This window comes from Aegilops tauschii, chromosome 3, assembly GCF_002575655.3.
Source record: "Aegilops tauschii subsp. strangulata cultivar AL8/78 chromosome 3, Aet v6.0, whole genome shotgun sequence".
NCBI classification, from domain to species: Eukaryota; Viridiplantae; Streptophyta; class Magnoliopsida; order Poales; family Poaceae; genus Aegilops; species Aegilops tauschii.
The window spans coordinates 621,136,939-621,201,985 of record NC_053037.3 but is presented as its reverse complement, the minus strand read 5'-3'; the positions used below and the strand labels follow the sequence as shown (position 1 = coordinate 621,201,985).

General features: G+C 44.9%; 1 protein-coding gene across 4 annotated transcripts; it reads right to left on the bottom strand.

Annotated features, from left to right (window-relative positions):
• Positions 1-5,200: 5,200 nt before the first annotated feature.
• On the bottom strand, positions 5,201-14,056 carry LOC109766860 (probable histone acetyltransferase HAC-like 3). 4 transcript variants are annotated; one of them, XM_020325619.4, is made up of 17 exons: positions 13,770-14,056; positions 12,851-13,020; positions 12,272-12,380; positions 11,713-11,950; positions 11,437-11,637; positions 10,360-11,348; positions 9,862-10,131; positions 9,495-9,770; positions 8,868-8,996; positions 8,437-8,637; positions 8,202-8,344; positions 7,818-8,115; positions 7,599-7,738; positions 7,156-7,234; positions 6,688-7,029; positions 5,913-6,133; positions 5,201-5,802 (listed from the first exon to the last, which is right to left on the bottom strand). In XM_020325619.4, exons 2-17 carry the CDS (start codon positions 13,006-13,008, stop codon positions 5,733-5,735), a joined length of 3,864 nt encoding a protein of 1,287 aa, XP_020181208.1. In that variant the 5' UTR covers positions 13,009-13,020; positions 13,770-14,056; the 3' UTR covers positions 5,201-5,732. The 4 variants fall into 4 exon arrangements, with proteins under 4 accessions (XP_020181208.1, XP_020181210.1, XP_073367485.1 ...); XM_020325621.4 differs by having other exon boundaries at positions 11,437-11,634; positions 13,770-14,051; XM_073511384.1 differs by having other exon boundaries at positions 5,913-6,130; positions 11,437-11,634; positions 13,770-14,051.
• Between the last annotated feature and the right edge of the window lie 50,991 nt (positions 14,057-65,047).

Genomic DNA, 65,047 nt, shown 5'->3' with positions numbered 1-65,047 from the left:
CATCGACGCCGAGCGGGAGGGAACCACCTCCACCGCCGTCGTGCGGGAGGCCCGTGCCTCCGGCACCGTCGCGGTAGCCGTCCGAACGCGGCAGCGGGGCATGCCGGGCCACCCCTGGCCCAGCCAGGCCCGAAGCGGGCCCGTTAAGCCCCGCCGGCCGCGATGCAGCAGGCCGGCGTCGTCGCCGCCGTCACCCAGCCACGCGTCGCATCTCCCCCGCCTCCCAGAAGCCACACCGGAGCCATCCCCGCCGCCGGCCCGCCCAGGCCCAGATGGGGCCCGAAGGGCCCAGATCTGGGCCGAGCGGACGACGCCAGATCCCGCCGCCCCGCCGCCCAGTTGCTCGCCTGCATGCGCCACGGAGCCCCGCCGCCACGCCAGACCGCCGCCGCCTAGATGCACCCCCCGGAGCCGCTCCGCCCGCGCTGGAGAGCGACCGGGAGGGGAAGGGCCAGGAGGCCGCCGCCACCAGCAGCCCCAGGGCCAAGCCGGCCGCGGGCGCCGGCGACGGCGGCGAGGAGGAAGAAGGGAGGGGGAGCCTGGAGGGAGGAGGCCCGACGCGCGGTCGGTCGCTCGCGGGGGGGGGGGGGGGGGGGGGCGACGCGGTCGCGAGAGAGAAAGGAGGGGGGTCGGCTAGTCTAAACTTTATCAATTCCTTTACAGCGGGCCGGGCTGTGGACTTAAATTGCATGCTCTGTTTTTTTGGAATGAAGCCTTAACTTCAGCTCTATCAATTCCTTTGACACCTTTATCAAGACATTTTTGAATAATAAATACTCTGTTGGACGGATTTTGCTATGTTCGGTGGGTAAAAGTCCTCGCTAATGTTATCCGGCGAATGTCAACTGGGAGGGAGATGACAATCGAATGTTTTGTGGCAAGTTTAGTTGGTAAAAGAAAGCAAAAGTTCTCTTCTTCCTAGAATATGCCACGTGTTTCTAAAGAAACTGTCAACCCCATAAAACTACGAAAACTAAACTTGTCACCTATAAAATATTCATAAATGCCAACCCCTGCCAGAGAACGTTCGCCAGCTATTGCGGTCCAAAATCTTTGGGTACTCCTTTCAGGTGAGAGGAGGGCGCGAGGCCGGGCAGAAAGAGCTTTCTTTGACCTTGCCATACTGATCAGATGCTTCATGTTGCTGAATAATATCAATTACATGATGCATCAATTCAATCACCTTGGTTGTGTCCTTAAACTTATAACCATCTTAAGCAATAAGTGATTAAACCAAACTCCGACTGGATAGGATAACGAGGAGCTGGTTTCATCGAGTAATGGCGAAGGACAAGAGAAAGGGAGCCTCGAGGTTCCCGTGGTTAGTTTTAGGTGAAGGGGGCCTTCTACAAGAAACCCTTCCCCGTCCTCTACATCGCTGGTTTTTTTTTGAAACACAGTACACACGCAGAAGCTCGTACATACGCAAACACACTCATCTGTATGAATGCATGTACGCGCACCCTACTCCTATGAGCACATCCAAGAGACTGAGCCGGCACATCATCTTGAGATTGACGAAGTCGGAACACACGCCTCCATAGTCGACAGAAACGTCTCCTCCCACTGAATGCACATCACTGGAAGGCCTAGAATAAATGCAGAAAAATGTGAGCACCAATGTCAAGTCTGGGACATGAACTCTGATGAGCAGGGGATACCACTGTCCTCCTAACCATCCAACCACGGGTTGGTGCCTCTGCATCGTTAGTTGATAGGTGTAGAGCAATGGTATCTCTAGGGCATTTTTTTCAAACAAAAGGAAAGTTCATTTTTAATACGGGATATAAAAAAACACATCTTTTTGTAGCACCCGTGCTCATAACGTAGCTATTCCAGCACATAAGTCCGGGTTGCCCTTATTCAACCAGAATGGTAGGGTAAGTGGTAGAGGTTGCCCGCTCCGTAGCTTTCGGGCAACACTAAAATAAAGTAAATCATCCTATTTTACCGAGCTTGCCAAATATCAGAAGGGAAAGTAAAGGAGAGCAAGATGCCTACCTCCGTGGATGTAAGACCGTGGATCTTTCACTTTCGATGAAGAGGTGAATTATGATCGAAAGAACTTAGAAAAGTTCAGAGACCTTGGTCTTTCTTTGATTTGAGCTACTTGTTTCTTTTGTGTTTACATGACTAGAGACCTTGCTGTAGCTTATCCCGCCCCTCGCAGATGGCATTTTATTTCAATATTTATGTGATGGGGGGTGTACTTATAAAAAAATTAAAATGGACATGGGGTCCATTTAATGACAGATATGAAATCTTATCTTAACCCCTACAGCCCGTAGAAAATTCAGCTCAAAATTAGACGTACACATGGAGAAAAAAAAAGACAAATCTATCATGAATAGTGTCAAAAGAAGACAAAAGCGAAAATGACACTATTCACATCTAAATTTGTCTTTTTCGTTTCTCCATGTGTGTTTGAATTTTGATCTGAATTTTTTAGGGGTTGTCGACATATGTGTTGTGAACATCCATGATTTTTATCAGAATTTTTTGACATGTTTAAATTTGAATTTTGGAAGTTGGTATCTTGGTAGCATGTAAGGGCTGGTATCACCTCACACTTCCCCCTCGAACATGGGCATGCTAGCTGAACCTATAGATACAGTAGCTAGGAGGGCTCCTTGATTACTCTCCATAAATTGCTCACTGCTTGTGCAGCTCACATCTCACTGTCCTCTTGGCATTCCATTCCATTTAGATTGTTCCTTGAGTGGTTGAGTTGATGTACTTCCCATTCTCCTTGGTATGTATGAATGTATTAATAATACTATGTGTTCATAATTGCACCAGCACCGAAGAACGATGAATGTAGCATAAAAGGTACTACAGGACACAAAATGAACTACACAGCAGCATTTTTAGGGAAACCTAAACAACACAAAAGTCCTTTCGTGATCGTCATTGTCTGACTCTCATAATAACCTTAATGTCCTTTCGAGGTCACCACTTCCGAAAGGCTTCCTGCCGGAGATGTTCCACCTTACAACTAGTGTTTTATTTCAATCTTTTTGTGATGGTGGTATATTTATATAAAAAAAACTCTACATGGGCATTGGGTCCATTCAATGTACATATATGAAATCTTATCGTAACTCCTCAACAACTACGTTTACGGTACTCGAACATGGAAATGCTAGTTGAACCTAGCTATAGATACAGTAGCTAGGAGGGCTCCTTGATTACTCTTCTTAAATTGCACACTGCTGGTGCAGTTCACATCTCACTGTCCTCTTGTGGTGTTCCATTATATATTAAGATTGTTCCTTGAGTGGCTGAGTTGATCTACTCCCCATCCAACTATTGTGTACAATGGGCTGTCCGATCTACCCCCCCCCCCCCCCCCCCCCCCCACACACACACACACACACACACACACGTGAAATCACAGAAAACAAGAAAACATGCAGAATTACAATCTTCCTAGAAGTAAAACACACCTCAGACTTGTCGCTTCATTTTGTGGTGGTATGAAATAAAGAGTAGGCATAGAAAGAATTAGTCCTGCTAAAAAACTCAACCTTCCCATATCGTTTAGTAACAAGTCAAATAAAATGGAACAATGATTTGATTAAACCATTGTTACGACACTTTTTTTAAATGTCTTCTAATTGTTTAGCATTCCGTATCGACCTGTTTGCGCCATAACAAATGTGCAACACACCACATATATGTGAGAGCTTTGTTGATGGAAAATGATTTGGCAGTTCTATGTGTTCATATATAATTGCACCAGCACCAAAGAACGATGAATGAAGCATAAAAGGGGTACTGTAGGACACAAAATGAACTATACGGCAACATTGTTAGGGAAACCTAAACAACGCAAAAGTTCTTTCGTGATCGCCATTGTCCGGCACTCATAATAACCATAATGTCCTTTCGAGGTCACCACTTTCCGAAAGGCTTGCTGCCGGAGATGTTCCACCTTACAACTAGTGTTTTATTTCAATCTTTTTGTGATGGGTGGTATATTTATATTAAAAAAACTCTAAATGGGCATTGGGTCCATTCAATGGACATATATGAAATCTTATCTTAACTCCTCAACAACTACGTTTACGGTACTCGAACATGGAAATGCTAGTTGAACCTATAGATACAGTAGCTAGGAGGGCTCCTTGATTACTCTTCATAATTGCACACTGCTGGTGCAGTTCACATCTCACTGTCCTCTTGTGGTGTTCCATTATATATTCAGATTGTTCCTTGAGTGGTTGAGTTCATCTACTTCCCATCCAACTATTGTGTATCAATGGGCTGTCTGATCTACCCCCCCCCCCCCCCCCCCCAACAACACACACACACATGTGTTTAGAAATCACAGAATTATAATCTTCCTAGCTTCCTAGAAGTAAAAGACACCTCGGAGTTGCCGCTTCGTTTTGTAGTGGTATGAAATAAAGAGTAGGCATAGAAAGAATTACTACTGCTAAAATAAAATAGAAGACATTTAGTAACAAGTCAAAACCATGGTTCCATTTTATTTGATTAAACCATTGTTACGGCACTTTTTTTAAATGTCTTCGAATTGTTTAGCATTCTATATTGACCTGTTTGTGCCAGAAACAGATGTGCAACACACCACATATAAATGAGAGCTTTGTGGATGGAAAAAGATTTGGCAGATAATGCTATGTGTTCATATATAATTGCACCAGCGCGGAAGAACGATGAATGAAGCATAAAAGGTACTGTAGGACACAAAATGAACTATACGGCATCATTCTTAGGGAAACCTAAACGACACAAAAGTCCTTTCGAGATCACCATTGTCTGGCTCTTAAAATAACCTTAATGTCCTTTCGACGTCACCACTTTTGGAAAGGCTTGCTGCCAAATGTGTTCCACCTTACCAACTATGTTGTCAATGGCCATAAGTGGAGTCAAAGCATAGTGCAAACATGATCCAAGATGATCTTGTTGAGCACTTGTGGGCACTTCATAGCACTTGATTCTTGTGCCTTACTTGGATTATTACTTATTTGAACGCTTTCGTGCTCTTGAATTTGAATGAATTAATTTGAAAACATTGTTAAATTGCGTGCACTTAAATTATCAAGTTTAAAATTATTATGTAAGAAAATATCTACTTCAATTTTTTTTTCTAGGGAGAGTATTATTAGGTGTTCGGTTAGAGATGACCTCAGTCCTTTCTTCTAAATAAAAAAAGGAGATTATGAACAAATGCAGATGCTACAAGCACAAGTATATGCAGCTTGAGGGGTATCTTCTTTCGTATACACATTAATAATTGAATGAACTTGGATTTAGCCAGAGCCACAGTACAGCAGCAAGGCTGAACAAAATTGTGGCCTTGTTCAATCCAATCAGGGGGTACAAAAAGAAACAATCAAACAAAATCCTCTATCCTATGTATGGCTTTGCAAGAAAGAAAACCAACTATATATACATGTCTATGTACAGACACTACTACAGAGGATGCCTGTCTGCCTATGCAAGCTTCTGCTGGTATCTCCTCCCGACGCGCTGCTGCCTTCTTCGCGCGCGCAAATTCCAGGGAATACCAGCGAAACAGTCTAACTTAACTCAGCTGCTGGTGCCTCCGCCGCCAAGTCGCCGCTATTTTATTTACTTTGCAATGCAATCCTGCTGATGTACGGCGGCAAACAGCAGCTTATTGCGTTTTCATCAACGAATCTTCCTGCTCGAGAAAAAACCACTACTTGGTAGTTCACGGCAGAGTTCATTTCGGATGGGATCCGCTAGCACTCTACGGCACAAGGTGGCCCAGCAATCATTTTGGTCTTGTCCATGAAGAATGCCTTGATGTCCCTAAAATAAAATGGAATTAAAGATATCATCAGAAACCCCGACAAAGGAAAGGAGCTGCATAATATAACGAGTAATGCAAATAAGCTGGCATGAAAAGGCATGACTTTTACCTGCATCTGGGAACAGAACAGCCCCCGTCACCGCAATGTTTTGCATGAGTGAGCAGAAGTTTCCACATGAAGATACACTTCCTGCAACCTCCTCGGTTGCGGATGTCACATCGTACACCATGGAAGAACAACTTCTTCATTGTAAAACAGAGTTTGAAAGCACAACTACGTGCAGCACAGAAGCATTTTGATGCATGCACCAAAGCCTCAAGGTAGTCCTGCTTTGAAAATATCAACATCATTGGTATCAAACATTTTTTTAAAGGACAATTAATGAACACAACCACCACACAGAAATCCAAAACAAGGAATATCTTTCATGGTTCACACTGCTTATTAAACTGGATATGCTCAAAGTCAACAAAAGATACTATCAAGACAAACAGGTGAGCATAAGCAGTAAGCACCTCCAACACAAATATGAAACAGTGACAAAAAAGTCAAGTAAAAAGTAATGGTGCAATGCACGTAAGGTCAAGAACTGATGCCACCAAAAATCATATTCCAAGAAACACACAAAAAAAACACTAATCATAGAAATTGTACCTGAATTAGGTGAGAGAACAAAACATGAGAGTTTTAGAATCTCCCGTGCAAATTTTAACATCCAGCCGGCGTTGTGGTGGATTGTGATAATCACGTTTGTCTAACCAAATTCTGCCTATTTTATTGTTTGTTTAATTAACTTTTCCTACTTCTGTAACTATTTTTCCACAGCACTACAAAGTAAGCCCAATGCAGAAAAGTTACGCTAGCTGAGAATTACAAAGGATACCTGTAGAGTGTAGTTTGGTAATACTTGTTGCTCCGTCTGTTTGAGTTTATGAATGTGCAATTTTTCACCGTCTTGTTTATAACATGAATCGCAAAAGTTGCAGCCGGCACAAACCAGGCACCGCCACGCAAATCGTTGATCCATGGCCTGGTGACAAGCAGAACAAGCTGAATCATGTAGATGATAAAGAATCATCATTGTTGAGTGTTTTGCCCGTCGGAGTGTATCAAACTGGTATTGATTGTCTTGACAGTGCTTCAAGAAATCGATTCTGCTGTCAAAATACTTGCTTTCCATTGTTGGATCTCCATCATCAGTCTCTGGAAGAGGTTCTTCCTCTATCTGTAGAACAGGTAGTTACTCCGGTAAGTATAAATTTCATCATACATTTAACAAATAGCAGCATGCATATTGTGCTTATTTGACCGGTGAAATGAACTAAAAGTATAGCAGGGTTTATAGCAGTACTCTTTGAAATGCATGCTTTTGTTTTGTTGTAGCTGGATGCCTGTCCTTTAGTGGAGCACTTAGCTCCTCTGCATGGCATCTACAAGGAAGAACAACCGAAACATTGTCAATAATGGATGCTATATCAATGAAATGGGTGATTATCGAGGAACAAAAACTGAGAAGTTTTAAAACAGGGGTCATGTAAGTACATTTTGCAATTTGATTGGCAGATGATCAATTCAAATTTCAAAAAGAAACTGGAAGCTGATAGCTACAAGGGCCTAGGCACTAGATGATAACATGTGTGTGCAGCTATTTTTCATAAGAAAAAGGTATTCTCAGTACTGCTACCAAATTCAATGTGATCATAACTATGACAGAAGATTCATTCTACAAAAAGAAACATTATGGCAGCAGATTCTGTAGGTATAAAAAAAATAGTGATCTGAAGAAATACTTACTGGTCACAAAGATGGAAGTTTTTGCAGCAGGTACAAACCCAACTTTTACCAGACACAATAGGTTGTTGGCAATGCTTGCAAAACCGCTGCAGACAAAGCATAATGAAGTCTTCTTTCATTGTTCGCATCTTTTCTCCAAGCTATCGACAATGAAAAATATGATGTCAGTGCCAACATTATACTGGGAGGGGGATTAAAACAAGAGTAAAATTAACTAACTTTGTGCACTAGCAAGATATCCTCAAGGTTATCCTCAAGGTTTCCTTTCCTGTCATCACGTTTGGCAACACGCATGAGCCTTCCTACTTGTGGCTCTTTCTTCTGTGAGGTGTTGTCATCTTTCTTCTCAAGGAGTCTCTCTGCTTCTCCAGGCCAGAAATCATTCTCACAGTATGGCAAGCATGCTGCAGATATACTGGCCTTGCGATCACTGGTAGGCTGAAGAAAGAAGTCGTACAATGTATTACGCTCCACAACTACACCATCCTTAACAGCCTTCTTGATCAAGTTCTGGTACCTAAGAAGATTCATGAGAAAGCCCAATTAAGTCCCATAAACAAATAATTAGGTTTAAATCATAAATATCGTGTTAAATATACTGACCAGCTCCGAAGCTTGTCAGACTTGGGCATTTTTTGTGACGTGGGATGACAATACAAAACATAATCATCACGCTTTGTAGATGGGCAAGCCCATATGGAGCAGCTTACAAATCCTATTTTCTTGCAGTAATCCAAATAGCCAATCTACAAGAGAGAACCATATTAAAATAATTTCAGTTCAACATGAATTATTTAAGAAAGTTACGTAATCAGCTCAATATTTGTATTTCTCATACCAAAATCTCATGGTACACAAAGGTTCGGAGAGCTTCCCCACTTGCAGATTTGATTTCAGGCCTGAAGTACTTGACAGAATCGATATATGCAAGATAAACGTGCCTTCGATTTGGTAATGGGCTATCAGAACCATACTCTTGTACATACATGGCAAATAGACAAACATCCACACCTTCATTTTTTTGAAACAAGAGAATGGCCTGTATAGAACAAAAGGCACTAAAAGTTAGCCCTCATTATGTACTAAATATCTGAAATTACTATTAACATGGATACTGTGGAAAAAGATTGTCTAATAAAGTACTCCCTCCGTCCAGAAATACTTGTCCGAGGAATGGATGTATCTAGATGTATTTTAGTTCTAGATACATCCATTTGTATCCATTTCTACGACAACTATTTCCGGACGGAGGGAGTATCATCCAATCACCTTTGATTTGTATGGAAATTCCCCGGGATATTTCCCATCTTTAAAAAAATCCCGAAAACGTGGTTGGACTTGAAGCACTCTTGCAGCTGAAGAAACCACTCTAACAGTAAGACCTTCAACTCCTGGTACCTAAACATTGGAGCACAAAAAAGAAAATTAAAATAAGTTTACCACATAGTTGACATCAGACTGTAACACAATCCCTAAATAGAGGAAAATAATATAGATCAACACTATGTTTTCACAATTCTTCTATCGTTAAGTTGGCCATGAGTTATAATATGACATGGATCATCACATCAAATTATGTTTATTTGAATCCAATAAATTCAACCACATAACTAAGCTAGAGTACAGTTTAACAAAATAAGATCCTGAAATGCAACTAATATTACCCACCTATATATAGATACTGAACTGAAAAGTCGGCGGTAGAAGATTAGAAATTAACAATACTCGAGCTAATGTGTAAGTTCTAACATGGATCAGGAAGAGCAAGTAACTCCTGGGAAATAATAAAATAAGTCTTAAAACAGGGATGTATGGTCAATAGTTGCAGATAACTCACGGGACTTGTTTCGTATGTACTACAAGTCTACAGGGTAATCACAAACATGGCACAAATACCTCTTCAATGTCTTTTCCTGAAGCTCTTGCCCTCTGCAGCCGTTCGTGCTCAAGCCGCACTGAAAGTCTCTGCTCAATATGATCACTCAGTTTAGTCCTTGGTAACTCTAATGCTCCTAGAACAGTAGGTGACTCCGGCAAAATTATATCTCCACTATCCCTCTCCTTCAATAAACATTTGGCACATGTATACTCCACCTCCTCGTCTGCAACTTTCGGGTTAAAAAGGGCACATATCTGATGCTGCCAAGCTTTGCACTTATCGCACTCAACCCACTGAAATGAGATAAGTTGAACAAAAGATGAGGAATTCGTATATATAATTTAAGATTTAAGAATAAGTAGAGAGATAAGAAAAGCACATTACCCATTCAGCCTCAGCATCTGTTTCTGCGTAATTTGATCTCTTCTGATATTTAAATTTTGCAGTACTAAGATGGTGACATTTGGCACATATTGAAGCCTTATCAATTCCGTTTTCCACATGAACATAATAGGATCCGGTCGAATTTATTATTTTGAAACAGAGAGCACAGAATCGTGGAGGAGGTTCAAAAAGAATCCTCTCCATCCCACATAAATTGCACGTATTTTGGTCAGGCAAGCCTGAAGGGTGTTCTTCTGTCATCACTTGGCTCTGAAAATAAAAAGCAACTGAGTCAACGAATTTGATAGCTTGAAATAACTAAATATTATGCACTATACAGGCGATCCAGTTACCATGATAAAACAAAAACTAACACTTCTTGACCCAAACTCTAGTCGAATAACGTAATAATTATGTTGCATATTACTCGGTGGCATAACTAAGCATCAAGTGATATTACAGTAATAGCAAACCTCTGAGAACGGGCTCTGCACTCACCGGACAAATATGTTGGTTCAAACTTTTCATGTGATCTCTAAGCTCCTCAGCAGTTAGGGCATAAAGTATTGAACCCCCTCTTTTCTTCGTTGCAGTTAAGCTGGCTACTAATGATGTTTGATCCACTGAGCTAAGCTTTGAGTCCTTCATCTCGATATCACCATTTCCATAACACAACCCTTCCTTCATCTCGATGTCACCATTTCCATAACATGACAATTCCTTCATCTCAATGTCACCATTTCGATGACACAACCCTTCTTCAGCTTGCATAGCAGTCTCCGGCAATCTAACAATCTCCATGTTATTGCTAGCATTGCTGTCCAGCAAGGAACAGCCAGATGGCGACTTTGTAGGTAATGCTGTGGTTTCAGACTGTACTGTTTCAGAAGAGACATAAGTTCCATTGGCAGCAGGCTGTAGTTCCTTTGGAAACTTTGTTTTATCAGCATGGACAGGCCTGGGAGAATTGATCCTCAATCGTTTTGCCGGATGATGCTTGCCAGACGATTCATCCGAAGTAGGGGAAGTTGGCTTTGATACAGTGCTATTTGATGTCTGTTCGGCTCCCTTCACTGCCTCTCTTATAGAGATACAATTATCAGAGTCAGCAGCAATATAGCTGCATTGGTCATAACTGAATTTTGTGTTTAAAGTTGAGCATTTCTCCCTGCAGAAACATGTTTCATCCATTTGCATGCATCCTTCAAGTCCGCATTCTCTCTTGATGTCGGTGCGAATTTTAGATTGGTCATGGATATACAAGTCGTGGCATCCGGCTGTGATATTTGACTGATTTGATTCCTCTACTGGGTGGCTCCGCGTATACAATACTTTCCCGCATTCTCTGTATTGCAGAGACGATGATACTTGGCCAGCGGAATATCTGTTGTTATTTGTAGAATTTGCGGTTCGATCACACATCGCAGACACAGAACTGGAACTACCCGATGTCGATGGTTGTTGACTATCAACTTGATGAACATCGCCTGGCACAATTTGGTCATAATGTTTATGATGCAAAATAGCTTAAGCTCAGTTTCATACATAAGTCATGGTATAAGTAAAACAACTAACCTGGGAAATGGTATTTTGTATGGCCAGTTCGCACTCCACCACTGAAATCTCCAGCAATACAGGGACTGCATTTTGGTAGTGATGACACACATGGTCCGGCAGTGGCGTTTGCTAAGCTTTCAGGCCCCTGTTTAATCTTATCAGCCGATGAATGAACAAAGCTGGCAGCAGCTTCATGGTGACTGGTTGGTGCAAATCCTACTAAAATCAATCCGAAGTTAAAATACTGAAGTTGTACTGTGAGGTCAAGAAAGAAAACTAATAATCTTAACTCACCCTGAGAATATAAGACATTATGTGATATGTCTCTAGCAGGCAGGGGGGGATTAACAGAACCAGGTACAGCTCTACCATTCTGTATACTTGAATCTGTTACTTCTATCCCAGGCTGTTCTGAGTGTGATGTCGGTAAAGATGCTGAAGAAGCCAAAGCATATCTACTGTTGCCAAATGATCCACGACTGAGAAGAGCATTCAGCCTAACTTCTAAAGTCTCAAAATCCATGTAGTCGATCTGAGAGAAAAGAACTAGGTGTTAGCAAATAACAAGTCATTCAGAATTGTAATAATATAATTTAATAAATTGTAGAATTCCATGAATATATCACATAATCTAACAGTAAACAGTACCATGAACGAAAAACAAAACAAAATACAAGAATAGCTCAAACTTTGACAATAAGTTTATGTTCAGTATACAACATAAAAGATAACAAATGAAGATGATGTAACAGAGAGCAGAAATAACTCCAAACAAAGCACAACGAGTGAGGCCAGCCACGATTATAGTGAAACAGAGGGAAGAGTTATATTTGCTACGCCAAGTAAAACAAACCTTTGATTCTGCATCCTTATAAAGCTGCTCATCAATACTTTTTGAAACTGCCAGAAGATATCGTGGGTGCAGGTTATAGAATTGCTCCCTTCCTTTCAGGTAGGTTACACTGGATAGATAAAGAGATCAGGATGTAACGTTGAGATAGGAAATATATCAATGATAAATTAGTTAGAAAGATAGAACCACTTCATTTTCTTACCACTTCTAATATCATCTGAATTATCAACTATGCATGGGTTTCAAACAATAAAGCACAGACGGTAGTCATACATCATAGTATGGCAAACATATTTTGCACGGATGTATATGGCTGAAGTTAAATAGTGACAATTCACTTTGCCCAAAATTTAGAAGTTTCTCCTAATACTATTTACTATATTTTACATGTAGAAAAAGGCCACGCCATTGAAATCGTCCTCGAGAACAGCACAACAATGCATACTACAGGAATATGAACAATGCGATAAACATGGGTACTACATGCAGTAAAATAGCTAAAACAAGGGACACCGAATGTAAGCAATGCTATCATAATGAACCAGCACTGCTTTCGATATCGGTGGTTTGAGTACTTACATTTTATGCTTGATAACGAGTCGGACCGGGGAAGTATCTGAATCCATATTATCCAGCTGAAGAATTTGCACTGCAGTCTCGTGTGTATAACGTTTCTGGACAGGCAAGCCACTCGGCGCATACTGCTGCTGGATCCCTTGCAGGGCCTGCGCCATCATCCTCCTAAATCACTGGAAATCCACATGTTTATAAGTTAGTAACAGTCTGATCAGCAGCTACAACCACCCCACATAATAATAGATGTCCAGGGCCAAATGGTAATGAACAAGAACGGGCAAGCAACTAATGTGAAGCGGCATTCAGAAAAATCACGCCACAAGCAAAAGCTCCATTTTTGCAAGTAAAAAACTAAACACGCCAACCAGCGGACCCCGCATGAATGACCAACAGCAAGCACATAAACTCTAGCCTTGTGCTGAAGTGTGTTTTGTAACCAGTAAATCAACCATGACTAACACGTCGTTCATTGGTTAAGAAGGAAAATGAAGGATCTTGAAGGATGCATCGATACACTAAGATCATCATTGCAAGGATTTTGAAGGATACAGCTACATTGCATGCAAGAAAGATCCACCAGGCTATCAGTGTTAGACGATAATTAAATGTAATTACACTAACAGTAAGGTCGCCACTGGGATTAATCCATGTCTGGCATATCAAATGGCATCTCAACACTGATGGACATTGCAGGCGGCAGCGGCCAGTCAAGAACAAGCACAACATAGGTTCGGCTAAGACAAAAGAAAGAAGGGTACATACAGATTATTCTTATTATTTATATTTTCTACTAAATGAGATGAGAAAACAGACAATAACGATTCGGTCAGGGACGCCACCGGCTCACCAGACCCGACGCGTACGGGACCCCCGGGGGGCGGGGGGCGGATCAGGGCCGGGGGAGGAGGGGGCGGGGGCTTACTGGGGAGGAGGAGGCCGCCGGGAGGACCTGCCGCCGCCGGCGCCGCGCCCTCGGCCCGCCCGCGCTGTGGCGCTGTGGCGCCGCGACTACCTCGACTCCTCCGACTCGCCTCGCTCGCGCTGCCGCGGCTCCGTCGACTCGCCGGCGTGGCCTGGCCTGGCTAGGGTTAGGGTTTCCGGTGGGTTGCGACGGGTTGGTGGTGGTGGACGGGGGGTGGGGTGGGGGAGACTTCTGAGTTCTGAATCTGAACCGCGCGGATCGATCGAGCGAGCAGGTTTGTTCGGGCCGGTCCAGGCCAAAATACACGGGTGGATAATGATCATCATCGGATCGGACGGTTCTGGGTTTTCAGATCGCCTTCCCGGCCCTGACTGGATTCGGACTCGGGCCTGCCCGCCCTTCGAGCCTCGGTCCCGGTGACCCAGCCCAAAAACACTGCCCAGGCCCGGCCAGGGCCTTGTTCTTATACATCATATCATCCTAAGGCCCTTCCCAATGCTCCACCACGTGTACACCTGCTGAGAATGTCAGCAAAATTTTAATAATCTTCTACTTGTTTCACAGGCACAAATACGTTAAAAGGAGGATTGAGATTACGCACCTTCGACACTGTCCTTGACGGAGGCAAAGGGCATCAAGTTCGAGCTGTTGCCTTCTGCACGTCCTCGCCGCAGCCGCCAGCGACGAAAACGACCAGCCAAATTCTCATAGAGGACGCACCCTCCTCACGTAGTTTACACGCCTACCACAAACCAAAATTGTCAGAGTTGGCGTGGTCGTGCGGAGGACGACGATGGCTGCGGCCTGCGGCGTGGAAAGAGCGAAAATATTTGATTGCTACGCGATTTCATTGTTGTTGTTTATGGAAGCTTTTTACGATGCGATATGTTTTGGATGGAAGGTTTTAAACCCACCCTTCGATATGGTTTGATTGGTCTCTTATAAGGGTGGGATCGATGGAAGGATTGGTGTGTTATATGGAAGGGTGAGATCGCTGGAAGGATGGAAAGGTTGGTTCGGTTTCTCTAGGCATGGGATGTGTGGGTTTGATGATGAATTAAAACCGGTATTGGTTTACGGAGGGAGGGGGGAAATCGGTGGGGGTGGGGGGAGATCGCGGGGTAGGGCCATATATCGATCGATGGAAGTGTGGGAAACGAACGAAACCAACGAACGACCTACGTACTGAGACATTAGGAGTAGAGATTAGTTGCTAAGGTTTTTAATGCACTTAGCACCTCATTTAAGCACCAATCCATTAGAAGACGCTTCGGGCTTAAACTGTACTGGAATTATGGCGTCTGGGTTAGGCATTATGGGTCGAGGAAGATAGAGGTTGATGCAGTTGCGGTGCCACCCACTGCCTCAGCCGCCGTGCGCGCCACCTCGTGACCAGGCGTGGCGGAGGCCCGAACATGGGTTGGCTATGGCGGCGACGAGATCCTTGGCGGCGCAGCGCAACGGTCAGGATTGCGGCATCACGAGGAGGCACTCGTCGAGGACGTGAAGGAACGCTCAGACGTGGGCTAGTGCCAACCCGTTCTGACTATGGTAGAAGGCTCAGGATCGGAGCACGTGTAGTTAGTCGTCGATGTGGGTGAGCAGTGGGTGCCTCTGGCTCGGCACAAAGCCATGGCGGCATATGGGGTTAGACCATAGGAGAGAGAAGGAGGTGTGGATTAGGAAAAAAATCCTAAGACCGGATCCATCTCCCGGTAAATTAGACCCACCCTAATTGATGACACGTGGCAAATACAATCTCAAAGCACACAGACTATTCTCAGCTACTCATCCCGATTTTTGTTCTTTTCTTTTCTCTTTCTTCACTTCAAATCAAGACATTATAACTCAGGCTTTCTCATGAAGAGCTAGTCCATGTCAGTCTGTGAGCCCAGACGAGAGTTGTCGGCGGTCGAGCAGACTCATCCATGGCAACCATGCGTGCCAAGATGTCATCCTCGCCTCCCCGGCGGTTCGTGGACTCCTCGTTAGTTTCTTGCCAAGCCGTCGTCAACAGCGGCCGTCTAAACACGTATCGAGCAGATATGTCGCCCTGCACTCGAATAAAGATTCCCAGACAATGCAAAAGTAATTCTGACATTCAGCTTTTCATTATGTTGTAGAAGATGATCGAAAGACTAATATCCACATGTACCAAATGGTTGCTATATAATACTTCCTCTGTCCTAAAATAAGTGTCTGAACTTTAATACAACTTCACAATGATTTTAGGATGGAGGGAGTACTTAAGAAGCATGCCTGGCTCTTTGACGAACCGAACTTAGTACTCCATGAACACATAGTTGATGCACGGATGGTATGCCATTGTCCAATTCATTGCATTCTCTAAAGTTAATGGCCAAAACAAATATTAATTAGAAAAAGTGTACAAAGAATGGATCAAATTGATGTGTGTTGGCGCGTGACTTTCTTAGTGAAAGATCGAGGATGTCGCTTAGAGGAGGGTGAATAGGCACTTTAAAATAATTACGGTTTAGGCTCGAATAAATGCGGAATAAACCTAGCGGTTAATTTGTCAAGCACAAAACCTACAACAACTAGGCTCACCTATGTGCACCAACAACTTATACTAAGCAAGATAAATAACAAAGTGATAGCAAGACATATGCCAAGAAACAATATGGCTATCACAAAGTAAAGTGCATAAGTAAAGAGCTCGGGGTAGGAGATAACCAAGGCACGCGGAGACGATGATGTATCCCGAAGTTCACACCCTTGCGGATGCTAATCTCCGTTTGGAGCGGTGTGGAGGCACAATGCTCCCCAAGAAGCCACTAGGGCCACCGTAATCTCCCTCACGCCCTCGCACAATGCAAGAAGCCGTGATTCCACTAAGGGACCCTTGAGGGCGGTCACCGAACCCGTACAAATGGCAACCCTTGGGGGCGGTCACCGAACCCGTACACTTTGGCAACCCTTGGGGCGGTCACCGGTACCCGTCAAATTGCTCGGGGCGATCTCCACAACCTAATTGGAGACCTCGACGCTTGCCCGGAGCTTTACACCATAATGATTAAGCTCCGAACACCACCAACCGTCTAGGGCGCCCAAGCACCCAAGAGGAACAAGCTCAAGGGTACTAAGCACCCAAGAGTAATAAGCCTCTCAACTTGTAACTTCCGCGTACCACCGTGGAGAACTCAAACCGATGCACCAAATGCAATGGCAAGGGCACACAGAGTGCCCAAGTCCTTCTCTCCCAAATCCCACCGAAGCAACTAATGCTAGGGAAGAAAATGAGAGGAAGAACGAAGAAGAGAACACAAAGAACTCCAAGATCTAGATCCAAGGGGTTCCCCTCACATAGAGGAGAAAGTGATTGGTGGAAATGTGGATCTAGATCTCCTCTCTCTTTTCCCCCAAAAACTAGCAAGAATCCATGGAGGGATTGAGAGTTAGCAAGCTTGAAGAAGGTCAACAATGGGGGAAGAACACGAGCTCAAAGGATAAGGTTCATTGGGGAAGAAGACCCCCTTTTATAGGAGGGGAAAAATCCAACTGTTATGTGCTTAGCCCGCACACGAGCGGTACTACCGCTCGGGCAGTAGAAGCAGCAAATAGAGCAACAGAATGAACCTTGGGGCGTTAGTGCCGCTTATAAGCGGTACTACTGCTCACCCAGCGGTACTACCGCTGGAGGAGCAGAACACGGGGACAAGGGAGGTGATACGTCTCCAACATATCTATAATTTTTTATTGTTCCATGCTATATTATATTCTGTTTTGGACATTATTGGGCTTTATTATACACTTTTATATTATTTTTGGGACTAACCTATTAACCGGAGGCCCAGCCCAGAATTGCAGTTTTTTTGCCTATTTCAGAGTTTCGCAGAAAAAGAATATCAAAACGGAGTCCAAACGGAATGAAACCTTCGGGAACGTGATTTTCGGAACGAACGTGATCCAGAGGACTTGGACCCTACGTCAAGACATCAAACAGGAAGGCACGAGGTAGGGGGGCACGCCTACCCCCCTGGGCGCACCCTCCACCCTCGTGGGGCCCACGTTGCTCCACCGAAGTACTTCTTCCTCCTATATATACCTACGTACCCCCAAACTACCAGATACGGAGCCAAAAACCTAATTCCACCGCCGCAACCTTTTGTACCCGTGAGATCCCATCTTGGGGCCTTTTCCGGAGCTCCGCCGGAGGGGGCATCGATCACGGAGGGCTTTTACATCAACACCATAGCCTCTCCGATGATGTGTGAGTAGTTTACCTCAGACCTTCGGGTCCATAGTTATTAGCTAGATGGCTTCTTCTCTCCTTTTGGATCTCAATACAATGTTCTCCCCCTCTCTTGTGGAGATCTATTCGATGTAATCTTTTTTGCGGTGTGTTTGTTGAGACCGATGAATTGTGGGTTTATGATCAAGTTTATCTATGAACAATATTTGAATCTTCTCTGAATTCTTTTATGTATGATTGGTTATCTTTGCAAGTCTCTTCGAATTATCAGTTTGGTTTGGCCTACTAGATTGATCTTTCTTGCAATGGGAGAAGTGCTTAGCTTTGGGTTCAATCTTGCGGTGTCCTTTCCCAGTGACAGTAGGGGCAGCAAGGCACATATTGTATTGTTGCCATCGAGGATAACAAGATGGGGTTTATATCATATTGCATGAATTTATCCCTCTACATCATGTCATCTTACTTAAAGCGTTACTCTGTTCTTTTGAACTTAATACTCTAGATGCATGCTGGATAGCGGTCGATGTGTGGAGTAATAGTAGTAGATGCAGGCAGGAGTCGGTCTACTTGTCTCGGACGTGATGCCTATATACATGATCATACCTAGATATTCTCATAACTATGCTCAATTATGTCAATTGCTCAACAGTAATTTGTTTACCCACCGTAATACTTATGCTCTCGAGAGAAGCCACTAGTGAAACCTATGGCCCCCGGGTCTATTTTCCATCATATTAATCTCCCGTCAACAAGCTATTTCTGGCGCCGTTTTTATTTTGCTTTCTTTACTTTGCATATTTATCATAAAAATACCAAAAATATTATCTTATCATATCTATCAGATCTCACTTTCGTAAGTGACCGTGAAGGGATTGACAACCCCTTTATTGCGTTGGTTGCGAGGATTTTATTTGTTTGTGTAGGTGCGAGGGACTCGTGCGTGGCCTCCTACTGGATTGATACCTTGGTTCTCAAAAACTGAGGGAAATACTTGCGCTGCTTTACTGCATCACCCTTTCCTCTTCAAGGGAAAACCAACGCAGTGCTCAAGAGGTAGCAAGAAGGATTTCTGGCGCCGTTGCCGGGGAGTCTACGCAAAAGTCAACATACCAAGTACCCATCACAAACCCTTATCTCCCGCATTACATTATTTGCCATTTGCCTCTCGTTTTCCTCTCCCCCACTTCACCCTTGCCGTTTTATTCGCCCTCTCTTTTTCCCGTTCGCCTCTTTTTTCCACTTGCTTCTTGTTTGCTCGTGTGTTTGATTGCTTGCTTGTCACGATGGCTCAAGATAATACCAAATTGTGTGACTTTACCAATACCAACAACAATGATTTCCTTAGCACTCCGATTGCTCCTCTTACCGATACTGAATCTTGAGAAATTAATGCTGCTTTGTTGAATCTTGTCATGAAAGATCAATTCGCCGGCCTTCCTAGTGAAGATGCCGCTATCCATCTAAATAGCTTCGTTGATTTGTGTGATATGCAAAAGAAGAAAGATGTAGACAATGATATTGTTAAATTGAAGCTTTCGTTTTTCGCTTAGAGATCGTGCTAAAGCTTGGTTTTCGTCTTTGCCTAAAAATAATATTGATTCTTGGAATAAGTGCAAAGATGCTTTTATCTCTAAGTATTTTCCTCCCGCTAAGATCAACTCTCTTAGAAACGATATTATAAATTTTAAGCAACTTGATCATGAACATGTTGCACAAGCTTGGGAGAGGATGAAATTAATGATACGTAATTGCCCTACTCATGGTTTGAATTTGTGGATGATTATACAAATTTTTTATGCCGGATTGAATTTTGCTTCTAGAAATCTTTTAGATTCGGCCACGGGAGGCACTTTTATGGAAATCACTTTAGGAGAAGCTACTAAAATCCCAGATAATATTATGGTTAATTATTCTCAATGGCACACCGAAAGATCCACTAATAAAAAAGTGCATGCTGTAGAAGAAATTAATGTTTTGAGTGGAAAGATGGATGAAATTATGAAATTATTTGCTAATAAAAGTGTTTCTTCTGATCCTAATGATATGCCTTTGTCTACTTTGATTGAGAATAATAATGAATCTATGGATGTGAATTTTGTTGGTAGGAATAATTTTGGTAACAACGCGTATAGAGGAAACTTTAATCCTAGGTCGTATGCTAGTAATTCCTCTAATAATTATGGTAATTCCTACAACAATTCTTATGGAAATTTTAATAAGATGCCTTCTGAATTTGAAACTAGTGTTAAGGAGTTTATGAATTCGCAAAAGAATTTCAATGCTTTGCTTGAAGAAAAATTGCTTAAAGTTGATGAATTAGCTAGGAACGTTGATAGAATTTCTCTGATGTTGATTCTTTGAAACTTAGATCTATTTCTCCTAAGCATGATATCAATGAGTCTCTCAAGGCCATGAGAATTTCCATTGATGAGTGCAAAGAAAGAACCGCTAGGATGCGTGCTAAGAAAGATTGTTTTGTGAAAGCGTGTTCTTCTAGTTTCTATGAAAATAAAGATGAAGATCTAAAAGTTATTGATGTGTCCCCTATTAAATCTTTGTTTTGCAATATGAATCTTGATAATGATGGGACTAAATATGATCCACCTTTACCTGGAAGGTGTTCCAAAAATTCGGAGTTTTTAGATCTTGATGCAAAAATTGGTAAAAGCGGGATTGAAGAGATCAAAACTCTAGATATTAATGAACCCACTATTTTGGATTTCAAGGAATTTAATTATGATAATTGCTCTTTGATAGATTGTATTTCCTTGTTGAAATCCGTGCTAAATTCTCCACATGCTTATAGTCAAAATAAAGCCTTACCAAACATATCGTTGATGCTTTGATGCAATCTTATGAGGGAAAACTTGAGTTGGAAGTTTCTATCCCTAGAAAACTTTATGATGAGTGGGAACCTACTATTAAAATTAAAATTAAAGATCATGAATGCTATGCTTTGTGTGATTTGGGTGCTAGTGTTTCCACGATTCCAAAAACTTTGTGTGATTTGTTAGGTTTCCGCGAATTTGATGATTGCTCTTTAAACTTGCACCTTGCGGATTCCACCATTAAGAAACCTATGGGAAAAATTAATGATGTTCTTATTGTTGCAAATAGGAATTATGTGCCCGTAGATTTTATTGTTCTTGATATAGATTGCAATCCTTCATGTCCTATTATTCTTGGTAGACCTTTCCTTAGAACGATTGGTGCAATTATTGATATGAAGGAAGGGAATATTAGATTCCAATTTCCGTTAAGGAAAGGCACGGGATACTTCCCTAGAAAGAAAATAAAATTATCGTATTAATCTATTATGAGGGCCACTTATGGATTGCCTACCAAAGATGGCAATACCTAGATCTATCCTTGCTTTTATGCCTATCTAGGGGCGTTAAACGATAGCGCTTGTTGGGAGGCAACCCAAATTTAATTTTTAGTTTTTTGCTTTTTGCTTCTGTTTAGAAATAAAAATTTGATCTAGACTCTAGTTAGATGTGTTTTTATGTTTTAATTAGTGTTTGTGCCAAGTTTAACCTATAGGATCTTCTTGGATTTATTTGATCTTGCTGAAAATTCCAGAAACTTTCTGTTCATGAAAATAATTGTTAAAAATCACCAGAACGTGATAAAATATTGATTCCAATTTCTGCTGATCAATAAACTAATTGTATAGGTCGTCCTATTTTGGCTGAATTTTTGGTGTTCCAGAAGTTTGCGTTAGTTACAGATTACTACAGACTGTTCTGTTTTTGACAGATTCTGTTTTTCGTGTGTTGTTTGCTTATTTTGATGAATCTATGGCTAGTAAAATACTCCCTCCGTAAACTAATATAAGAGCGTTTAGAATACTAAAATAGTGATCTAAACGCTCTTATATTAGTTTACAGAGGGAGTAGTTTATAAACCATATAGAAGTTGGAATACAGTAGGTTTAACACCAATATAAATAAAGAATGAGTTCATTACAGTACCTTGAAGTGGTGTTTTGTTTTCTTTCGCTAACGGAGCTCACGAGATTTTCTGTTGAGTTTTGTGTTGTGAAGTTTTCAAGTTTTGGGTAAAAGATTTGATGGATTATGGAACAAGGAGTGGCAAGAGCCTAAGCTTGGGGATTCCCATGGCACCCTAAGATAATCTAAGGACACCTAAAAGCCAAAGCTTGGGGATGCCCCGGAAGGCATCCCCTCTTTCGTCTACTTCCATCGGTAACTTTACTTGGAGCTATATTTTTATTCACCACATGATATGTGTTTTGCTTGGAGCATCTTGTATTTGAGTCTTTGTTTGTTAGTTTGCCACAATCATACTTGCTGTACACACCTTTTGAGAGAGACACACATGATTCGGAAATTGTTAGAATACTCTATGTGCTTCAATTATATCTTTTGAGTTATATAGTTTTTGCTCTGGTGCTTCACTTATATCTTTTAGAGCACGGTGGTGGATTTGTTTTATAGAAACTATTGTTCTCTCATGCTTCACTTAGATTATTTTGAGAGTCCTACAAAACAGCATGGTAATTGGCTTTAATTATGATAGGCATTCAAGATTAGTAAAAAAATTCTTATGAGTGTGTTGAATACTATGAGAAGTTAGATACTTGATAATTGTTTTGAGATATGGAGATGGTGATATTAGAGTCATGCTAGTTGAGTATTTGTGAATTTGAGAAATACTTGTGTTAAAGTTTGTGATTCCCGTAGCATGCACGTATGGTGAACCGTTATGTGATGAGGTCGGAGCATGATTTATTTATTGATTGTCTTCCTTATGAGTGGCGGTCGGGGACGAGCGATGGTCTTTTCCTATCAATCTATTCCCCTAGGAGCATGCGCGTAATACTTTGCTTTGATAACTTGTAGATTTTTGCAATAAGTATATGAGTTCTTTATGACTAATGTTGAGTCCATGGATTATACACTCTTTTCTTCCTTCCACCATTGCTAGCCTCTCTAATACCGCGCACTTTTCGCCGGTATCATACACCCACCATATACCTTCCTCAAAACATCCACCATACCTACCTACCAGGGCATTTCCATAGCCATTCCGAGATATATTGCCATGCAACTTACCACCGTTCAGTTTATTATGACACGCTCCATCATTGTCATATTGCCTCGCATGATCATGTAGTTTGACATCGTATTTGTGGCAAAGCCACCGTTCATAGTTCTCTCATACATGTCACTCTTGATTCATTGCATATCCCGGTACACCGCCGGAGGCATTCACATAGAGTCATATTTTGTTCTAAGTATTGAGTTGTAATTGTTGAGTTGTAAGTAAATAAAAGTGTGATGATCATCATTTTTTAGAGCATTGTCCCAAGTGAGGGAAGGATGATGGAGACTATGATTCCCCACAAGTCGGGATGAGACTCCGGACTAAAAAAAAAGAGAAAGGCCATAAAAAAAGAAAAGGCCCAAAAAAATGATGAGAGAAAAAGAGAGAAGGGACAATGTTATTATCCTTTTACCACACTTGTGCTTCAAAGTAGCACTATGATCTTCATGATAGAGAGTCTCCTATGATATCACTTTCATATACTAGTGGGAAATTTTCATTATAGAACTTGGCTTGTATATTCCAATGATGGGCTTCCTCAAAATGCCCTAGGTCTTCGTGAGCAAGCGAGTTGGATGCACACCCACTTAGTTTCTTTTGTTGAGCTTTCATACACTTATAGCTCTAGTGCATCCGTTGCATGGCAATCCCTACTCACTCACATTGATATCTATTAATGGGCATCTCCATAGCCCGTTGATACGCCTAGTTGATGTGAGACTATCTTCTCCTTTTTGTCTTCTCCACAACCACCATTCTATTCCACATATAGTGCTATGTCCATGGCTCACGCTCATGTATTGCGTGAAGATTGAAAAAGTTTGAGAACATCAAAAGTATGAAACAATTGCTTGGCTTGTCATCGGGGTTGTGCATGATTTAAATACTTTGTGTGGTGAAGATAGAGCATAGCCAGACTATATGATTTTGTAGGGATAACTTTCTTTGGCCATGTTATTTTGAGAAGACATAATTGCTTAGTTAGTATGCTTGAAGTATTATTATTTTTATGTCAATATTAAATTTTTGTCTTGAATCTTTCGGATCTGAATATTCATAGCACAATGAAGAGAATTACATTGAAATTATGCCAATAGGAATTAAGCTTGGGGATGCTTGGTACGTCTCCAACATATCTATAATTTTTTATTGTTCCATGCTATATTATATTCTATTTTGGACATTATTGGGCTTTATTATACACTTTTATATTATTTTTGGGACTAACCTATTAACCGGAGGCCCAGCACAGAATTGCTGTTTTTTGCCTATTTCAAAGTTTCGCAGAAAAAGAATATCAAACGGAGTCCAAACGGAATGAAACCTTCGGGAACGTGATTTTCGGAACGAACGTGATCTAGAGGACTTGGACCCTACGTCAAGACATCAACCAGGAAGGCACGAGGTAGGGGGGGGGCGCCTACCCCCTGGGGCGCCCTCCACCCTCGTGGAGCCCACGTTGCTCCACCGACGTACTTCTTCCTCCTATATATACCTACGTACCCCCAAACTACCAGATACGGAGCCAAAAACCTAATTCCACCGTCGTAACCTTCTGTACCCGTGAGATCCCATCTTGGGGCCTTTTCCGGAGCTCCGCCGGAGGGGGCATCGATTACAGAGGGCTTCTACATCAACACCATAGCCTCTCCGATGATGTGTGAGTAGTTTACCTCAGACCTTCGGGTCCATAGTTATTAGCTAGATGGCTTCTTCTCTCTTTTTGGATCTCAATACAATGTTCTCCCCCTTTCTTGTGGAGATCTATTCGATGTAATCTTTTTTGCGGTGTGTTTGTTGAGACCGATGAATTGTGGGTTTATGATCAAGTTTATCTATGAACAATATTGGAATCTTCTCTGAATTCTTTTATGTATGATTGGTTATCTTTGCAAGTCTCTTCGAATTATCAGTTTGGTTTGGCCTACTAGATTGATATTTCTCGCAATGGGAGAAGTGCTTAGCTTTGGGTTCAATCTTGCGGTGTCCTTTCCCAGTGACAGTCACTACAAAAAAAAGACACATCCGTGACATTTTGGGCCGAACGAATTTTTTTTCTGTCATACATATGACACTTCTATGACGATAATTGTGACAAAACCCGGTATCATCATAGATGTGGTGGGCTCCTACTTCTATGACAAAAAATCATGACAGAAAATGGGCTTTTCGTCCTGGGCGGGCCGGAGACGCAGTTGCTGACAATCTTTGGGCCGTCCATGACGGGAAAAACCGTGGTAGAAGCGAGGGGGAGGAAAATTTCGGGGAGTTCCCGGTTACGGTGGGAGGTCGGGGGCCGAGCGATGCGCGTTTCTCTCATACACGTACGCGCGTGTGTGCTAGGCGTTGGCTCTAATTGAACCCGAGCGAGGCGTTGGGCTCTAACTGAACCCGAGCGATTGCACTGCAGGCTACGCGTTACTGAACCCAAGCGATCGATCAATGGCTGTTAACTGAACCCGATCGAGCGATTCCTTCGCTATTGCTGCTAACTGAAGCCGATCGATTGGATGAACAGTGAGTGTTGCGGGGGGGGGGGGGGGGTTGGATGAACAGTGAGCGGTGGCGTTGCCTCTGGATGAACAGGACCCCGTGGTGTGGTGGAGGGCTGGATGAACAGTAGACAGTGGAGGGGTGCCCGTGGAGGGGTGGTTGAACAGGACCCCGTGGTGTGGAGGGCTGGATGAACAGTAGACGGTGGAGGGGTGCCCGTGGAGGGGTGGTTGAACAGTAGCCGGTGGAGTAGCACACGGTGGAGGCTGGATGGACAGGAGCCCGTGGAGGCTGGAGGAGGTCGACGGTAGCCCGTGGAGGCTGGAGGAGGTCGACAGTGGAGATGAACAGTATCCCGTGGAGTCCCGTTTTGCGGTACGCCACACCCCTCCCGATGAACAGGACCCCCGTTTCGACCGTTTTGCGGTACGCCACACCCCTCCCGATGAACAGGACCCCCGTTTCGACCGTAGGAGGTCTGTTTCGTCCGTTTTGCGGTACGCCACACCCCTCCCGATCAACAGGACCCCCGTTTCGACCGTAGGAGGTCCGTTTCGTCCGTTTTGCGGTACGCCACACCCCTCCCGATCAACAGGACCCCCGTTTCGACCATAGGAGGTCCAATTCCTCCGTTTTGCGGTACGCCACACCCCTCCCGATCAACAGGACCCCGTTCCGAACGTAGGAGGTCCGTTTCCTCCGTTATGCGGTACGCCAGGCCTCGTTTCCATCGCCTGTTCTGTCCAAGCCCTCCCGATGAACACGACCACGCATTCCGTTCCGACCCAGCCGGTTGGCTCCCACGCGTTCCGTTGCCACCCGATGAACACGACGCATTCCGTTGCCTCCCGATGAACACGACGGATTCCGTTGCCTTCCCATGAACACGACGCATTCCGTTGCCTCCCCATGAACACGACGCATTCCGTTGCCTCCCCATGAACATGACGACGACGCTGTTTCTCCGTTCCGACCCAGCCATGTACACGAGCCCTGGCCGTACGTATGCGCGAGTAGGCGTTCGAGACCCTGCCCGTATGTACACATACGTGGCCGTATTTTCTTTCTTGCACCCTGGCCGCTGTACATACGTGTACATTCTACGTGCGCGCCTCTACTACGACACGTGCGCGCCTCTACTACGACACGTGCGCGCCTCTACTACGACACGTGCGCGCCTCTACATCGACCAGTATGTACGTACACGTTCGCGGCCAGAATGACAACGCTATGTACGCTTCGACCAGGTGGGTCCCGACTGTCAGGCACTTCCTTGCCTGCGAAGATGTAGCTGGTGGGTCCGAGCAGTCAGGGGGGCGAATCGTTTTGTTTTTGTTTTTTTTTGCCCGGACCCACTTCCTTGCGTGCGAAGGTGTAGCTGCTGGGTCCCAGCAGTCGGGGGGCGAATCGTTTTTTTGGACGCACTTCCTTGCGTGCGAAGATGTAGCTGGTGGGTCCCAGCAGTCAGGGGGCGAATCGTTTTTTTTCGGACGCACTTCCTTGCGTGCGAAGATGTAGCTCGTGGGTCCCAGCAGTCAGGGGGCGAATCATTCTTTTCGCGAAATACGGTGGCCCGTCCGGTGGGTCCCCGCTATCAGGTGGAGGAATAATTATTTTGCGCGTAATAAGGAGGCACTTTCTTGCGGCTGTCGTGGACCCAGCTGTCAGCCTCTCCACGTACAGTCCACGTTCGATGGAAGTCGTTCCTTGACCACGTTGACCACGCCGCGCCGAGAGCACCAGGGCGGTGGACGACGGCGAGGCCTAGGAAGGGGACGACGCGGAGCCGGGGAAGACGCGACAGTTGATGCACACGCGGAGAGGAGTACGAGGGTTCACTGGTTCGGCTGCGCTGCCGTCGCCGCAGAATAACAGGGGGTGTGGGTGAGTGGAGGGATGGCCTGGCCAGCGGTGGGAGTAGTAGGGGGCGGTGAGGCCTCCGCGGCAGCACAGCCGGCCACGGGAGGCAGGAGCAGGCGGCACGACCGGCGCTGCTTTGGGCGGCTGGAGCAAGAAGACCAGAGGTTGAAGAAGCACGACGGCCGTTGGATGGACATCGTACGGTCACTGCAGCTAGAATCGTTTATATTGACTAAGTTGACAAAGCCCTTGGTACGTCAACTTAGTAGGCCCACAGGCAGCTTCCGAAACGGTGCGCCCCAGATGTCAGGGGGAGGAATCATTTTTTGGGCGGGTGAAGCTAGAATATCCGAGATTGAAGAAGAAGCACGGCATCCGTTGGATGGACATCCAACGGCCACTGCTGCTAGAACCGTGTGTTGACTATAAGTTGACAAAGCCTTGCATACGCGTCAACTCTGTTTTTTAGGGGACGCGTCAACTTAGTAAGGCCAGAAGTGTGTGGCAGAGAACTTATAGCCCATTTGAGATTTGTAAGAATGTCTAGCCCATTTTTGAATTCTAATGGAATTTACTACACCCCATTTACAGTTTGTTAAAAGTACAGCCCATTTCAACCAACCGTTCAAAACAGAATTTAATAAAATTTCCCACATTTTGATGGGATCCGAAATATTTTTATCCCGAAATTTCTAGTCAGATTAAATACAATTTCAATATAAATTTATATTACGTAAAAATCCAACGAAACATTGCGCTCGCAACAATTAATGAAATTAAAATTTCAATATCCAAAAATAATATTTTATAAAGTAATCACGTGTTTGGTGCATTTTTTATAGTTACTGCTCAGTTTTTATAATTACATCCCATTTATTATTTCTTAAAGCCCATTTTCTTGTTAAGCCTAATGCATCCCTCCTAGGAAAGATTTGCAGCCCAGCGGGGCGGAGAATAACAATTTGGCCTTGCCTGGGTATTCCTAAAAAAAGTATAGCTTGGCTAGCCATTTTCAGCTTGAAAAAAATTAATATCTGGGCTGGATATCTGACCTGGGCTAGACGGGCCACAGCCCACCCAGTTAATACCTGCAGCGATGTTTTCGTTGTTGTTCAGAGGAGAAAAATTAATATCTGGGCTAAACATCGAAAAACTCTGCAGTGCTCACACCTCAAAAACACAAATACTGCTCGAGCTGCTTGGTCCCAGCTGTCGGCCACTTCTTGTGCAATTCTCTCGTTTATTGACTACTACATAGGTTGACAATGGCGTGGGACCGTGGTGTCAGGAAACCAGGAGGAAGCAAAATAAATTATAGTTATATATATATAATAAGGAGGCACTTGCGTACGTGAGGCTATGGACCTGGTGGGTCCCCATTGTCATCCTCTCCAAGTAAATTCATCTCCTCGTCCGCGCGCGCTTTCCGCCCGAAACAGTCAGCGCCGCCCGCCCCGCTTCCCGGTGCAGGCGATTGCTCCGCCTTCAAACGACACAAGTGCCGCCCGTCCGTCCATCTGCCGCCCACATTAATGATACGCGGTTGCCGAGGCGGCTACTCCGGCGCCACACGTTCGTCCCTCCGCCCGCCCACCATTTCTATATAAACTGCTGCGCCGGCCATAGCCGCAGTCATCCGCATCCGTTCCCTTTCTCCTGTCCACACCACTACTGCCCACCATGGTTTCCTCGCGCTCCAGCGCTCTTCGGGACGGGCGGACGACGGACCACAAGGAGATGGCAGCCATTGCTGCTGACCGGCTGGCCGGCAGGCAGCCGGAGGACGACGACGTCCCAATGGAGAACATGGTAGTCGACGATCCGGCGCCAACCCCCTCCTCCGCGCCATCCTCGCCGGTGCATTGCACCATGACCATCAGCGAGGCCCGTGCCCAATATATGGACAGGGTGAGGCAGATGCGTGAGGAGCAGTTCCGGGAGGCGCAGGCCGACGCCGCCTACAACCACCATCTCCTCCAGGAGTACCTGCAGTCGGAGGAGCAGATCGCCGCGGAGCGGGCGGAGGAGGAGGCGCTGCTCGACTCGTACCGCTCCGCCCGCAAGGGCCGCCTCGAGCGCTGGCGGTACCGCATGCGGGTGGCGGAGGCTGCGGCCGCCTACAAAGAGGCTAGCAAAGAGGGCGATGAAGCGGGCGAGGCGCTGTTTGGCGAGACCGAGGATGAGGCCGAGGACAATGCCGGCTCCGACGAGTCCCCGCTCCGCTGGCGTCGACGAGGCCCTGCTCCGCCGAGGCCCCGCGACGCCAACAACGAGGCAGAGGACACCGCCGGCTCCGCCGAGGCCCCGCCCCGCCAACAACGAGGCAGAGGACATCGCCGGCTCAGCCGAGGCCCCACCCTACCGGCGACGTGGGGGAGGATTTCCACCGCTCTGCTGAGGCGCCGCCCGCCGGCAACGAGACAGAGGACATCGCCGGCTCCGCCGAGGCTCCGCCCCGCTGCCAACGAGGCCGCGCCACACAGAAAACAAGGAAGAGTAGAACACGGTAGGTCGCCGCCGCTCGGGTCCAAGTAAGGCCACCGCTGCTACCCTCCGGTTGAAGCCAAGCTAGGCGGGTTGACCATTGACGGCCGGTTAGCTTCTTGGCGGCGACGTGGAGTCGGAGAGCTGCGCTGGAGAAGAACGCTGCTTCTACTTAACTGCTGGTGCAGTTGGCTGACTGACACGTGGGCCCAACAGGCCACATGTCAGTTACGCAACTGCACCTGCAGTTAAGTCACTGAAGCTTCTGTTCGGCTCAGCGGGACACAGGTGGGTAGCTTCGGTTAATTAATTATACCTCCAGCGCACCCCTTTTTAGTTGAAGAATGTATGAAATGTAATGAAATCCGGCATGTTTATATGAAATCCGACCGTGTATGAATGAATTTATTTCGATTAGTTCGAATTCCTGTATCACTGGCATTGGATGAACATGCAAAACAATACGTACTAGCATTATTCCCAGGGTGATCACCTCGTTTGCAACAGTTTCACATGTACTCCCTCCGGTCCTTTCTAGTCGTGCATACAAGTTTTGTCTGCAGTCAAAGTATCTCTACTTTGACCAATCTTATACAAAAAAGTATGCACTTTCACAATGTGCGAAGTAAAAAGGAACAAAAGGAGTACAAAGAGTTTGAGCAGCTTTTTAGCGTTTCTGTACATTGCAATCAAACACACAGGCCTGGCAATTCATAGAGAACATTCAAAACAATCGATGATTATGCATCTCAGCGACTCACATGTCAGAGGCAATATTTACTTCACAACTAAAGAATAAAGAAAAAATTGATCGACGCTGCTGACAGCAAAGGGCGTCCCATTCGAAAATATCAAACGCATGTCTTGCTAAAATCAATGAGCAAAATTTGACAAGGTTGTCCCATCCCAAAATATCAAATGCCTACGATTGTGGAATGGGCAGGGTTTGCCATCAGTTCAGACATTGACATGGCACCTCGTGCTAAATAAACCAGCTGTTCTTTTTGTGCAGTTCCACCAAAATCAACCAAATTCGCGCGTAGCTTGTATGATTTCGCCCTTATATGTTGCAACGCCTTGAACTTATCGGCGCCTCCTTTCTTGTGGTGGAAATGAATGATTCGATGTATTCATGAACATTTTGTGCAGTTCCCATTGAAATCAAGCTGAGCACCCCTGTTTGCACAAATACAAAAAAGTGATTAGTATAAAGCAAACTGTACTATGAATTGACAGTTTCAACAGGCACATACATGGTCCATGTAGAGCACACTTTTAGAAAAATGGAACTCACTAGAAAGAATCCTAGAACAACATTGTACTCACGCATCACAGTAAAAAAATGGAGATTTGTCAGTCCTTCTGAGCTGAAGTTAATTTGGTCTTGTGGGGAGTAATGTAACCATCCTTCAACTGCTCCTTCTGATGAGAAGATAGACAAGGCTTCTTCATCCTGGCATAATCGGAACTAGTCACTTCACGTACTCCATATTCTTCTTCAGAGGAAGATGATCCTGTTGTGCAAAGACAAGAGGACTACTAAATGCTAGCATCCCTGTTTGCTCGAAAAAAAGGAAAGGAAATATTTAAAACAGCACAGATGAAGCACTTCTCAAGGACAATACCACTTTTTCATGACAGTATCTAAACAGTAGCACAACACCAATAGAGATGACAAAGCTCAATCATATGGATGAAATCAGTGGGCGAGTACCAACCTTTGTCAGGAGGCTTATTGTGTAGAGCATACAGATGAAGCACTTCTTCGGAACCATCTATTGCTATCTACGGTGGTGGCCATGCTTACTATATACTCCTCGATTAGTTTAATGTTTCCAACATCTTCTTGTGCAGTTCCACTAAAATATATGGTATCTTCAAAGAAGATCCCTGTTTGCACAAGTAGAGATAATTACATATTACATTAAGAGTGGCATCAAATCAGTGGCAAAACAATTGCTCGTTCCAGCCATAGCAATAAATTAAGATGCAAAACTATATCATTACTTGTGTCATCACAGTTCCAGTGCTTCATTACAGCACCGGGAGTTGATTTTTGTTTTTCTTCCGCTTGTTCTTCCCCTTCATCACTTGGTTCAATAACAGACAAGCTTCGCCTTCAATGTAAGATTTGGCATGTCAATTAGGGAGCACAAGTATAGTACTAAACTTAATTTTCTGATGAAAGTGGCAAAATACAGGCCAGCAGTTGTGAAATATCCTTATCTTACCTCAATGGGATATTACGGTGCACATACAGATTGGAAGTCTTGTCTCCATTTGTGTAGTTCACTAAAATCAAGCAACATTATCATACAAGTAGCACAACATATGAAAGCACACTGCAGAATCATGTGAAAGAAGGCTAGTACTGACCTCTCATGATGCGGAATTCAAACAACTCACAAGAAGAAGATCTGAACCAAATTCGCCTTAACGGATAGGAAGCAAGATCTCCTCTTGTGCAGTTCCACTGAGATCAAGCAATCAAGCAACGTTGTCGGTGTGACATTTTGGTTGAACTGCACAAAACACTCTTAAAACAAAAGTGTTTTGTGTAGTGCAACAAAAGGTCACAATGGCAACGAGGTGAAGTAGATAACCCTGTTTACACAGAGGTTCAAAGGAAACAATTAGTGATCAATAACGGTGGATGACACAGAAGCCAACAAAAAGAAGCATCTACCTTATCTAAATGGGAAAGAAAGCAAGACAGTAGCATTTCTCAAACGGTGGCATTGATTAATATTAACATAGAGATTATATTAACAATAAAATTCGTTAAACATGTAATTTGCTTTTAACTGTGGCATTGCATCAATTTTCCAGCGGCATTATTAGAGGGTGTTTGTTTACAGGGACATTTTGGTGTAGGGACTAAAAAAATTCCGTGTCAGTCCCATCTAAACCAAACAGGAGGGACTTTTAGGGACTAAAAGTGGGCATTTGGGACTAAAGAAAGAAGACCCCGAGGGAGTCTATTTGGGACTTTTTCCAACAGTTGCCCCTGCCACGCATCGCACCTTGTCTCTATTAGTTCATTACTAGGGGTAACATGGTCTTTTAGCATGTCATTTAATAACCTCTAGTCCATGTTTAGTCCCTGGAACCAAGCAGGTAGGGACTAGGGAGTTTTTAACAAAACAGGGCCTTAGATTAACAACAGCTAATGAGTTGCGCGGGACAGTGGACGCACCAGCACCATGTGCATCTACCGATGTACTGTGGTCATGCACAGTCTGTTGCAACAAAGAACAAACAACCAAGGAGCATATTTGTGTTGGTCCCAGTTTTGTTATCTTTAGACACCTTTCCCTATGTGAGCGCAGCAAATCTAGTCCTGCTCAAACTCTACAGCCTTGTCCCTTCCTTTCCTTTTTGAACTAGTACTTTCGCCCCTTCCTTTCCTCTTTGAACCACGTCCTAGATTTATGCGATACAACTTTCCCCACTACTTCCCCCATTCCTTTCCTCTTTGAACCACGTCCTAGATTCATGCTATACAACTTTCCCCCTTAATTTCCTCTTTGAACCACGTCCTAGATTCATGCTATATACAACTTTTCCCACTACTTCCCCCCACTCCTTTCCTCTTTGAACCACGTCCTAGATTCATGGTATACATGCAGCTAGAGCAATGCATGTGGAGTAAGTAAATTATACCTTAAGGTTCTTGGGGCGTGGTTCGGTGGGCGACGGGACGGCGGCGAAGAAGAAGGGGTCGGAGGCCCTCCCGCGCCGCCGCTGGGTGGAAAGTGAACAGCTGCGCCGGTAGTCCCTCGCCGACGGCGACAGCGTTAAGCCTCCTTCCCTTCCCGGCGGACGGATCCTGCCGGCTCTTTGAGCAGCAGTGAGGGGAGAGAGAGGCCAACGAAGTCTTGTTTAGATATGGAGAGGGCGAGAGAGTGTGAAGAGAGCAACTACAAGCGCTGAGGCTCCAGCGGGAGAGGGCGGGAGAGTGTGAAGAGAGCAACTACAAGCGCTGAGGCTCCAGCGTGTATATATATACTGGAGAGAGAGTGTGAAGCTTGCAAACCCTAGAAAACATTTTGACCAGTCAAAGAATCCTCCTGACACAAATTATGCTCAAGTGTAGTTATCGAACCTGAGACCTCAAGTTTGATGAGCGAACAGGCTAACCAGCTACACAACCCTCCCGTTATGTTCAACGAGAGGGAAATAACCTTTTATACATTCCTGCATTCGTGTGACAAGCATGCCGTGTTTTTTGTGTGTGTGTGGGAGTCATTGGGATTTCAATCATAATCGTGTCATGTGGCTTTGGTGGTAAGACTATCCACAGTGGTGCAGAAATAATGCAGCCTTAGTCACCTTACCTCTCTCCACGTAGTACGTTGGGTCCCACCAGTCAGAGGGTGAAACAAAAAAATTAATAAGAAAAATTAAAAGTGCTAGCGGTGTATCTTAAATCACACATCTCGCTACTGCTCGGGAACACTGTCCAATTGATCCCTCTATTCGCTCACGTACTATTTTAAGTGAATCCTTATTATAACATGCACACAAATTTTGGGCACTTGTATTCGACTTAAGTCAGTGTGCCACCGTATCTCGTATACTTACTACTCCCTCCGTCTAGGTGTAATAAGTCACGTTAGAAGGTGCAACGGGACCAAGGTGCGTGTGTGTGTGTGTGTGTGTGTTAGAGAGAGCGACAGATCGACCTACTCCTACAGAGAGATGTTGTGTAGTGTACGATTTTAGCCGCGAGAGTCAGTGCATCCTCTCGTTTCCGGGCGTCTCCAGTAGGGACATGCGGACAGCTGCCACGCCCGCTCCTGACCAGCCTGGCCCACCCAAAGCCCCTCTATCGCCCGCGCACACTTCCCGCCCGAAACGGTCAGTGCCGCTCCAAAGAATCGGTGCCGCATTCATGCCCGGGCAGAGCGGACGCGACCTCTCACTGGCGCAAGAGTGATGGTTGCTTCGTCCGTCCAACTTACTGCTGGGTCTATGTGATTTGACGGCTCATTGGTCTTTATTACTGAGGTGGTAGGACTGCTGGATGTCCCACGCTTTCGGCGAAAGGAGGTACTACTACTAGATTACAATTTTCTCCATTCTTACAGCGGAGGCGTGCAAGAGCAGTGAAAACACGCAGGCTCAGTGATTACATGGCCCACCTCACACTATCACCGTGCGACACCTAACTCTTTACATAGTACTCCCTCCGTTCCTAAATATTACTAGATGAGTCCCCGCGCGTTGCCGCGGAACAGCGGTATATCTCTCTGCGCAAAATTATTGATTTCATAGAACTAAAAAAACTCTATAACCGCATGACAAATGTGGTAGCCAAACTAAATAAACTCCCATCATCATTTAGATCATCCCACGTAAGGAAAAAAGATCAGCCAACTCCTACTGCATAATGGGATTATATTTTTCTTTTTGACATGTTAATGGGACTTAAAAGCTCACTTACATGCATGCTACCGGTGCATGCTTGCATGCAGACATGTTGAGGTGATTTAAAACCCACTCACATGCATGTGCCAGGGTATTTCTGCATGATTGCATGTGGCTTAGTGCGGAGCCTCTCAACGTCTAGATCAGACGGCTATTATGGACTGATTTACTTCATCTAACGGCTACATCAATTTTGATGATGTGGCTCAAGGAGAGGATAGAGAATTCCTAGTAGTAGGGGCTAGCTATTACTCTAGTAGATAAGACTTTGTAGAGATTCCACTGCATACGGAACAAAATGAATGAATCTACACTTAAAATGCATCTATATACATCCGCATGTGGTTCATGGTGAAATCTCTACGAAGACTTGTATTTAGGAACGGAGGAAGTACTAGTATAGTACGTACTGTAATTTATCAGCGAGATAAATTTGTACAATGCTATGAAGCTTCCAGCTTCTGTTACATGTATCTTGCGTCCAAGGTTGCCCGTTGCAACATTTCATCAAATACAAAGGAGACTAACATGCATGCTATTGCATCTCAATGATTGACAGATCATAGCAAATATGTACTCCCTCCGTTCCAAAATAAGTGTCTCAACTTTGTGCAAACTTTAGTACAAAGTTGTACTACTACTAAAGTTGACACTTATTTTGGAACAGAGACAGCTAAAGAAAAAAATGATCCAGGCAGTCCCTAGCCCTTGAACCGTGAACCCTGACCAGGCTTCAATTTGCTGGCAACGCTCGAGCTTCCTAATAAATGAAGTTTGCAACCTTTTGACCATCGGATCATTTTGTGCAGTTTCACCAAAATCGAGATGAGCATCCCTGTGGCAAAGAAATTGAAGAAGCGTGATTAGAATAAGATTACTGGGACTAGTTGATGAGACACAAACTCATCACAAATACAGTACGTAGAAGCCAGTAGAGGTATGTGCGGGGCAAAGAAGTAGAGAAATATCCACAGGGAGTGATGTGGGCAGCTGGAGCAGTGGTGCAAGCCGGCTGTAAAGGGAGTTGTACCTGAGGGACGTAGCTCAACCTTGAGGAGGGCGGCGGGATGCGGCAACTGCCCACGTCGCGGCAGTGAGCAAGGGACGAAGGCAACGTCACCGGCTTTGTGAGAGAGAACGGCGGGGACCCCTGATCGGGACGTGCCGACAGTGGGTTTTCGCCGTCGGCGACGGCCACCGCATCTACACTAAGCATCCACCCCATCCCCAAGCGGACGTGATCCGCCGAGATGTTAGAGATGTGGCCACAGTCGTTTTGTGCGAGAGAGTGTGAAGAGAGCAACCCCAGCAAGCAACCGTGTAGGCTGGCCCGTCCTGACTATGTATATAATGGAGCGGTTTCCTTTTCTCTCCATATGAACCTATCATATTGCGTACGTGCCACTGAAGAAAAAAAACTTTATTTATAAATGACGCAGCACCTACTACTCGTTCTCCTATAACCTTGCGCTTGGCATCTCCAAAATTTTAACCTTGCGGTTGGCTCTTCGCCTCTTCGGGAAGTCGAGCAATAATGGTAGTGCAGTATATATCGTTCTGGCTATATGAGACCGAATGAATTGCTGCACGTCCACCACGTGGGCGACGGTTGAGTGGCGAGGGAGAGTGCTACATACGGAGCAAAATGAGTGAATCTACACTCTAAAATACGTCTATATACATCAGTGTTTGGAGTATGTACTAGTAGTTCATATTGAAATCTACTAAAGGACATATATATTCCAAACAATATGATATAGTCTCTATAACCAAGGTAGTAGGGACGAGGAGTAAACGGAGGGAGTAGTAAATTTTTCTCCTCATCCTGCGAGCCACCGCGCGCATGGGCGAGGGAGCGGGCGTAAGGCGGAGCAAGCTTCACCTCATCCTGCGAGCCACCGCGCCCGTGGGCGGGGGAGATGGCGTACTAAGCAAGCTTCTCCTCGTTCTGCGAGTTGACGGGACACATCAAAAGTACTCCAGTGTATAGAGCCTTGCCTCTAAGGTAGGCCCCACATGGTTTGCCTCTTTTTTTAACATAACACGTCAAGTCGCAATTTGTTTGTTCACCCGTGGTAGACGATCCTCCCTCCACCAAGTGGACAACCAGTACACGTGCCAAATTACCACGTGGGCTGCCTTTTTATACAGAAATGAGCTCCACCGTGTACCCGCGCGGGTGTGGTTGGGAAAGAGACGGGAGTACGTGCGCCGTGCCTGCACCTCTTCTCTTCGTTCACGTCCCCCACCTACGTGGGTGTGGGTGAGAGATACAAACCGCGTTCGTGAGTGTTTTTTGTTTTGGGGTGGGGGTTGATTTCGTGAATTATTTGTTGGAATATGTGTCGATGACATCTCAAACAAAATTTTGCATGCAATGTGTGTGAAATGGAGGCCTATCCATATCATACATAGAGGGTCGGGCAATCCACGAGAAGAGAGGGAGCGGCCATAGCTATCGATAGAGTCGAAGAGATGATCAAGTGGGTGGGTGCGAGATCAATGAAGAGAGCCATCGAAATTGTGTGTGTGTGTGTGCAAGTCAAAGATATAGGGCGACTGGCCTACCAGAACGTTAGAGGGCACATGTCAAGTTTGTGTGTGGTAGGGAGACATGACTAGAGCGCTCGATGTATCGGTGTGTGTGGGGGGGAGGGGGGTGGGGGACGGGTAGGCAGAGGCCTAACTATAGAGGTAGAACTGTTGGGAATCGTAGCATAATTTAAAATTTTCCTACGCTCACCAAGATGCATCTATGGAGTCTACTAGCAACGAGGGGAAAGGAGTGCATCTACATACCCTTGTAGATCGCGAGCGGAAGCGTTCCAATGAACGTGGATGACGGAGTCATACTCGCCATGATCCAAATCACCGATGACCGAGTGCCGAACGGACGGCACCTCCGCGTTCAACACACGTACGGATCAGCGACGTCTCCTCCTTCTTGATCCAGCAAGGGGGGAGGAGAGGTTGATGGAGATCCAACAGCACGACGGCGTGGTGGTGGATGTAGCGGGTCTCCGGCAGGGCTTCGCCAAGCTTCTGCGAGAGAGAGAGGTGTTGCAGGGGAGGAGGGAGGCGCCCAAGGCTTAGATGTTGCTGCCCTCCCTTCCCCCCACTATATATAGGGCCAAGGGAGAGGGGGGGGCGCAGCCTTTCCCTTTCCTCCAAGGAAGGGTGCGGCCAGGGGGGAGTCCTTCCCCCCCAAGGCAGCTCGGAGGTGCCTTCCCCCTTTAGGACTCTCCCTTTTTTCTTATCTCTTGCGCATGGGCCTCTTGGGGCTGGTGCCCTTGGCCCATATAGGCCAAGGCGCACCCCTTACAGCCCATGTGCCCCCCCGGGGCTGGTGGACCCCCTTGGTGGACCCCCGGACCCCTTTCGGCACTCCCGGTACAATACCGATAAAGCGCGAAACTTTTCCGGCGACCAAAATAAGACTTCCCATATATAAATCTTTACCTCCGGACCATTCCGGAACCTCTCGTGACGTCCGGGATCTCATCCGGGACTCCGAACAACTTTTGGGTTTCCGCATACATATATCTCTACAACCCTAGCGTCACCGGACCTTAAGTGTGTAGACCCTACGGGTTCGGGAGACATGCAGACATGACCGAGACGCCTCTCCGGTCAATAACCAACAGCGGGATCTGGATACCCATGTTGGCTCCCACATGTTCCACGATGATATCATCGGATGAACCACGGTGTCGAGGATTCAATCAATCCGTATGCAATTCCCTTTGTCAATCGGTATGTTACTTGCCCGAGATTTGATCGTCGGTATCCCAATACCTTGTTCAATCTCGTTACCGGCAAGTCTCTTTACTCGTACCGCAATGCATGATCCCGTGACTAACGCCTTAGTCACATTGAGCTCATTATGATGATGCATTACCGAGTGGGCCCAGAGATACCTCTCCGTCACACGGAGTGACAAATCCCAGTCTCGATCCGTGCCAACCCAACAGACACTTTCGGAGATACCCGTAATGCACCTTTATAGTCACCCAGTTATGTTGTGACGTTTGGCACACCCAAAGCACTCCTACGGTATCCGGGAGTTGCACGATCTCATGGTCTAAGGAAAAGATACTTGACATTGGAAAAGCTCTAGCAAACGAAACTACACGATCTTTTATGCTATGCTTAAGTTGGGTCTTGTCCATCACATCATTCTCCTAATGATGTGATCCCGTTATCAATGACATCCTATGTCCATAGTCAGGAAACCATGACTATCTGTTGATCAACGAGCTAGTCAACTAGAGGCTTACTAGGGACAGGTTGTGGTCTATGTATTCACACATGTATTACGATTTCCGGACAATACAATTATAGCATGAATAATAGACAATTACCATGAACAAAGAAATATAATAATAACCATTTATTATTGCCTCTAGGGCATATTTCCAACAGTCTCCCACTTGCACTAGAGTCAATAATCTAGTTCACATCACCATGTGATTAACACTCACTGGTCACATCACCATGTGACCAACATCTAAAGAGTTTACTAGAGTCAACGATCTAGTTCACATCACTATGTGATTATCACTCAATGTATTCTGGTTTGGTCATGTTATGCTTGTGAGAGAGGTTATTAGTCAACGGGTCTGAACCTTTCAGAACCGTATGCTTTACGAATATCTATGTCATCTTGTGGATGCTACCACACGCTATTTGGAGCCATTTCAAATAATTGCTCTACTATACGAATCTGGTTTACTACTCAGAGTCATCCGGATTAGTGTCAAAGTTCGCATCGACGTAACCCTTTACGACGAACTCCTTTCCACCTCCATAATCGAGAAAATTCCTTAATCCACTAGGTGCTAAGGATAAGTTCGACCGCTGTCATGAGATCCTTTCCCGGATCACCATTGTACCCTCTTGACCAACTCATGGCAAGGCACACTACATGTGCGGTACACAGCATAGCATATATAGAGCCTATGTCTAAAGCATAGGGGACGACCTTCATCCTTTCTCTATCTTCTGCTGTGGTCAGGTCTTGAGTCTCACTCAATACTCACACCTTGTAACATAGCCAAGAACTCCTTCTTTGCTAATCTATTTTGAACTCTTTCAAAATCATGTCAAGGTGTGCTGTCTTTTGAAAGTATCATCAGGCGTCTTGATCTATCTCTATGGATCTTGATGCCCAATATGTAAGTAGCTTTATCCAGGTCTTCCCTTGAAAAACTCCTTTCAAACAAACCTTTATGCTTTCCAGAAATTTTACATCATTTCGGATCATCAATATGTCATTCACATATACTTATCAGAAATGTTGTAGCGCTCCCACTCACTTTATTGTAAACACAAGTTTCTAACAAACTTTGTATAAACCCAAAAACTTTGATCACCCCATCAAAGCGTATATTCTGACTCCGAGATGCTTGCTCTAATCCATGGAAGGATCGCTGGAGCTAGCATACCTTTTAGCATCCTTAGGATCGACAAAACCTTTCTGATTGTATCACATACAACCTTTCCTTACGAAAACTGGTAAGGAAACTTGTTTTGACATTCATCTGCCAGATTTCATAAATGTAGCTAATGCTAACATGATTCCGACGGACCTAAGCATCGCTACGGATGAGAAAAACTCATCGTAGTCAACTCCTTGAACTTGTGAAAATACTCTTTGCCACAAGTCGAGCTTCATAGACGGTAACATTACCGTCCATGTCCGTCTTCTTCTTAAAGATCCATTTATCTCAATGGCTTGCCGATCATCGGGCAAGCTCACCAAAGTCCATGCTTTGTTCTGATACATGGATTCTATCTCGGATTTCATGGCCTCGAGCCATTCGTCGGAATATGGGCCCACCATCGCTTCTCCATAGCTCGTAGGTTCATTGTTGTCTAGCAACATGACTTCCAAGACAGGATCACGCATTACTCTGAAGTAGTGCGCATCCTCGTCGTCCTACGAGGTTTGGTAGTGACTTGATCCGAAGTTTCATGATCACTATCATAAGCTTCCACTTCAATTGGTGTAGGTGCCACAGGAACAACTTCCTGTGCCCTGCTACACACTAGTTGAAGCGACGGTTCAATAACCTTATCAAGTCTCCACCATCCTCCCACTCAATTCTTTCGAGAGAAACTTTTCCTCGAGAAAGGACTCGTTTCTAGAAGCAATTACTTTTGCTTCCAGATAGGAGGTATACCCAACTGTTTTTGGGTATTCTATGAAGATGCATTTATCCGCTTTGGGTTCGAGCTTATCAGCCTGAAACTTTTTCACATAAGCATCGCAGCCCCAAACTTTTAAGAAACGACAACTTAGGTTTCTATAAACGGTGTCATCTCAATGGAATTGCGTGGTGCCCCTTTTAAAGTGAATGCGGTTGTCTCTAATGCCTAACCCATAAATGATAGTGGTAATTTGATAAGAAACATCATGGCATGCACCATATCGAATAGGGTGCAGTTATGATGTTCGGACACACCATCACACTATGGTGTTCCAGGCGGTATTAATTGTGAAACACTTTCCACAATGTCTCAATTGTGTGCCAAACTCGTATCTCAGATACTCATCTCTATGATCATATCACAGACATTTTATCCTCTTGTCACGACGATCTTCAACTTCACTCTGAAATTGCTTGAACCTTTCAATAATTCAGACTAGTGTTTCATCAAGTAAATACACTCAGCATCCACTCAAATCATCTGTGAAGTAAGAACATAACGATATCCACTGCATGCCTCAGCATTCATTGGACTGCATACATCAAAATGTATTACTTCCAATAAGTTGCTCTCTTGTTCCATCTTACTGAAAACGAGGCCTTTCAGTCATCTTGCCCATGTGGTATGATTTGCATGTCTCAAGTGATTCAAAATCAAGTGAGTCCAAACGATCCATTTGCATGGAGTTTCTTCATGCATATATACCAATAGACATGGTTCGCATGTCTCAATCTTTTCAAAAACGAGTGAGTCCAAAGATCCATCTACATGGCGCTTCTTCATGCGTTCTATACCAATATGACTCAAGTTGCAGTGCCACAAGTATGTGGTACTATCATTACTATCTTATATCTTTTGGCACGAACATGTGTATCATGGCGATCGAGATTCATTTCAGGTGCAAGACCATTGAAGGTATTATTCAAATAAACAGAGTAACCATTATTCTCCTTAAATGAATAACCGTATTGCGATAAACATAATCCAATCATGTTTATGCTCAACACCAAATAACAATTATTTAGGTTTAACACCAATCTCGATGGTAGAGGGAGCATGCGATGCTTGATCACATCAACCTTGGAAACACTTCCAACACATATCGTCATCTCACCTTTAGCTAGTCTCCGTTTATTCCGCAGCATTTATTTTGAGTTACTAACACTTAGCAACCGAACCAGTATCTAATACCCTGGTGCTGCTGGGAGTACTAGTAAAGTACACATTCATATAACGTATATCCAATATACTTCTGTCGACCTTGCCTGCCTTCTCATCTACCAAGTATCTAGGGTAGTACTGCTTCAGTGACCGTTCCTCTCATTACAGAAGCACTTAGTCTCGGGTTTGGGTTCAACCTTGGGATTCTTCACTAGAGCAGCAAACGACTTGCTATTTCATGAAGTATCCCTTTTGCCCTTGCCCTTCTTAAACTAGTGGTTTTACTAACCATCAACAATTGATGCTCCTTCTTGATTTCTACTCTCGCGGTGTCAAACATCGCGAATAGCTCAAGGATCATCATAACTATCCTTGATATGTTATAGTTCATCACGAAGCTCTACTAGCTTGGTGGCAGTGACTATGGAGAACTATCACTATCTCATCTGGGAGATTAACTCCCACTCGATTCAAGCGATTGTGGCACTCAGACAATCTGAGCACATGCTCAACGATTGAGCTTTTCTCCCTTAGTTTGCAGGCTTAAGAAACTTGTCAGAGGTCTCATACCTCTTGACGTGGGCGCTAGTCTGAAATCCCAATTTCAGTCTTCGGAACATCTCACATGTTCTGCGACGTTTCAAAAACGTCTTGGGTGCCACAATTCTAAACCGCACTGAACTATCACGTAGTTATCAAAACGTGTATGTCAGATGTTTCGTAACATCTACAGACGATGCTGAGGTTCAGCACACCGAGCGGTGCATTAAGGACATAAGCCTTCTGTGCAGCAATGAGGACAATCCTCAGTTTACGGACCCAGTCCGCATAATTGCTACTACCAACTTTCAACTAAATTTTCTCTAGGAACATATCTTAACCAGTAGAACTAAAGCGCAAGCTATGACATAATTTGCAAATACCTTTTTGACTATGTTCATGATAATGAAGTTCATCTGATTATGAACTCCCACTCAGATAGACATCCCTCTAGTCATCTAAGTGAAACATGATCCGAGTTCAACTAGGCCGTGTCCGATCATCACGTGAGACGGACTAGTCAAGATCGGTGAACATCTCCATGTTGATCGTATCTTCTATACGACACATGCTCGACCTTTCGGTCCTCCGTGTTCCGAGGCCATGTCTGTACATGCTAGGCTCGTCAAGTCAACCTAAGTGTATTGCGTGTGTTCCGAGGCCATGTCTGTACATGCTAGGCTCGTCAACACCCGTTGTATTCGAACGTAAGAATCTATCACACCCGATCATCACGTGGTGCTTCGAAACGACGAACCTTCGCAACGGTGCACAGTTAGGGTGAACACTTTCTTGAAATTATTATAAGGGATCATCCTACTTGCTACCGTCGTTCTAAGCAAATAAGATGCAAAAACATGATAAACATCACATGCAATCAAATAGTGACATGATATGGCCAATATCATCATGCTCCTTTGATCTCCATCTTCGGGGCACCATGATCATCTTTGTCACCGGCATGACACCATGATCTCCATCATTGTGTCTTCATGAAGTTGTCATGCCAACGATTACTTCTACTTCTATGGCCAACTCGTTTAGCAACAAAGTAAAGTAATTTACATGGCGTTATTCAATGACTCGCAGGTCATGCAAAATAATAAAGACAACTCCTATGGCTCCTGCCGGTTGTCATACTCATCGACATGCAAGTCGTGATTCCTATTACAAGAATATGATCAATCTCATACATCACATATATCATTCATCACATCTTCTGGCCATATCACATCACATAGCACTTGCTGCAAAAACAAGTTAGACGTCCTCTAATTGTTGTTGCAAGTTTTTACGTGGTTTGTAGGTTTCTAGCAAGAACGTTTCTTACCTACGTATGACCACAACGTGATTTGCCAATTTCTATTTACCCTTCATAAGGACCCTTTTCATCGAATCTGTTCCGACTAAAGTAGGAGAGACAGACACCCGCTAGCCACCTTATGCATCTAGTGCATGTCAGTCGGTGGAACCTGTCTCACGTAAGAGTACGTGTAAGGTCGGTCCGGGCCGCTTCATCCTACAATGCCGCCGAAACAAGAAAAGACTAGTAGCGGCAAGAAGAATTGGCAAACTCAACGCCCACAACTACTTTGTGTTCTACTCGTGCATAGTAACTACGCATAGACCTGGCTCATGATACCACTGTTGGGAATCGTAGCATAATTTAAAATTTTCCTACGCTCACCAAGATGCATCTATGGAGTCTACTAGCAACGAGGGGAAAGGAGTGCATCTACATACCCTTGTAGATCGCGAGCGAAAGCGTTCCAATGAACGTGGATGACGGAGTCGTACTCGCCGTGATCCAAATCACCGATGACCGAGTGCCGAACGGACGGCACCTCCGCGTTCAACACACGTACGGAGCAGCAACGTCTCCTCCTTCTTGATCCAGCAAGGGGGGAGGAGAGGTTGATGGAGATCCAACAGCACGACGGCGTGGTGGTGGATGTAGCGGGTCTCCGGCAGGGCTTCGCCAAGCTTCTGCGAGAGAGAGAGGTGTTGCAGGGGAGGAGGGAGGCGCCCAAGGCTTAGATGTTGCTGCCCTCCCTTCCCCCCACTATATATAGGGCCAAGGGAGAGGGGGGGGGGGCGCAGCCTTGCCCCTTCCTCCAAGGAAGGGTGCGGCCAGGGGGGAGTCCTTCCCCCCCAAGGCAGCTCGGAGGTGCCTTCCCCCTTTAGGACTCTCCCTTTTTTCTTATCTCTTGCGCATGGGCCTCTTGGGGCTGGTGCCCTTGGCCCATATAGGCCAAGGCGCACCCCTTACAGCCCATGTGGCCCCCCGGGGCTGGTGGACCCCCTTGGTGGACCCCCGGACCCCTTTCGGCACTCCCGGTACAATACCGATAAAGCGCGAAACTTTTCCGGCGACCAAAATAAGACTTCCCATATATAAATCTTTACCTCCGGACCATTCCGGAACCTCTCGTGACGTCCAGGATCTCATCCGGGACTCCGAACAACTTTCGGGTTTCCGCATACATATATCTCTACAACCCTAGCGTCACCGGACCTTAAGTGTGTAGACCCTACGGGTTCGGGAGACATGCAGACATGACCGAGACGCCTCTCCGGTCAATAACCAACAGCGGGATCTAGATACCCATGTTGGCTCCCACATGTTCCACGATGATATCATCGGATGAACCACGGTGTCGAGGATTCAATCAATCCGTATGCAATTCCCTTTGTCAATCGGTATGTTACTTGCCCGAGATTCGATCGTCGGTATCCCAATACCTTGTTCAATCTCGTTACCGGCAAGTCTCTTTACTCGTACCGCAATGCATGATCCCGTGAATAACGCCTTAGTCACATTGAGCTCATTATGATGATGCATTACCGAGTGGGCCCAGAGATACCTCTCCGTCACACGGAGTGACAAATCCCAGTCTCGATCCGTGCCAACCCAACAGACACTTTCGGAGATACCCGTAATGCACCTTTATAGTCACCCAGTTACGTTGTGACGTTTGGCACACCCAAAGCACTCCTACGGTATCCGGGAGTTGCACGATCTCATGGTCTAAGGAAAAGATACTTGACATTGGAAAAGCTCTAGCAAACGAAACTACACGATCTTTTATGCTATGCTTAAGTTGGGTCTTGTCCATCACATCATTCTCCTAATGATGTGATCCCGTTATCAATGACATCCAATGTCCATAGTCAGGAAACCATGACTATCTGTTGATCAACGATCTAGTCAACTAGAGGCTTACTAGGGACAGGTTGTGGTCTATGTATTCACACATGTATTACGATTTCCGGACAATACAATTATAGCATGAATAATAGACAATTACCATGAACAAAGAAATATAATAATAACCATTTATTATTGCCTCTAGGGCATATTTCCAACAAGAACGACTCGTATATGTGTTGAGAAGGAGACCCAGCTATGTCTTGAGGGAGATCGGTCGACATCCATACATAACTGAAGGACAGGAAATATGATGGGACAGAGAGAGAGAGAGAGAGAGGAGAGAGGGAGGGAGGGAGAGGGAGGGAGAGGGGTAGAGTGCTGGATGGGTGATGGAGTTGCTTCTCGAAGATGGTGGGAGAGGCCTACTAGACAAACTGAGGGTGGAACTGCAATGTTATCAATAAGAGTGGGGATGTGTTTCTGTGTGTGCCTATGTGTGGTAGATCTGTCAGGACGCATCCATGGATGATGAAGGGGAACCATGTGTTTGGTAAGCAAACCTAACTAGATCGGTAGATCAATTGTTGTTTGTCGGAGGAAGGGAGAGACACAACTAATGAGGTAGATCGATTGACGTGTGGGTAAAAATGAGTTATAAGGACCTAGCTAGCTATATGTATAGCGAGAGATCGGTCGGTGTACGTCCATTTGTTAGAGGCAAATAAGGCCCAGCGAGACGGATAGACAGAGAGAATGGAGCTAGGAGGTGGTGCGAGAGGCCCAACTACTAGCTAGATAGGGGGAGGAGTGTGCGGTTGTGAGATCGATGAAAAGAGGGGCGAGAGTTTACACGTGTGTCTGACCGTATGAGAGACACGAGGCAAGGACACATAAAGGAGGAGATTGAAGGTGTGTGTGTATGTTGTAGGCAGGCATCGCTGGAGAGGTTTATCGATCGGTGTGTGTCGGAAAGGAGTTGTGGAGACTCTGGGAGAACGACCTAAAGAAAAAAATGAATGTGCCCGGTGGATAGAATGCCGAGGGAGGGGGAGGGCGAGGAGGGCGTGTGCATGCACGAGAGAAAGTTAGTGGTAGCTACAAAGGTTAGAGGATTGTGTGGGTGTAAGAGACTAACAAAGATCATAATTTGATATGAAAGCGGATTCATATATTTGAATAGGAGATCATAGTGTTTTAAACATTGCATGCATGAATATAGCGGTGATACACGTGCTGTGCACATGTTATACCATAATGTGATAATGCATGGCGTTTGCAACTCACAGCTAAATGCCGAACAATCTAAACCATACTATACATCAAACAATCTCACATTTCATTTGAATTTGTGATAATGTGTGGCGTTTGCAGCTTACAACTAAATATCGAACAATCTAAACAATACTATATATCGAACATTATTCTCACATTTTATTTGAATTTGTGGTAATGTGTGGTGTTTGCAACTCACATCTAAATACTTGTAGGCGTAGGGGGCGGGGCACCATACATAATGTGATAAACACATTATACATATGAGACATGGTTTAGATTATGAAGATCTAGCTAGAGCTAGAAATGTAATGTGATTTGAAATCAAAATAAAGTGGATTCAAAAAATCTAGTTCGAGTTCATATAGTACACATAGTTCATATGTAACTCGAGACTAATCATGTGGTGTGCTGTGAAGATAATACACAAACGATGGTTTAACTTGACAATAATGATGATTGTAGATCTTATTAAAACAAAGAAACGAATTCAAATGCTTTGACTTCACAACAATCATTACTGTAGATCTTATTCAAATAGAGAAACGAATTCAAATTTAGTTCATATTGAAGCCGTAGTATATACGTTTGGAATGCACTAAAACGTTCATTTGAGTAGTAGGTTGCATGCATTATACACGTAGCGAAATATTTTAATTGAACATAACATGAATTCAATTGAATGACATTTGTAGTGCGCATTGATTTGGTACAGTACACGTTAGGCTTGTCCGGAAATTTCAACCCGCGCCTTGTTAGCCCGAAATATTTAAGATATATCTTTGTCTCGTTGTGCTCCGACAACTCCCTCCATCTCAACCCGCGCCTTGCTATTCCGAAATTACAACGCGCGCGAAAACTCCCACCTCCTGTGAAATCCCAACACGCGAAATGCCCGTGGTACCCCTGAACCGAAAGAACCGCCTCAAATCGGTGGGGGTACTTTCGTAACTTACCCCACATTTCGGACAAGCGCGTCACTAAGCCATGGTTCCCCACTGCCATCCCATCCGCCCACCCATTCATACACCGAGGCCGTGAAAACCCGCGACGAAACCCCACACCCTGCTCCGTCCGCCACCCAGCCGGAGCCTCTTCCCCGACGACGTCGTCCACATCAACACCTCGACGTCCCTCATCCACCGTACCGGATGAGGATCCGTCGTCGATCTCATCGTCCCGCCGGTTCAGCCACCCCGTCCTCCACCTCCAAGGAGCTGCCCCGACGTTCCCCTCGTCTTTCGCGCCACCTCCATTCCTACACCACCGTCTTCACCTGCACCACCGGAAGAGCATCATCATCACCGTTTCCTCGGATGAAGCTGCGGCCTAATCGGCGCCACCAAAGAGGTTGTACACTAATCGCCGCATTTTCTTCTTGATTCGATCTCACAGTGCTGCCGGCGCTCGGTCCCGAGCCGACACGGCGCGGCTCCATCCACGGCGGCGTCGCCGGCCACTTCCTCCATGGCGTCGCTCCCTCGGCGGCGACGTCCACATCAGTAGGAGCTGCTGCTGCTTTAGCTCTCGCTCGTGCTGCTGCTCTGCTCTTGCTCTCGGTCCCCTGCCAGGTCTGCTCTTGCTATTGCTCTTGCTCGCGCTGCTGCTCTCGCTCTTGCTCTTGCTTGCGATGCTGCTCCGATTTAGCTATACTTCAGTCGACTGAATCGACTTTTGGGTCAGTCGATTTTCAGGGAGTGGGGGGGGGGGGGGCTCGGCGGGGTGAAGGAAGAACCAGCCGCAGCGGGGAGGGGGGCTCGTCGGAGAGGTACCCCACTATCTATCTTAGGGTTCAGGATGGGGGCGGTGGTCGCCGGCGGTGGCGGGGCGTTGGCGGGGTGGTGGCGTGGGGATCGCCGGAGAAAAAGCTCGGCCCTGGGGGGCCTAGAGGGATGGCCGGGGCGGCGGCGGACCGGCGGTGGGGAGTGTTTTCGGGGCGGGCGGGGCGGCGCACCGCCGGCCGCGGGCGGCGGGGGGCTGCTGTTTGGCCGGTGGTGGCTGGCGGCTCAGGGGGGTGGAGGTTGAAGATGAACCGCAGGCCCTTGATTTTGTATCCAACGGCTGCAAAATCGACTGACCAGAGATGAAAAAGTCAGTCGACCGACGTGTAGCCTCACCTTGCTAGTGCGTTCAGTTTCGACGGCAAAATTCAGTTTCGACCGCAAAATTCAGTTTCGACAGTTAAGTTCAGTTTCGACAGTTAAGTTCAGTTTCGACAGTTAAGTTCAGAGATGAGCGGCTGATGTATTTTACATCTAGCACTTTGTGGTTATGTATTTTATGTCATGTATTGGAGATGCTATTAGAATTCCACTCAGGTTAACGTTGTTCGTTGTCTCTCTTGTCTTGCTTCAGCCTCGGCGTCGTACAACTCACCGGAGCTGCTCCAACGACGAAACCCTCCATAACAGCGGAGCAGTACCTCGGGCTCCATCTCCAGACGCCTAAGATCTTCTTCCCCTCCTCCGACAGCAAAGTCAGCCGGAGCATCCTCACCGGCCAACCCAATCACGCTGAGATCGACATGGCTTCGCCAAAGAGGTTGTACACTTGTTGCATCTCTTTTTTACTCATGTTATATATATTGTCCACTGAGCACACGGATTTGTTCCTTTAGTGTCTCCTTGAAATAAAAAACATAGGAATTTTAATTTTCACTTGTCCTCCTTTTCAAATTCCTATTCATGAAGCACAAGACTAAGAGATAGTAGCATAATAGCATTATAACCGTACATTTTCTTGTGGTTTGACTTAATCTCACCATGCTTCTTTGCATCCTGTGATCTTCCAATTGTTGTGAATCAAACACCCAGATTGGCAGAAATCCTGTGTTTTTAAATTCTCTGTTTTGCACGTGCTTTCCTATCCTATTCCTGTCTATTTCCTATCCCTGCATTGTTGGAATCCTCCAATTCAAACGAGCCCTTACAGAATTACTTCTCGTACAGATAGTTGTCAAAGAAAACCTTGCGTGGTTTGTCCCGCTCCTGCTGCACCGTCGTCCACCCCAGCTTAGCTTCTCCAACGACAGAAGGGTCCAGCACAGCAGGGATCCGGCCTCCAGATTGTCTTTTGCCGCCTCAGATCTTCTTCCCCGCCGCTGGCAGCCATGAAAACTGCATTACCATCATCAACCGAGCAGACGACCTCGAGGACTACACGGGTCCGCAAGAGAGGTCGCACTCTTTCGTGTCTGCTTACGTTATGCATCGCTTAATATTACATGCTACTTTATCGTCCTGTTCACCGATTAGACTCTGAGTCAGCTCCAAACTAATGGTCAAACTTGAGTTTTTAAATGGTTGTGGGGTACATATCGGGGCCGCTATCAATAGTATCTATCTACTATCTGGTTAATCTCCGGTGTCTACTATGAGTTTCATGTTGGGTGGGAAACAAACAGTAAAGAAGCCATTATCTGTATTTTTTAACTGAAGCCATTATCTGCCTGCTATTATTGGTTTTGGGTCTATCCACAGGTTGCTACCATCACTCTGGATTTCGGCATGCACTCCTTACATAATCTCACTATGTTTTATTCCTATGCATGACAGTTATTGTAAATAATGGAACTGAACATGTAGAGCAAAAGAGACGAGCCTTGCGTGGCAATAAAATTCCATGCAGATGTCGCTCCATGGTAGGCGCAAAGGCAGCCCCCCTCCACGCATTTCGGATTGTAATCGAGAGGAAGATATCTGTTCTGAGGGGGATTCAGAAGGAGAAGACAACTCCTATTTACCCCCCGAGGTCTTCGCTCTAACTTGGCATGCTGATGTTGGTTATATCATGCATATGGTGTCTTGCATTGCTTACTTTATACATCAAATATGTCATCTGCTTAGTTTAGACATCCTTTGTGCGAATGCCATCTGTTTAGTTTGTTCATCGTTTATGTAAATTATGCAACGCCATCTTGTTTAGCCAGACATCATATATGTGAATTTTGCAATGCCATCCTGCTTAGCCAGTCATCTTATATGTAAATTATATCAGGCCATCCTTTTTTTCCGTTACATATTACATTTGTCAACAATGTTAGTACATTCAACTGCTCTTCGTGTGCATCAGCCATTTGACATGGTGATGGCAAATTCTGGAGTGAAAACAAGGTCTTCAGAGCAGACTATGCTATCTGACGAAGCGCATATCTCGCTGGTTACGGTTAGCTCCTCAGAGGAGGATTCAGAGACAGATGACCAGTCCTATTCCCCCCCAAGGTGTATGCTCTAACTTGGCAGGGTTATGTTGCTCATATCGTGCGTATGGTGTCTCGCATTCTATGTCATTTGATTAGTTTAGACATGCTTTGTGTGAATGCCACCTGTTCAGTGTCTAATTACCATATATGTGAATTATGCATTGCCATCTTGTTGCAAGACATTATATATGTGAATTATACAATGCTATCTTGTTGCAAAGGCATTTTATATGTGAATTATGCAATGCCATGCTGTTTAGCCAATCATCATGTATGTGAATTATATCATGCTATCATTTTTTTGTATTACGTGTTCCATTTGTCGACAACGTTTGTATATTCAACTACTCTTCCTGTGCATCAGCCATTTGAAGCGGTGATGGAAGTATCTGGAGTGAAAACAAGGTATTCAGAGCAGACAATCCTACTAGCTGAAGCAGACATCTTGCTGGTTACAGAGAGCTCCTCAGAGGAGGATTCAGAGACTGATGACCAGTCCTATTTCCCCCCTGAGGTCTATGCTCAAACTTGGCAGGGTTATATTACCCATGTCATGCATGTTGTCTTGCATTGCTTAGTTTTTACATCATATATGGATTGCCATCTGCTTACTTGCTTACTATATAAATCATATGTTTGAATTATATCATGCCATCATGTTTACATAGTACATACACATCATCTATCTGAATTATGGCATGGCAACCCATTTAATAAAGACATCATATAGTTATATCATCTCATCCTGTTTAGTGTTTACAGTCATCATATTTTGAATTATGGCATTCTATCCGTGAATGTATGTGAATTATGGCATGCCAACCTATTTAATAAACACATTATATAGTTATGTCATGTCATCCTGTTTACATAGTCTTATATTTTGAACTATGTCTTTCCATCTTTTTTAGTTAGCCATCATAATGTGAAATTGTGTCATGCTATCCTGTTTAGTTAGCCATCATATATGTGAAATTGTGTCATGCTATCCTGTTTGGTTAGACAACATAAATATGAATTATTTCATGCCCTCTTTTATTCCCCACTATCCATTGCACCTGTCTATCATACAATGTCTATACTTTCAATTACTTTTCTTGTTTATCAGCCATTTGAATTGGAGAGCGTGATGGCAGTATCTAAGGGAGTAACAACACGGTCTTCAGAAAAGATAGTGCTACCAGTTGATGCAGATAGAACCACGGTTGTACTTGCCCAAGGACCAGATCCACCACACATAACCCAGACTCTCGCAGATTGTACCCCTACCCAGTTGGACAGAGAACCAACTACACCCCTTCTAACCCCAACCCCAGCAGATAGTAACCCAGTTCCAGTTGACACAGCACCGTCTCCACCACAGAGCACCCAAACACGAGCAGTTAGTAAGGGAACTGCAGTGCCTAAAGCACGAGGACCACCACTCCGAATCCCAACTCAACGCTTAAAGGAGAAGAAGATTTGTTCTCAGGTCAGGTTCTGTAGCTATGGTTCATACTCCTTTGCTCTTGCATTACTGTATTTACTCATACCAACTATTTTCAAATTTGAAGGATGGAATTGAAACCCCAATGGCGCAACAGGTATGTTTTAAACCTGTTTCTTTAACTGGTTTGCTGTTGTAACCTGCTCTATGTTGATTTCAGTTTCAATTGAATAAACAGTTATGTTCTCATGTCATGCACATTACAAGTGTTGTTATTGCTCTATAGTTACCCACACTTATATTCTATCTATTCTGCTTTGTCTTGAACAAATATTATTTGAACTGTGTCTCTATCTTGATTTGGCAACAAAAACTAGAATGATATAGACCATAAAGTGACCATGGTACATAGATATATGTTTGTTTCATGCTGTTATCCTATCCACTTTACTACTGAACTCATTTACCAAAATGAGTTTCATATACAACATGGTAAACATGTGATGTGTCTGCTTGTTTCTCTTTTAGAATGCGGACAAAATATTGGAGAACAGTACCGCGTTATCCAATTGTAAAGGAAGTAATGCAGATAAGGTTCAAGATAGTGAGACATCCCTGTTGGTCTCCAAGAAAGCTGATAAAAACTATCTTGACGACAGTGAGGGAACCCAAAAGTCCTGTCTTGATGTAGTGTTCGAGTTACTGGCCACTACTGCTGGCACAAGCTCTTCGAACTCGCTGCCTGAATCAGTTCGTCTTCTTGAGTCTCAACTTCAAGTTGAAAGACATCGATCAGATGTGCTGCGACAGGAAGCTGAAGGACTGAGGAAGTCCCAGCAGAATTCAGATGCATATTTTCTGGTGCAACAACAAGCGCTGGAGGATTTAAGCGCCAAACAAGAGCAAGTTAATAAGCTTGCTAAGCATCTTGCCAGCATTATGGGTACCCAGGATATTGTTTCTTGAGATCTTCTGAAGTGGTTTCAGTTCTGGATTTGTTTTGCCGCGGCGTTTATTTGCGCTGGTCGCCAACTTTGACAACCAGTGTATATGATATGCTGCTTTGTTCCCTATATTTGCACTGGTGGCGAACTTTGATGCCCAGTGGATGTAATATGTGTAATAGCCGTGATAGCCTAGCGTTAGTTGCTTGCTTATTTATTTCCTTGTTGTCTTGTTTATTTGTTTGCTTGTAGTCATTGCAGTTCTTTTTCCGCGGTTAGCTAGTGGCTGCAATAACCTATTTTTTAAAACTAGGCCACAATAACCATGGGCTAATATTTACTGTAGTGATACTGGGCCTCCTACTGGCCGTAGAAACAGTGGGCCTTCTACGGGTCGTAGAAACAATGGGCCTTCTACGGGCTGTAGAAACAATGGGCCTTCTACGGGCCATATCATCAATGGGCCTTATACGTGCCGTATGATCGATTGGCCAAACATGGGCCAAACAGACCGCATTATGGCCGTAAACGGGCTAGAGTTGGAATCGTCCGTTCATGGGCCAACCATAACGGACCATCGTTAATAGGCCGTATTTGGTGATGCTATGAAAATGGCCCAACAGGCTAACGGTCCACAAACGGGCCGACTGTAACGACGGGCTGAATTTGGCCCACAAGCAGAAAATGGCAGTAACAGGCCGTAAGTAACCGAATGCTGCAAATGAGCCCAAGAATAAATGGGCCCTCAGAAGGCCGAAAGTTAACTTGGGCTGGAAACGGCCCAACGGAATAACGGGCCGTTAATGGGTATAAAGTGAAACACTGTTCATTACGGGCCAGTTTCACCACGGGCCGTTAATGGGTGTAAAGTAATACACTGTTCATTACGGGCCAGTTTCAGCACGAGCCGCTAATGGGCCAAGAGTTACAAAGGGCCTCATATGGGCCGAAAGATGTCATGGGCTATACATGGGCCAGAAGTGAAAACGGGCTGGAATCATATTGGATGGCCTAGATGACGCTACTGGGCCTAATTCGGATAGGGCATAACGGGCCTTGGGTTAGCGGGCTGTAAATGGGCTATATGTGAACATGCCGTTAACAGGCTTTCCATGGGCCGGCCCGCCAGCTTTTGACCAAGTCAAACGGGCCGGCCTTTTCACAGGAATGGGCCACTATTGGGCCGTGCCACGTGTCGACGTATCATAGGCGCCTTCTGTCCAGTGAGTGGATGACATCTGTCCCAACGATGAGCTGACACGTGTTTCCTCTAGCCAATGATGATTTTACACGTGGAAAATCCCCATTGGTCGGGGCTGTTAACGGGTTATCGGATCCAAAACCCGACCCGATAGCTTAATGGCGTTACGTTACGGTGGATGCCACGTGTCGGTCACCCTTGACGAAAGCACTTCTGTGACGCGCGATTTATCGTCATGGAAGTGGACACTTCCGTGATGATAATTTTGGTAATGTCATGGAACACTTCTACGACAGCACAAATATGACTATCTTGATTCTGTCATAAATTTGTCATGGATGTACATGCATGACAAAAAACGCGACCTACTATGACAAACACGTATCATCACGGAAGTGTATTTTTTTTGTAGTGAGTAGGGGCAGCAAGGCACGTATTGTATTGTTGCCATCGAGGATAACAAGATGGGGTTTATATCATATTGCATGAATTTATCCCTCTACATCATGTCATCTTACTTAAAGCGTTACTCTGTTCTTTTGAACTTAATACTCTAGATGCATGCTGGATAGCGGTCGATGTGTGGAGTAATAGTAGTAGATGCAGGCAGGAGTCGGTCTACTTGTCTCGGACGTGATGCCTATATACATGATCATACCTAGATATTCTCATAACTATGCTCAATTCTGTCAATTGCTCAACAGTAAATTGTTTACCCACCGTAATACTTATGCTCTCGAGAGAAGCCACTAGTGAAACCTATGGCCCCCGGGTCTATTTTCCATCATATTAATCTCCCGTCAACAAGCTATTTCTGGCGCCCTTTTTATTTTGCTTTCTTTACTTTGCATCTTTATCATAAAAATACCAAAAATATTATCTTATCATATCTATCAGATCTCACTTTCGTAAGTGACCGTGAAGGGATTGACAACCCCTTTATTGCGTTGGCTGCGAGGATTTTATTTGTTTGTGTAGGTGCGAGGGACTCGTGCGTGGCCTCCTACTGGATTGATACCTTGGTTCTCAAGAACTGAGGGAAATACTTACGCTGCTTTACTACGTCACCCTTTCCTCTTCAAGGGAAAACCAACGCAGTGCTCAAGAGGTAGCAGGAGGCACGACAGAGCAGAGTACGGCGGCAGTAGTGCAGTAGCGGTACTACCGCCCGACTGGAGCGGTACTACCGCTTATAGGCGGAACTGTCGTGCCTTACTGCCGCGCGACTAGTGCTGAACCTGACACGAAAAGAGCAGACCCAAAATCGAGGCGGTAGTAGAGCGGTACAGGAGTGGTACTACCGCTTGACGCTACAAGCGGTACTCCCGCTGCCACCGTGGTACTACCGAAGAGAGAAAAACAGAACTGCCATAACTTCTTCCTATGAGCTCCAAATTGAGCAAACTCAAGCTAGTTGGTTATAGTAAGAAGAGGCAGGGAGGTATGCCTAAGATATAAAGGAGTGAACACTCCTTCAGAGAAGAACCGGCATAACCTCCAACATGGAAAACATCATAGAAGATGCATGAGAACTCCGTTTTCGATGAACTCGAGCTTGTCATCAAGATGACCATAAGCTCCAAATCTCACAAGGAGAAGAACCAAACAAGAACCAATAAAGATGATGCAAGGATGCAATGGTTTGAGCTCTCTATGAACGATACGATCAAGCTACTCATCGAGAGCCCCCCTTGATAGTACGGCAATCGATCCTATAACCCGGTCTCCCAACTACCACCATGAGACCGGTAAAATAGAAAACCTATCAAGGGAAAACCTTTGCCTTGCACATAGTCCACTTGAGCTAGATGATGACGATCTTGACTCCCTCAAGTTGGACCACCTTTCTTGATTGCGATGGCTCGATGAAGACTAGTTGATTGCTCCCCCATAAACCACTATGGGTGAACCACTCTTCCGCACATCTTCACAAGTCCATTGTCACCACAATGGACGGCAAGCTTCAAGCACTTGATCTCTTCGTGATGCTCCACTTGAACTTGCACACGGCAATCTTGATGATGATCACCACTTGATGTCATCCTTTCCATGGGTTGAGTGATATCTTCCTCTTGACGCAAGCCCATGAACACGTACCTAACCCCACCTAGAACTCTCACATAGACCATGGGTTAGTACACAAAGCACAATGGACAATGTTTACCATACCATGGGATCACTTGATCCCTCTCGGTACATCTTCTATGCTTTGTGAGTTGATCAACTTGATTCACTCTTGACTTAGTCTTGATCAACCTTGAATCTTTCCAACTCTCTTCATTTGGATGATGTCTTGAAGGTAAACATGAATGATCACACAATCTTCTTCTTCAAGACATGCTTGCAATAAGCTCAACACTCAAATGACCAATATTTGGATAATTCCTTAATAGCACCTTGGTCAACTCATAAACTCCTTGAAACCAACACATGGACTTCAAGAAAAGCCTATGGACAAATCCTTCAAATATAACTCAAGACAAACATTAGTCCATCGAGATTGTCATCAATGACCAAAACCAAACATGGGGGCACTGCATGTTCTTTCACTTAGGTGAAACGTCTTGACTTAGGCCCTGTTTATTTGGGTTTATGCTTCAGCTAGCCAAAAGTTGAAGCCAAAAAACCCCTATTTAGGGGGAAAGGCCGTTAAGGCTCTGGGGAGCATATGCTTCCGGATAAACAGAAAATTCTAAATATACAGTAAAAAATACTGAAAATTTCTGTTTTTTTGTGATGTTCATGTTAGTCTGCAATCGTGACAATTTTCATGCGGAACGGGGTGGCAGTGTTTCGTTGGTGAAGAAACACAAAAAAGTTTGATTTGTTTTGTTTACACAGGTCAATAGCTGAAGTTTTCCCACTAAAAATTTGCAGGTCGCATTTGGGGTGTGACGATGAAAACATCTATTTAAAAAAAATATCTCTTGACACTTGCAAAAAGTATTTTTGGCAGGCAGGAGCATATGCTCCGAGGAGCCAATTTGAATTTCTGCTATTTAGAAGTTGTTTTGACTTTTAAGCCAAAACGAAAAGGTTGCAAAAGCTGAAGTACAAGCGCAAACAAACATGTCCTACGCCTCTTTTCTCTTTCGACATGGAATGCATTTGATGTATGAATGTTTCTATTTACTCCACTTTTTCCTTGCATTTTGGGCTTCTGTCCGTCGCCTGGAAACAGTCTATCCGGCCACCGGCCACGGCAACTTTGTGCCCGATTGATAGAGACGACGCCTTGACACACACCTTTAATGATAGAGATTTTTAGCCATGTGATTTGATTCCTTTATTTATGTGGAGGTGAACGAATCTCTGTGATTTTGATTCAAAGGGACGGAATGAAGGAAGGAAAGAAAGAAACACTTTGTGCGGGAAAAACCGTGGGAAAAATTGAAGGAAAAAAATCGGATGTTCTTTTTTAATACAGTACACACGCAAGCGCTCGTATATATGCACATACCCTGAGAGACTAAGCGGGCGATAGAGTCCTGGAAGTTTGAATTGATCAGGGACATTTTTACTGTTCAGGATGCCACGGCCATACTTAATATTCCTATCACGCAAGGCGGGGGTGATGATTTTCTTGCATGGGCATTTGATACTTCAGGTAACTACACTGTAAAGACGGTGTACCGTGCTCTCGTGACTCAGAACGAGCGTTTGGCTCTAGACGAAGGGACGGCTACCGAAACCTCATCGGACGATCAACAGTTGTGGAAATCCTTGTGGAAGTTGAATGTTATTCCAAAAGTGCGAGTGTTCTGGTGGAGAGTGTTACGTGGCATTCTTCCAGATGAAACTACTCTTAACCATCGACACATTGCAGATGTTCGTCATTGCAATGTTTGCCGCTCTATGGAGGAGGACTTGAAGCATGCACTGATACATTGTACACATGCACAAAGCTTCTGGGAATAGGCGTGGACATGGCTTGGTCTACGCCTTCCCCCTCTCCACTCGGTTACGTGGGCACGAGACATCACATGTGACCCTCAGTTCACATCCGATGAACATGCCAAGATCACTACACTAGTAGAAAAACGGCCTAATGTGAAGCACATTAGTACCGGTTTGTAACAAAACTGGCACTAATGCGTCCATTAGTGCCAGTTCGAACGGCTAGGCGGGCGGAGCTAATTAGTACCGGTTCGTGGCACGAACCGGTACTAAAGAGGATGTGGCACGCCGTGGTCCGGCTGGGGCCCCACCAGCGCCTTTAGTGCCGGTTCATACCACAAACCGGTACTAGAGGTTTGTAGTTGCAGCTGTTTTTTAGTCCCACCTCGCTCGGCTAACAGGATTTTTACCACCTTAAATATGTTACTTCTCAAACTATCACAAGCACTTGGTCTTCATTGAACTCTATGTGTAGAATTTGTGGCCGCAATACGAGTCTTCACCGGTTTCTAAACCGTTGAGGACTCATATTGACAATTCAGATTGTACACAAAAAGATCATTGATGATCAATGTATTTTTGATGTATATTTTTACATGTTTACACCCTCACTCCGTCCTCTCAAACTCCGGACTTTTTTGCGTTCAGCAGGCGCCATTCAAAGCCACATCGTCAACTTTCAACCCTTTCTGACATAATTTGCTATTTTTAATGCATTTACTGATTTGTTTTGAGCTAAATGGCCCTGAAATTGAAAAGCACTACAAATGAACTCTGAAAAGGTTGAAACTTGGCATGGTATCATCATTTCACCCGCATAGCATGTGCAAAAAAGTAGAGAGGGTCACGGCAAAAACTGGATGCACTTCGTGTACAAACTGGGCAATCTCTTTCGAAGTATCAGGGTTTCGGACAAAAACTCATCTGTTACACCGGCAATTCAAAATTTTAATAACTTATTACAACTCCGGACTGTTTTTGCATTCAGCAGGCGCATTCAAAGCCACATCATCAACTTTCAACCCTTTCTGACATAATTTGCTATTTTTAATGCATTTACTAATTTGTTTTGAGCTAAATGGCCCTGAAACTGAAAAACACTACAAATGAACTCTGAAAAGGTTGAAACTTGGCATGGTATCATCATTTCACCCGCATAGCATGTGCAAAAAAGTAGAGAGGGTCACGACAAAAACTGGATGCACTTCGTGTACAAACTGGACAATCTCTTTCGAAGTATTAGGGTTTCGGACGAAAACTCATCTGTTACACCGGCAATTCAAAATTTTAATAACTTATTACAACTCCGGACTTTTTTGCGTTCAGCAGGCGCCATTCAAAGCCATGTCATCAACATTCAACCCTTTCTGACATAATTTACTATTTTTAATGCATTTACTGATTTGTTTTGAGCTAAATGACCCTGAAATTGAAAAGCACTACAAATGAACTCTGAAAAGGTTAAAACTTGGCATGGTATCATCATTTCACCCGCATAGCATGTGCAAAAAAGTAGAGAGGGTCACGGCAAAAACTGGATGCACTTCGTGTACAAACTGGACAATCTCTTTCGAAGTATCAGGGTTTCAGACGAAAACTCATCTGTTACACCGGGAATTCAGAATTTTAATAACTTACTACAACTCTGGAATTTTTTTGCGTTCAGCAGGCGCCATTCAAAGCCACGTCATCAACTTTCAACCCTTTCTGACATAATTTGCTATTTTTAATGCATTTACTGATTTGATTTGAGCTAAATGGCCCTGAAATTGAAAAGCACTACAAATGAACTCTGAAAAGGTTGAAACTTGGCATGGTACCATCATTTCACCCACATAGCATGTGCAAAAAAGTAGAGAGGGTCACGGCAAAAACTGGATGCACTTCGTGTACAAACTGGACAATCTCTTTCGAAGTATCAGGGTTTCGGACGAAAACTCATCTGTTACACCGGCAATTCAAAATTTTAATAACTTATTACAACTCCGGACTTTTTTGCGTTCAGCAGGCTCCATTCAAAGCCACGTCATCAACTTTCAACCCTTTCTGACATAATTTGCTATTTTTAATGCATTTACTGATTTGTTTTGAGCTAAATGGCCCTGAAATTGAAAAGCACTACAAATGAACTCTAAAAAGGTTAAAACTTGGCATGGCATCATCATTTCACCCGCATAGCATGTGCAAAAACATAGAGAGGGTCACGGCAAAAACTGGATGCACTTCGTGTACAAACTGGACAATCTCTTTTGAAGTATCAGGGTTTCGGACGAAAACTCATCTGTTACACCGGCAATTCAAAATTTTAATAACTTATTACATCTTCAGACTTTTTTTGCATTCAGCAGGCGCCATTCAAAGCCACGTCATCAACTTTCAACCCTTTCTGACATAATTTGCTATTTTTAATGCATTTACTGATTTGTTTTGAGCTAAATGGCCCTGAAATTGAAAAGCATTACAAATAAAGTTTGAAAAGGTTGAAACTTGGCATGCTATCATCATTTCACCCGCATAGCATGTGCAAAAAAGTAGAGAGGGTCACAGCAAAAACTGGATGCACATCGTGTACAAACTGGACAATCTCTTTCGAAGTATCAGGGTTTCAGACGAAAACTCATCTGTTACACCGGCAATTCAAAATTTTAATAACTTTACAACTCTGGACTTCTTTGCGTTCAGCAGGCGCCATTCAAAGCCATGTCATCAACTTTCAACCCTTTCTGACATAATTTGCTATTTTTAATGCATTTACTGATTTGTTTTGAGCTAAATGGTCTTGAAATTGAAAAACACTACAAATGAACTCTGAAAAGGTTGAAACTTGGCATGGTATCATCATTTCACCCGTATAGCATGTGCAAAAAAGTAGAGAGGGTCACGCAAAAACTGGATGCACTTCGTATACAAATTGGACAATCTCTTTCGAAATAAATAGAAGAAAATAAATAAAGCAGAAAAGAAAAAACTATATAAAAAACTACTCAGAAATAAATAGAAGAAAATAAATAAAGCAGAAAAGAAAAAACTGTATAAAAAATTACTCAGAAATAAATAGAAGAAAATAAATAATGCAGAAAAGAAAAAACTATATAAAAAATTGTCGGGGCGCTGCCCAGTGGGCCTGCCAGACCTCGGGCGTGGAAATTCAGGCCCAGAAGGGCCAGCAGGCTCACAGGGCAGTGTCGGTGTCAAGACTGGCGGATCTCGGGTAGGGGGCCCCGAACTATGCGTCTAAGGTCGATGGTAACAGAAGACAAGGGACACAATGTTTACCCAGGTTTGGGCCCTCTCTATGGAGGTAATACCCTACTTCCTGCTTGATTGATCTTGATGAATATGGGTATTACAAGAGTTGATCTACCACGAGATCGTAATGGCTAAACCCTAGAAGTCTAGCCTGTATGACTATGGTAATGAATATGTCCTTTCCGGACTAAGTCCTCCGGTTTATATAGACACCGGGGAGATCTAGGGTTACACAAGGTTGGTTACAAAGAAAGGAATCTACATATCCGGTCGCCAAGCTTGCCTTCCACGCCAAGGAGAGTCCCATCCGGACACGGGTGCGGTCTTCGGTCTTCGTATCTTCACAGCCCATCAGTCCGGCCCATGGCTAACAGGCCGGACGCCCGAGGACCCCTTAGTCCAGGACTCCCTCAGTAGCCCCTAAACCTGGCTTCAATGACGAGGAGCCCGGCGCGCAGATTTGTCTTCGGCATTGCAAGGCGGGTTCCCCTCTTTCCGAACTCCAAGATAGTCTTCAGACGCGATGATTGTGTCCGGTCCTGTAACACACACCCCACACAACCGTAGAGAGAATATAATAGTTTCACGAGTCCAATCCGCTGACAACTTTTACAACATGACATCACGTCTGCCCGGTCATAATTTCGAACCGTTTTTCATCTGCTGCCCCACGTTTCGAGACGCGGTTACCTTTGGCACGTCTTGCAAAGCAGAGATCGTGTCCCCTTTATTACGGGATTCCTTTGTCGATACAGACGTGGGTAACCCAACCGTCCTTAGGGTACAACTCCTTGGGAATAGGCAAATTTTAAGGCCCGGGAGGAGGCGCTCGATATTCTTGGCCTTTATAAAGGGGCATAGACCCGCCTTTCCTCTCCACGCTTGCTTCTTCCTCGACTCTTACTACCTTGAGTTCCAACACCCAGGTTTCACCCTCCGTAAGCCTTAGTCATGTCCGGATCCAGCCGTCAAGGCTGGTGGGTGGCTTCTTATGTTACAGAGGAGGATATCGCAAAGCTTCGGGCAGCAAGATATCTGACCGCAGAAATCCTCCATCGGCTTCCCACGGAGGGGCAGGTTATCCCTACCCCCAGATCCGGCGAGAGGGTCGTGTTTGTTTCCCACTTTCTCCAAGGATTAGGGTTCACCCTCAATCCCTTCGTCCGGGGGCTCATGTTCTATTACGGATTAGATTTTCACGATTTCGCCCCGAACTTTGTTCTTCTTATCTTGGTGTTTATAGTCACGTGCGAAGCCTTCCTCCGAACTCCTCCACACTTCGGCTTGTGGCTCAAGACCTTCAATGTGAAACCGCAAATGATAGAGGGGGAGCAGGCGGAATGCGGTGGTGCCTTAGTGAGCAAGCTCGCCAATGCTGTCTGGCTAAAAGGATCTTTCAAAGAATCTTCTGACTTATGGCAGCAGGAGTGGTTCTATATCACCGAGCCCCGTGGTTCCAAGTGGGTAGCTGCGCCTGCGTTTCGATCCAGCCCCCCAATTCAGCTTGCATCATGGATTAATAAGGGTTTGGACTGGGGATTAGTTGACGAGGTGCGGACTCTGCAAAGTCGCATCCGAAGCCTTATTGAGAAGGACATCACTATTGTCAACGTTATTCAGGTAATGCTGGTCCACCGGACCCTGCCGTGCCAGCGACGGCCTCTCCGTCTATGGGAGTTTAACCCAGAAGGGCCACGGACTCTTCAGCACTTCTTCGGCACTACGAACGAAGGAATGTGGAAATTATTCTTCGGGAGGCGAAAACAATGGCCGGACACCACCGAAGATACTGGCCTAGACTGTAACTATCCGGACACCCAGGTAAGTACTCATCCTCCGAACACCTCATAATCAGATATCCTGTGCTAAGATACTGAGCAAACCATCCTTTTCCAGGGCTGGATGAAGAAAGCGGAACGGATTAGGTGTCCAGCCCCTCTTCCCGAAGACTCAGCAGACTCCGTGTTAACACGGATGCTGGCACCGGCACCATACCAGATACCGGCAGGGGAGGGCAAGGTGGAGAGTGAGAAGACCCGGGATGACCTTCGTTCCGGAGGTAAATCAGATACTGAGTCCGGAGAAATCGACATTTCCTCGCCCGAAGATGAAGGTGAAAAAGAAGCCAGTATCCCTTCTCCATTCAGGAGGAAAAAGACCGCCTCCGAAGGTTGGGAGGGGCGGTCTCCTAAGAGAGGCAAGATGCCACCGTTGAGCGGCTCGGGATTGGAAGGCGATGCCAGTGAACGGCTCCGTCATGAGGACAAGCCCTCAACCAAACCGTAAGTGAATCCGGGGTACTTTGATAGCGTCCCGCTTCTTTCCTGTTACCAAAGAGACACGTAACGTGCCTGTGTGTTTTTACAGTCCGGCACATAGTTCCTCTGGGCACTCCTCTTCTTTGGGAGATCCCCTCCCAGAGATGTGGAAAGCGATACGCCTCCCCCGACCTCCTCGCCCAATAAGGCGGACGACT

Coding starts and splice junctions, on each gene's coding strand:
- LOC109766860 (XM_020325619.4), bottom strand. CDS start 13,008: ATGATGGCGCAGGCCCTGCAAGGGATCCAGCAGCAGTATGCGCCGAGT. Junction 9,771..9,861: donor CAGATGCTGAGGCTGAATGG/GTAATGTGCTTT, acceptor ATCTCATTTCAG/TGGGTTGAGTGCGATAAGTG. Junction 7,235..7,598: donor AACTTCCATCTTTGTGACCA/GTAAGTATTTCT, acceptor TCTTCCTTGTAG/ATGCCATGCAGAGGAGCTAA.